At 43.0% G+C, this 57,596-nt stretch overlaps 1 protein-coding gene across 1 annotated transcript; it reads left to right on the forward strand.

The window, feature by feature from the left end:
* Positions 1-229: 229 nt before the first annotated feature.
* LOC115169555 (epidermal growth factor receptor) lies at positions 230-55,413 on the forward strand. Its single transcript, XM_029725281.1, has 27 exons — positions 230-513; positions 34,955-35,106; positions 35,601-35,787; positions 37,617-37,748; positions 38,049-38,117; positions 38,243-38,361; positions 39,961-40,102; positions 40,811-40,927; positions 41,267-41,393; positions 41,534-41,607; positions 41,747-41,834; positions 41,981-42,180; positions 42,589-42,721; positions 43,280-43,370; positions 45,090-45,256; positions 45,418-45,456; positions 45,622-45,766; positions 45,895-46,017; positions 46,433-46,531; positions 47,644-47,829; positions 48,450-48,605; positions 48,893-48,968; positions 50,527-50,771; positions 50,931-51,098; positions 53,030-53,083; positions 53,255-53,348; positions 53,626-55,413. The coding sequence occupies exons 1-27, from the start codon at positions 411-413 to the stop codon at positions 54,078-54,080; spliced, it is 3,741 nt and encodes a 1,246-aa protein (XP_029581141.1). The 5' UTR covers positions 230-410; the 3' UTR covers positions 54,081-55,413.
* The last annotated feature ends 2,183 nt before the right edge of the window (positions 55,414-57,596 follow it).

Raw genomic sequence — 57,596 nt, forward strand, 5'->3', positions numbered from 1 at the left:
GTCAGCCAATCAGCATTCAGGGCTCAAAATTGTACATTTCGCTTTTAACATTCTGTATTTTTCTGTCCTTAAATGTAAATAGCATCATGAGAATGTGTAGCGTCATGCAGAAATGTTGAAAAGAGAGACCCGTTGTTAACGTCATACCTGGTGAGCCGCTTACCTGAGAGAATACTTGAGGACGCACACCAATGGTCCTCCCTGCGGATGACGTCGGAAATCCATTTCTCTTCCTTTCCTTCGAGCGCCTCGTATTGTTGAGCTACACAGCCCGGAGAGGAGGAGCTGTCAAACTTACTAGTAAAGGAAAAGTCCCTTCAGTTGACGCCAGCTCACAGTTCTACTGTAAAGTTAGTTGAATTGTACACATCATTAGTATGGACTGACACGTTTTCATTCGGAGAGGAAGAATGAAGACGAGTTTCAAAAATACCATGGCCACACAGTTTCAAATCGGGATCATTTTCACCTCTTTGGTCTCCTTGGTCTCGTGTGCTTTACCGGAAAAGAAAGGTAAGACAACGAACTTTGATGTGCTTATGTTAGCATATTTTACTGAACATTTTTGGTATCCTAGTTGCTTTTCTTTAAATGATCAACGAAAGTTGAGGTATTTCACTGCCGTGAGCTCAGTACAAACTCTCAAAGATGTAGAAACTCCAGACAGCCTTGCGTGGGAAAGAATCCAGGGGAGAATAACTCTTTCTGGTTATTACATGTCTGAGACTATGTAGGACACTTGTGAAAAATAGTTAACTCACAGTGTATTATTCTTGTATAGAAAGATCGATGATATACTTTCATAGTAGCCTAGGTCCTGTTTGATGTACCACAGGCATGGACCAATAGACCACTACAGCGCGAACTACAGTACGCCTTCCATGCGAAACGAAGCCTTAGGCAACGCACCAGAATATTCACTCCATTGATGATGCCCGGGAATGGAGGAGAGTTGTTTCGTAATGGCTTCCGCGGTACCAGACTTTGAATTGCAACATACACTGAGTGTACAACACATTAGTAACACCTTCATAATATTGAGTTGCACTTCTTTTTGCCCTCAAAACAGCCTCAATTCGTTGGGGCATGGACTCTATAAGGTGTGGAAAGCTTTCCACAGGGATGCTGGCCCATGTTGACTGACTCCGTTGCTTCCCACAGTTGTCAAGTTGGCTGGATGACCTTTGGTTGGTGGACCATTCATGATATGCACTGGAAACTGTTGAGCGTGAAAAATCCAGCAGCGTTGCAGTTCTTGACACACTCAAAGTGGTCCACCTGGCACCTACTACCATACCTTTAAAGGCATTTCAATCTTTTGTCTTTTTCATTCACCCTCTGAATGGCGCACATACACAATCCATGTCTCAATTGTATCAAGGCTTAAAAATCCTTCTTTAACCCGTCTCCTCCACTTCATCTACAGTGATTGAAGTGGATTTAACAGATGACATCAATAAGGGATCATAGCTTTCACCTGGATTCACCTGGTCAGTCTATGGCTTGGAAAGAGCAGGTGTTCCTAATGGTTTTATAACCTCAGTGTACAAGTTGGAGAACATCATTTTGCATAGTGTGCATCATTTACGTACGTAAAGGACAAATCCAATTTCACTTTAAAATGTTATGTACAACAAAAACCAACGATTGAAAGAAAAGTTAAACCGTACAACTCATGCACAAGACAAGGCCTGCCTTTAACAACAGACAATTGTACAAGAAACAGTGCCGATCCAAAATTTGGCAACAGAATGACGGCACAAACAGCACAAACCGTCATTCTGTTACCAAACGTATAATCAACAAATAATCTGTTTAATTGATGTATGAAACAGGTTTACTGTAGAGAAAACAGTGAAGGTCTTTCTCTTGGCCTTGTTCTAAAGGTCATGAATGTACAGGGTTATTGTTAACTAGACACAAGTGGAGCTGTTATGTCTGCTACTCTAAACTATTTCATTTGTCTGTGTTCTTCAAAGATTTTATTTTAACCATAGTACAATTGTAATGATTCTAAAGTAGACAAATGAGTTCAGTTGCATGGCACATTGAAGGTGTTTTTTTGGTTTCCCTACAACCCTCAAACTCAACTCTGGACCTCGAAGCCAGTTCCACTGCTTTAAAAAAAATGGTTCCCCTCTAATCAGGGACTGATTTAGACCTTGGACACCAGGTAGGTGCAATTAATTATCAGGTAAAATAATTTACCTCCGGACCTCGTAGGGTAAGAGTTGAATAGCCCTGCCCTACAACATGTACGACTTCTGACGCCAATTTAGTTAGCTTCCTCAGTAAGCATGAATAAACTAAGTAAATAGAAGCTTTGCGAGGCAGAGTAAACCAGGAGGACAAGCACCCAGTGAACTATATGTCATCCCTCAGCTGACAAGAAGGCAAATGTAGTCTTTGGTGGTGGCAATGTCGTGGAAAAAAATCTTTACGGAGATCAAAACATTTCTGTTTCGTTTTGGTAATGTAGGCTAGCTAGCAGATGTTATTATTTAGAGTGATTTACAATAAGTGGTCACTCAAACTAAGAGGACAAAAACAACAACATCAATAAATGGGTCCTAATGTGCAGAATTCAAGTCTATTATATTTGTACGACACTGGTTTGTTTATTCACATCAAGCCAGTTAGAACAGAAGAGAATGGTGGAATGACTCCATATATCCATATATTTGAGAACTTGTTCTCAACTTGCCTACCTGGTTAAATAAAGGTGAAATAAATAAAAAATATCCCAGGAGAGGCAGGTGTAAGAAGGTGGCCCCTGGGGAGCCTCTTTAAGCCTTCATAACCTTTAGTTCCGTTGTTCATCCATCATCATCAAGTCTTATTATCCTGTCCCCCAACACCACTGTAGCAGATAACAATCACAGCTTTCCAACCAATGCTCCCTACAGAGTCCCTACAAACCGTGGTCCCTGACTTGAACCTACAAACCATGCTCCCTACAGAGTCCCTGCAAACCGTCGTCCCTACTGAGTCCCTACAGAGTTAACAAGTGCAACAGGTTTCATCAGCCTGTTCTAGCAAGTTCTTCTCACAGTCCCAGCCGGTGTTCACAGAATCATAACAAGTCAGGCGTGTTTGTGAGCCAAAAGACAGATTTCCTAAATATTTCAGAGCAGCTAAACAAACCGGAAGGCGCACATTGGCACCCTGTTGTAAAAGAAGTGAAATGACCCTAAATAAGGCTTTTAGAGAGTCAGTAGTTGTCTGACTGGAGAGTTAGTCTTTTTAAGTTTCAGTACACAGAACGTTAGTTTAAAAAAGCTGGCGATGCATAGAATTTCGCAGAATTTCAAGCCCTGCCATTGAGTGATTCCTCCACACAAAAAAAAGACCTTGATTTGGGGTATTTTCACAAAATGTAATCCATACAATAGTCCTTTGGAGGAAGGATTGTTGACATACACTGCATTCGGAAAGTACCAAACATTGTGCGAAATGACCGTATGACATAGTCTGCCCATTTAACGTCATTCTCCTCATTTTGGCTGATTTCAAAACAGCCATCTGAAATGTTACAGCTCTGTCTCATAAAGGCAATTGAGAGGTTCGGATTGGAAAGGTATTTGGTGTTTCATTAGGATCCCCATTAGCACGCTGCGATAGCAGCAGCTACTCTTCCTGGGGTCCACACGAAACATGAAACGTGTAATAATACAGAACATTAATAGACGAGCACAGCTCAAGGACAGAGCTACGTACATTTCAAACGTCACAACACAGCCTACATATTATCAGTACACCCACACAAACTATCTAGGTCAATTAGGGGAGAGGCGTCGTGCCGTGAGGTGTCGCTTCATCGGTTTCTTTAAACCAGGTTCGCTGTTCACTGAGTGTCGGAGGTTACACCTAAAAGTGATATGAGTTACTCAGCAGAGAGAGAAGATGCCAGGAATGTCGCGTTATGTTAATGACGTTGTGGCTTGTCTTCCACATTCAAGTCATAAAAAGAAATAAATGTAGCCTACTCAAAACGAAAAACTTCTGTTTCAGCATTTTCCTAGAATTTCTCTATAGAGTTCTAGATAGACTATTATTTTTATGTCCTAGGGCTAAATGTCAGTGTTGAACTTTTTCAGCAGCGGTGGCAAAGTTAGATGTGGCCAATGTGTATATATATATATATTTTTTTTTTTTGGAGGCCCTCATCTTGGCCACCAGACACAAACTTTTGCTGTGAAAATTGTACAGTTTTAAAGTTATTTTCCTGCAATTCTACAGATTTTGTCATGAGGCTGAGATGGGTGGGAGAAAACCACAAACACACCCCCACAGTACTGTTCTTCCTACATAAGTGACAATAAGAAGGACTGAAAGTCCTGCCGGAGTTTGCTCTGGGGATGTGAATGCATTTAGTAGATGTTGTTATCCTGTATGCATGGGGAAGACATCAAGGCAAATCAGTGGGCTACTGGGCTCCCTCTGTCCTTGTTGAGCTGAATTGGAGATTTGATAATGCACTTAGCAGCGATTAACCATCTCCCACAGGAAGTAGGGCCTGTCAGCTCTGTCAGTCCTACTGTGACAGCCAAGCGGCCTGGCTACCCGCTTAGTGGTTGTGGTGGGATTCAGGTATAACTAGTGTTGAGAGAGATCTTCTAGTGTTCCTCCCTGCAAGTTGGCACTAGCCTGGTTCCAGATCAGTTTGTACTGTCTTGCCGACTCTATTGCTGTCATTGTCACGCCAAACAGGCTACGTTGGCGCAGCCTTTCCCCTAATCAACATCCATGGCCTCTAGCCAAGGTCCTTCCTCATACAATATTTGGTGAAAAATATCTTCTGAAAGATCTGAGAGATCTTCTGATGTTCCTTCATGCACTTCATTGGTATTAATGATTATAAACTGTCATCTTCTGTGAGAGGACGTCAATAGAACCCATAGAATTATCATCATCCACCCGGAAGCTATCATTTCAGCAATTATACATTACCGGGCTCGGATGCATTTCAGTCAGTGTGTCTTCCAGTGGATCTATATTTGGAGAATTCCATACTGGTTAAGATGATTCTTTTTGCAGTCATTAACAGTTTTTGATCGGTAGAAAGGACACATTCAAAAACATAGGCATTTTCAGATGCTTGACATTTTCTTATTGCAGGCAGTCCTAAACATTCCTATATTTTCAATGTGTCATTTCATCACCCCTCCCCACCCCAAGCTGTCAGAGAGAGAAGAGATATGGAGGGTAGTAGAGTTCCCCTCAGCAATATTCTGCTATTCCCAGTTAATAGGTGACTGGAGCTCTTGTATGGCTGTATGTCTAGGCAGTGAGTGAGTGCAAGTGAGAGGTGTAGGTATACATCCAGTTAAAGTGCAACAAACCAAACTGCTATCTTTCAATTAAGCCGTGTGAGTGGTATAGTCAGACTGTAGTGTATCTCCCCTATTCTTGTATAAGAAAATATGACATAAAGGCACAGCAGGTCAAAGATTATGTTCCGGTCTGACCTGAGGAAGACCTAAGGGCCGACATATTGTCAATAAAGCATAGATTGCGTGGTGCTTACTACTAGCCTATTTCTTTTTTTTACCACTTCATTCCTATACTATTCTTCCACACCTTATATGATCTTATCTCAGTGCCACTGCACCGTACCAGAATCCTTACAATCCAGCCATCATCCATTGTTTTCCATCATTTCACAAAACGCATTCCTTTTCTTTTAATATTGTCGTCGTGAGGGAAATATAGATTGCAACACTTTAGTAACCCCAGAAACAGCCTGGCTGTTCATTAGAATCAAGGAGGTGCTTGCCTGGCTATTGTAGCAGCTCTGACAGACCTGGGTTCAAATAGTATTGGTTGTCTTTCAAATATTTTGAGTGTTTGATCCCTTTGAGTGTTTGATCAGTGCCAGATACAAAGGGTTTTGCACTTTTGGGACTATCCCGTTGTTTCCATTGCGCCAGGCGAGCTCGGTCAAGTGCTGCTAAAGTGCTCGAAAGAAAACAAATACTATTTGAACCCAGGTGTGCTCTCTGATGACCTTCCCAGATTTCTCATCTGCTCAAGCCATTGTTGTGTATATGGCTTCTGGAGCATGGCCATGAGAGCTAACTGCTGCCTGGAGAGAAACCAACTCTCCCTCTTTGCTTCTCTCTTTGATAAACTGCTCTACCTCAGAGTGGCAGAGAGAGATTTCATTTGGCGAGACGAGTACAGTTTCACAGAGGGACAATGGTGGCTTTGTAGATTGCAGGTATCCAGGAAGGAACACTGATACCTCTGCTGAGGACTCTGATCTATGGCTGACATGAGCAGGGGCACCCAGCTGTGGTTCAAGGCCATATCTGGTCTTGAAGTGCTGTTAGAAATATCACCACATGTGTCTTCATAAGCTGAAGCTATAGAAGCCAATTGTTATGGCCTGATTTCCATTCTGTCATTAGGACACCATTATTTCCAGCTTGTTATCATTAATCTGGCTTCGGTCCATTTTTGCCTTCAAGGAAATGAATCAATACGTGTCATGATAAGCAGGTCCAGAGCTGTTAGGCATACCAGATGGTAGGGGTGTGAACTAACGTTTAAATTAAATTGGGACCCTTAAAGGTCATGAACAGTCAATCATGTTTTTCATTCAATTTGATGATGTCTGGATGAAACCAGATCAAAGTATGATGACCAAAGTATGAAAAATGACTGTTGCTTCTACATTGATGAAGTTTGATCATAAAGTTACTGGTCCCCTCTGTAACTGACAATGAACCTGTCAGGGAGCTGGAGGGAGATACACCCTCCTCCATGTCAATCACTTGGATTCAGGAGGCGGGTTTACTAAGGGGATAGGGTGACATCACCCTAACTCTCATTTTAATACACCAATGGTAACACGATATTCTCTTATCTAATTTAAATAAATATTGCCAACATCGGAGAAGGCATGTTTGCGGAGGGGTATGGTTTATATAGCTAGATGGCTACTCTACTGGTGCCTAAATTTGACTGTAGGGAGCCATCAAATTCAATAAAACATGTACACTATTCATCTATGGCAAAGATACTTATGTCTCCCCTTTCATCTGTGTCTGGTGTTAGCTAGTTACTGGCTAGCTAGGTCTTCAGCCAGCATGGAACAAAATGGGGGGAAGGGTTGTTCAAAACTCTGATACAGTTGTCATGTCAACACATTCGTCAGTGCTGCTGTGAACCGCATCACAGGAGACATGCCAAACGGGAGACGTACAGTACCAGTCAAAAGTTTGTACACACCTACTTATTCAAAGGTTTTTCTTTATTTATACTATTTTCTACATTGTAGAATAATAGCGAAGACATCAAAAACTATGAAAAAGCACATGGAATCATGTAGTAACCAAAAAAGTATTGAACAAATCCAAATATATTTTATATTTTGTATTGTTCAAAGTAGCCACCCTGCCTTGATGACAGCTTTGCACATTCTTGACATTCTCTCAACCGGCTTCATGAGGTAGTCATGCATTTCAATTAATGGGTGTGCCTTGTTAAAAGTTAATTTGTGGAATTTATTTTCTTCTTAATGCATTTGAGCCAATCAGTTGTGTTGTGACAAGGTAGGGGTGGTGTACAGAACATAGCCCATTTGGTAAAAGACCAAGTCCATATTATGGCAAGAACAGCTCAAATAAGCAAAGAGAAAAGACAATCCATCATTACATTAAGACATGAAGGTCAGTCAATCTGGAAAATTTCAAGAACTTTCTTCAAGTGCAGTCGCAAAAACCACCAAGCGCTATGACGAAACTGTCTCTCATGAGGACCACCACACGAAAGGAAGACCCAGATGATAAGTGCATTAGAATTAACTGCACCTCAGATTGCAGCCCAAATAAATGCTTCACAGAGTTCAAGTAACAGACACATCTCAACATCAACTGTTCAGAGGAGACTGCGTGAATCAGGCCTTCACGGTCGAATTGCTGAAAAGAAACCACTACTAAAGGACACCAATAAGAAGAAGAGACTTGCTTGGGCCAAGAAACATCAGCAATGGACATTAGACCTTTGGAAATGTCTTTGGTCTGTTGAGCCCAAATGTGAGATTTTTGGATCCAACCAACGTGTCTTTGTGAGAAGCAGAGTAAGTGAACGGATGATCTTGGGGAGGGACCTACCTGAATTTGTCGAATAGAAACTTTTTAGTTCTGTTTTACAATTGTTTGGACTAATGATTCCACCCCTGCTTTTTCTCTTCGCTGATGATGCGAGTGTGTTCAGTCTTTAGTCTGTTGCATGTAGAATATCCTAGCCTATTCATTGATCATAGGCTCTGCTTTATTGAAGTTGCGAGACATCGCAAGCCAAGAAATTGCAAGATACATCATTCCATTAGAACATACAGCTTTTGATTGCCAATAGATAGGCCCAGTGCACGGTTCTGACTGTCTGCCTGGTGGCCGACCTACCTATACTGTGCCCCTCCCCTCTCTCTCCGTCCCTCGCTAGCTCGCTATGAAAGATGCGAGGGTTTGTGTTCTCGGATGTACGGCAACTAATAAATCTCCATTCCAAAAATACTGAATCTTAACCTAGCGGAATCGAATCTTGACACTCAGAAATGGGAGTCAACACCAGGAGTTGACGCACAAGGAGTCGAGGAATTAACAGTTGGAAAAAATGTCAGAGAAAGGCAAGCGACAGCAATGAAGTCCTGTATGGCAATACTTTGAGAAGTTCAATGAGAAGGAAATGCAAACTTTGCAAGGTGGAATTGAGGTTGGCCTAAAGTAATGGTAGTACAGGTGCAATGCTTAACCATCTGAAAGGGACGCACCGTGAGACCCAGACCATTGCTGGAAGCAGAACAGCTGCATTGTGAATTCACATGGCATTTAATGCATTTTTCTTATAGTTCAACGGGAAACCGATAAAACAATGGCAGTTTAAACATCAAGAAATGTTTTCCATCCCCTACCAGATGGTCAGCAGTGATTTCAGTGATATATTATTCAGTTCCTATAAGGAAATCAGTCAAGAAATAAATTATATGGATTTCACATGATTGGGAATACAGATATGCATCTGTTGGTCACAGATACCTTTAAAAAAAATAGGTAGGGGCGTGGATCAGAAAACCAGTCAGCATCTGCTGTGACCACAATTTGCCTCATGCAGCGTAACACATCTCCTTCTCATAGAGTTGATCAGGCTGTTGATTGTGGCCTGTAGAATGTTATTCCACTCCTCTTCAAAGGCTGTACGAAGTTGGTGGATATTGGCAGGAACTGGAACACGCTGTCATACACATCGATCCAGAGCATCCCAAACATGCTCAATGGGTGACATGTCTGGTGAGTATGCAGGCCATGGAAGAACTGGGACATTTTCAGCTTCCAGGAATTGTGTACAGATCCATTGGACACGCGGCCGTGCATTATCATGCTGAAACATAGTGATGATTGAGGATGAATGGCACGACAATGGGTTTCAGGATCTCGTCACGGTATCTCTGTGAATTCAAATTGCCATTGATAAAATGTAATTAAGTTCATTGTCCATAGCTTATGCCTGTCCATACCATAACCCCACCACCACCATGGGGCACTATGTTCCCAACATTGACATCAGCAAACTGCTCGCCCACACGACGCCATACACGCTGTCTGCCATCTGCCCGGTACAGTTGACACTGGAATTCATCCGCGAAGAGCACACTTCTCCAGCGTGCCAGTGGCCATTGAAGGTGAGCATTTGCCCACTGAAGTCGGTTACGACGCCGAACTGCAGTCAAGTCAAGACTCTGGTAAGGACAACAAGCACGCAGATGGGCTTCCCTGAGATGGCTTCTGAGTTTGTGCAGAAATTCTTTGGTTGTGCAAACCCACAGTAATCATCAGCTGTCCGGGTGACTGTTCTCAGATGATCCCGCAGGTGAAGAAACCAGATGTGGAGGTCATGGGCTGGCTAAGTTACACATGGTCTGCGGTTGTTAGGCCGGTTGGACGTACTGCCAAATTCTCTAAAATGACGTTGGAGGCAGCTTATGCTTTATTACAGACAGAAATACTCCTCAGCGCCAAAACTTGAGACATATGTGACATTGTGCTGTGTGACAAAACTGCACATTGTAGAGTGGCCTTTAATTGTCCCCAGCACAAGGTGCACCTGTGTAATGATCATGTTGTTTAATCAGCTTCTTGATATGCCACACCTGTTAGGTGGATGGATTATCTTGGCAAAGGAGAAATGCTCATTAAAAGGGATGTAAACACATTTGAGAGAAATAAGCTTTTTGTGGATATGGAACATTTCTGGCATCTTTTATTTCAGCTCATAAAACATGGGGCCAACACTTTACATGTTGCGTTTATATTTTTGTTCAGCGTAGATATGCTTTGGAGAAGGGGCTTTGTCTGCATGTAGTTACTAGAGTTTGGTGATATGGACAAAAATACATATCACGATAAATTGTCTGAATTGATGCGATAACGATAAATGGAACAATAAGTTTATAACATTAATGTGCATCAAATAAATTGTTTTATTATCCTTTAAACTACTACTACTAGTTAGATGGTTGTAGCCATCAATTGTCTCATAAATCATCACCCATATTACAAAACATTTAATTTTAAACTTCACATCTCTCTAGTATAGGCTACTTATCGCATTGAATGATATCAGCAAAATGCCTGGGATAAGTGATCGGTATGGTCGGTGTCGATCATTTTTGGTTTATTGTCCCAGCACTAGTAGTTATTCATTGAGGTTATTTCAATCCTTTGTATGTACATGGTAACAGAGTAATGGAGTGCTTTTATAGCCTTTCCATGATCCAGTGGGTCATCTGTGGCTGTGTGAGAGGCTCCAGTGGAAAGAGACGCAGGAATTTAGGCTGGAAAAACGAGCTAAAGGCCCTGCTGCTATCTTACCATCTCAACAGGTGCAGGCAGTATCGTGTACCAGGAAAACAGCCCATTGCTCACTTGAGTTCTGCGACCCCTTATACCGATTGCGATGAAGCCATATTTTACTAATAAAAAAAGTTGATCAGAAAACACAGATTGTGAATTAAATGCTTTGACTGAGTATTTTTCTTCCCCATCAGTAAAATCACTGTCAATATCCTTTATTTTATTGAGGGAGGTTATCACAGTATGATTGCGTGCAATTATGTATTTTCTCTCCAAATATTTCGATTAGTAAGGTTAAAGCACACAGATAACTTAAATATTTTGTATGTTTTTGCATAATCTATAAACTCTGCATATGCTGTAACAGTAGGCCTGTTTAAGTATATAGCAGCACACAGCTATTAAAATATTGAACTGCAATAATGGCACAAACATTGGCAGTTGTTCTTCTATGTTCTTCTAAAAATCTCTGAAGCTGGAGACTCATATCTCCCTCACTAGCTTTAAGCACCAGCTGTCAGAGCAGCTCACAGATCACTGCACCTGTACATAGCCCATCTGTAAACAGCCCATCTATCTACCTACCTCATCCCCAAACTGTATTTATTTATTTATTTGTCTTGCTACTTTGCACCCCAGTATCCCTACTTGCACATTCATCTTCTGCACATCTACCATTCCAGTGTTTAATTGCTATATTGTAATTACTTCGCCACCATGGCCTATTTATTGCCTTAACTTACCTCATTTGCACTCACTGTATATAGACTTTTTGTTTTCTTTTGTTCTACTGTATTATTGACTGTATGTTTTGTTTATTCCATGTGTAGCTCTGTGTTGTTGTATGTGTCGAATTGCTATGCTTTATCTTGGCCAGGTCGCAGTTGCAAATGAGAACTTGTTCTCAACTAGCCTACCTGGTTAAATAAAGGTGAAATAAATCAAATAAAATATGTTGTAAAAGTTAAAAGACCAGAGGCCTAAGTACAAAAGGGGTTTTATGTAATACCATATTGATGTCAGCTAATCAAAAACTTAAAGAACTCACTTCCAGTTCCTTGCTTGTTTTTTGGCTGTTTGGTTGGCTGGTAGGCAAATTAATGTGTTTTCCACTGTGGCCTAGGTCTATCCTCTCTCTCACACACACTTTCACTCTTTCACACGCTCTCTCTCTCACACTCTCTCTCCTCTTGACTCCTCTCACAACTAAACCTGGCTCTTCAACAGATGAAACAGTGACTGGAATCTTTCTTCTCTAACACCTGAAAATCAAAGGTGCACAAACAACCTTCAGAAAAACAGGGTCAGATTCTTGACATTTGGTTTGGAATATTTCCACATTTGCGTGCTATCCCTCAGTTGCCTATCATAGTCTTTTCTTTAATCTTCATACACTCCCTAACACATTGCATCATATTTAGATACCAGAGCCTGGAATTTCTCGTTTTCTCATCATTCGAGGTGTGGTAACTTCAGTAACAAGCCTACCCTTGGGTCTTTAAGCAGAACATTTCTGTGGAATATGGCTTGCACAGAAAGGATTCCCCCATTGGGAAGAGAACAATAGCTCCACAAACAAAACAAGTTGTCTTTGCTTCCCCAAACCGTCCTTGGGGCTGGATCAAGGGAGGTGGCTGTCTGATTTCCATAATGGGTGGGCTTTCCTAATACTAATACCTACATTTTAGCCACTTCCTGTGTGGTCCTCCCATCGGTCTAATAAACAACATGGTTATATTAAAGCTCTATATGAGTCATATGTTTGTTTCAGACCCCTTGACTTATTCCACATTTCGTTATGTTACAGCCTTATTCTAAAATTGATTAAATAAAAAATGGTCCTCATCAATCTACACACAATAGCCCATAATTACAAAGCTTAAACAGTTTTTCAGACATTTTTGCAAATGTATTAGAAATAACATACAGAAATACTTTTTACATAAGTATTCAGACCCTTTGCTATGTGAATGGAAATTGAGCTCAGGTGCATCCTGTTTCCATTGATCATCCTTGAGATGTTTTTACAACTTGATTGGAGTCCAACTGTGGTAAATTCAATTGATTGGGCATGATTTGGGGAGGCATACACCTGTCTATATAAGGTCCCACAGTTGACAGTGCATGTCAGAGCAAAAACCAAGCCATGAGGTCAAAGAAATTGTCCGTAGAGCTCTGAAACAGGATTGTGTCAAGGCACAGATCTGGGGAAGGGTACCAAGGTCCCCAATAACGCAATGGCCTCCCTCATTCTTAAATGGAAGAAGATTGGAACCACCAATACTCTTCCTAGTGCTGGCATCCCGGCCAAACTGAGCTATAGGGGGAGAAGGGCCTTGGTCAGGGAGGTGAGCAAGAACCCGATGGTCACTCTGACAGAGATCCAGAGTTCCTCTGTGAAGATGGGATATCCTTTCAGAAGGACAAACATCTCGGCAGGACTTCATCAATCAGGCTTTTACGGTAGAGTGGCCAGACTGAAGCCACTCCTCAGTAAAAGGCACATGACAGCGAGCTTGGAGTTTGCCAAAAAGCACCTAAAGGACTCAGACCATGAGAAACAAGATTCTCTGGTCTGATGAAACCAAGATTGAACTCTTTGGCCTGAATGGCAACCAGGAAACATGGCACCATCCCTACGGTGAAGTGTGGTGGGGGCAGCATCATGCTGTGGGGATGTTTTTCAGCGGCAGGGACTGGGAGACTAGTCAGGATCGAGGGAAAGATGAAACTGAGAAAAGTACAGAGAGATCCTTGATGAAAACTGCTCCAGAGCGCTCAGGACCTCAGACTGGGGCGAAGGTTCACCTTCCAACAGGACAACGACCCTAAGCACACAGCCAAGATAACGCAGGAGTGGCTTCGGAACAAGTCGCTGAATGTCCTTGAATGGTCCAGACAGAGCCCAGACTTGAACCCGATCGAACATCTCTGGAGAGACCTAAAAATAGCTGGGTCTGAATACTTATGTAAATGTAATACTTAATTAATATATATTAATGGGGCGGCAGGTAGCCTAGTGGTTAGAGTGTTGGACTAGTAACCAAAATGTTGCAAGATCGAATCCCCGACCTGACAAGGTAAACATCTGTCGTTCTGCCCCTGAACAAGTCAGTTAACCCACTGTTCCTAGGCTGACATTGAAAGTAAGATTTTTTTCTTAACTGACTTGTCTAGTTAAGTAAAGGTTAAAAAAATATGTATATATTTTTTTTTGCTAATATTGAATTTTTTTTTTTTAGCTTTTTCATTATGGGGTATTGTGTGTAGATTGATGAGGGGGAAAATATTTAATCCATTGTAGAATAAGGCTGTAATGTAACAAAATGTTGAAAAAGTCTAGGTGTCAGAATACTTTCCGAAAGCACTGTATATAGTTAATTTGTCCGCTTGTACATGTACATTCATATTCTCCATATGTTCTGAATCTATAATTGTTGAGATTCAGCATGTTTGCCTTCTAATTTCCCTCTGAGTTGTAGATCGAGGCTTGTTTTATGACATCCTGATTTTGAGGAATTCCTATTCACTATATAATGCACTGCTTTTGGTTAGAACCCGTCTGTCTGTCTGTCTGTCTGTCTGTCTGTCTGTCTGTCTGTCTGTCTGTCTGTCTGTCTGTCTGTCTGTCTGTCTGTCTGTCTGTCTGTGTGGTTCAATTTCTGTCCCCCAAAAATATTTTATGTCGTAATTTGAGATTTTCCACTGGTGTCAGACAGATACCTGTTGGTCTCTGTTGTAATGTGTATATATGACATGTGACCTCTGATTTGTCAGCCTGAGTCTGACTGCTGTAAAGCAGATGTGATTTTCCACACCTGAGGCACTTTCACACTTACACTGTCTCCCGGAGAGAAAACATTTCCTCGAAACCTCATGTAAGACTCTAAACCTCATGTAAGGCTAGACTCTAAACCTCATGTAAGACTAGACTCTAAACCTCATGTAAGTCTAGACTCTAAACCTCATGTAAGGCTAGACTCTAAACCTCATGTAAGACTCTAAACCTCATGTAAGGCTAGACTCTAAACCTCATGTAAGACTAGACTCTAAACCTCATGTAAGACTCTAAACCTCATGTAAGGCTAGACTCTAAACCTCATGTAAGACTAGACTCTAAACCTCATGTAAGACTAGACTCTAAACCTCATGTAAGACTAGACTCTAAACCTCATGTAAGGCTAGACTCCAAACCTCATGTAAGGCTAGACTCTAAACCTCATGTAAGACTAGACTCTAAACCTCATGTAAGACTAGACTCTAAACCTCATGTAAGGCTACTCTAAAGCTCATGTAAGGCTAGTCTCTAAACCTCATGTAAGGCTACTCTAAAGCTCATGTAAGGCTAGACTCTAAACCTCATGTGAGGCTACTCTAAAGCTCATGTAAGACTCTAAACCTCATGTAAGCCTAGCCTCTAAACCTCATGTAAGGCTAGTCTCTAAACCTCATGTAAGGCTAGACTCTAAACCTCATGTAAGGCTAGACTCTAAACCTCATGTAAGGCTAGTCTCTAAACCTCATGTAAGGCTAGTCTCTAAACCTCATGTAAGACTAGACTCTAAACCTCATGTAAGACTAGACTCTAAACGTCATGTAAGGCTACTCTAAAGCTCATGTAAGACTAGACTCTAAACGTCATGTAAGGCTACTCTAAAGCTCATGTAAGGCTAGTCTCTAAACCTCATGTAAGACTAGACTCTAAACGTCATGTAAGGCTACTCTAAAGCTCATGTAAGGCTAGTCTCTAAACCTCATGTAAGGCTACTCTAAAGCTCATGTAAGACTAGACTCTAAACCTCATGTAAGGCTAGACATAAAACACATCGTAGATGATTTATGTGAAGGCACGTGTGTGTGTGTGTATTTTAGATAGAAGTACAGAGCAATTCCACGGTAACATGATGCTGAATGATGCTGAGTCTCAGATGTTTAACTTTAAAGTGTATTAGAAGTCATCCTGGTGCATAGAGTTGTATGGTTTGTTTAACTTCAGTATCATTGTTTTTTGTTTGGCATACATTTTGAGTTTCAGCATCATTCTGTTACTGTGGAATTGCCGTACATAATTTAAAGTATATACAAATGTACAGTACATACACTCACCGGACAGTTTATTAGGTACACCACCACGTTCACGAAAATGGATCGTTCCTACAGACAGTGAGTCACGTGGCTGTGGCTTGCTATATAAAGCAGGCAGACAGGCATCGAGGCATTCAGTTACTATTCGATTGAACATTAGAATGGGCAAAACGAGTGACCTAAGCAACTTTGAGCGTAGTATGATCATCGGTCCCAGGCACGCCTGATCCAGTATCTCAGAAACGACCGCCCTCCTGGGCTTTTCAAGCACGACAGTGTCTAGGGTTTCCCGAGAATGGTGTGACCAAACAAAAAATATCAGCGGCAGTCCTGTGGGAGAAAACAGCTCATTGATGAGAGAGGTCGAAGGAGAATAGCAAGAATCGTGCAAGCTAACAGGCGGTCCACAAACAGACAAATAACGGCACAGTTCGCAGTTCAACAGTGGTGCGCAGAACGGCATCTAGGAACGCACAACTTATGCTTGTCACGGATGGGCTATTGCAGCAGACGACCACAACGAGTTCCACTCCTATCAGCTAAAAACAAGAAGAAGCGTCTCCAGTGGGCACGCGATCACCAACACTGGACAATTGAGGAGTGGAAAAGCACCGCCTGGTGTGGAAAAAATAAATCCTGGTTCCTGTTGCGTCATGCTGATGGCAGAGTCAAGATATGGCGTAAGCATAGTCCACTGTCCAATCTGCAGCAACTGCATGATGCCATCGCATCACCATGGACAGACATCCCTGTGGAACGTTTCCGTCTTGTAGAATCCATGCCCTAAAGAATTCAGGCTGTTCTGGAGGCAAAGGTACTAGATGGTTGTACCTAATAAACTGCCAGGTGAGTGTGTGTGTGTGTGTGTGTATACGAATGTACAACTTGCCTGCTAAAGGTAAAATTGTCTTGCCTCAACCCGGTAGAGAGAACTCAAATGTCTTACAAAACCAAGCGAGCAAACAGTTGATTCAGGTGGAAATCCTGTCATGTCTTGTCAGTGAGTTTTCATCACTTGACATGTAACTACAGAATGGCATGTTTTCTTTCCCCATGATGGAGGTGCATGCTTTATTTCAATGGGTGTGGTAAAATAGTTGGTCAAGGCCTATATAACTTTAAATGTTCTACTAAAGCTGCTTCCAGTGCATAGAGCCTGAACATTTTTTGCAGACGAATAGCCATTGTTTGGTCTAAACGTGACAGAATTTTAAACACAACTGATTGTGCTTCCCGCAAGGCCATGGCTGGAGAAAAAAACAGAGCCAATAACGTGATATTATTGCCCTTAAGAATTCCACTGTTTCTACTGCAAATACATTTGTCATCCCAGGATACCAACACTGACAGACTTTCAGCCTGGATAACTTTGCATTTTGTAACCCCATCTATCTGCCTGTAAACCGCCGTCATGTACAGCACTATCACAGTCAAATCCAAATGAAACCAAACGCTAATTGTCACTTGCTTCGTTAACAACAGGTGTAGACTAACAGTAAAATGCTTACTTTCAGGTCCTTTCCCAGCAATGCAGAGCTAAAGATAAAAGATAAATAAGAATAATACAATAGTGACACAATGAATAAATACACAGTCAGTGTTCCTCTAAAAGTTCCTGTGATAAGAAGAAAAGACGTGCTAAACAGAACAACCGTCAAGTGATACATTAACGCCCCCACCCAGCTTCATTCTTCAAAACCCTTCTGGAAATCACTACAACATGTCTGAATAATGTTGACAAGGGAGCTAAAATCGAAAAAGCATGGGGCAACATTCTGAAGTCAGGCATGCTTTAGGCCTACAGGCAGAGAGCACTGGCGATGTGTGTGTGTGTGTTATCCCGCTGGCTCCTGATCAACAGCCTCGTTGACACCACTCGTTCTGCAGGCTGGATTAACTAAACACACACAAGGTCCCAAGCTTTACCCAACGGGCCAGCTGAGCTGCCTGTAACATCAACAGACCAAGTGCTGTCCTGTTTGGTTGTTACATTTCCCAATGCACTTGTTATATATGCTAGAGGGAGAGGGGGGAGAGAGAGAGAGAGAGGAAAGAGAGAGAGGGGGGATGAGAGAGTTGTTTATTTATTAGCCATTCTTTTTCTTTTTTATAATCTTATTTTTATTTAATGAAATGTATTGACTGAAGATTCCACAATACAACAGCAGTAGTGTTGTACCTTATTTTTTATTTTTTATTTTTATTTCATCTTTATTTAACCAGGTAGGCAAGTTGAGAACAAGTTCTCATTTACAATTGCGACCTGGCCAAGATAAAGCAAAGCAGTTCGACAACATACAACAACACAGAGTTACACATGGAGTAAACAACATACAATCAATGATGCAGTAGAAAAAAATAAGACTATATACAATGTGAGCAAATGATGTGAGATAATGGAGGTAAAGGCAAAAAAATGCCATGGTGGCAAAGTAAATAAAGTATGGCAAGAAAAACACTAGAATGGTAGATTTGTAGTTTGAAGAAAGTTAAAAGATAAATAATATGGTGCAAAGGAGCAAAATAAATAAAATAAATAAATACAGTAGGGGAAGAGGTAGTAGTTTGGGCAGTATGTACTATTATTATTACTACTGAGATGAACTGTATTTCATTATCGTCATTGCATTGTACTGTATTTACTGAAATGCTGTACCAGTATACTGCTCTGGCAATATCTACAAATTGTACTTCATGCCAATAAATTAATCTGAATCTGAGAGAGAAGAGAAAACAGAAAAGGGAGAAAAAGGGAGAGAGAGAAGAATAGGGAAATAGTGCGAGCGAGCGAGCGCAGGCTCAGAGAGACAGAAACAGAGGGAGAGAGAGAAGAAGGGGGAGGAAAGAGAAAGCTAAATGCACGTGCATTCAGCCACTGATCCAAACAGACCAAACCTGAATGTATAGCCCCATCTCCGTGGAGACCACAACCCGGTTGGACAAAAGGTTCTTTCTCCAGGGCTTTGGCGTCTGCTGTGACACTGGCTTATCTGTTTTCTGGGGTGTTAATGGGCTGTGCAGACATGACTTTTAGACACATTGTTATTTAACCCTTTGTCAACACTGGGAGAAAGGCCAGTTCCTTGGCTGATATTTATTGGCACGAGAGAATGCCCTTAGATGGCTCAATGTTTCAGATAACAAGGCCGGAATATCCTGAATTTAACTGATGTACCATTCTGTTAAAAAAATGTAGCCATAAAGCAACTGGTCCAACTTCACATTGTGTCGTTAAAGATTTGTATTAACGTATTATTTATGTCGGCAGTTAGTGTAAGCTAACTACTGTGCAGGCACGTGATAAAACCACAATACGAGTACTGAATAAGTTGGAGGGAATTGGTAAACCCTCTGCTCACAAACGTCTATATTAGTACCTACTGTACGTTACCGTGGAGGAAACGATGGTATAGGCTTATCCCTGTATGAGGTATAGGCATGATGATGGGGCAGCAGGCAGCACGTCATAGCCAGGCCGGGCAGGGTGTCTCACCCCCTGGTACAGCCTTTACAAGCTCAGACAAATCTCAGCTGTGAAACAATGTTCTATCATCCACAGTTCTTTACTGCAGGGAGGAGCTGCTCGTCGATATCTAGTGGGTATCATCACTCACTATCAATAAGCATAGAGATGATCTGTGATTTTGTATGTCGTTCGATTAACTTGAGATACTGGTCAGCAGGGCCGTGACTCTTCTTGGCATTGTGTGTCAATATCGAGTTGGCATCCCCATACCCTGTCAATAAGTGATTTGTTTATTCAATTCGATGTTTAAGATGTTGATCACTGGTCTGCGTGAGCGTGATGGCCCGTCTCTCACCTTTGTAACTGTCTGGGCTTGTAGGTTCAAGCAACTGATGCCTCATTGCACTTAAGATGTATTTCCTGGTGGGAGACAGTCTTTTTTTTAAAGGCTGGACAACTTAATGGCCACATGTTGTCATAATAGGAGCCAGAAGGCAGTTTCCCATCTGTAGAACAGGGCATGATTGATGTTCTCATTCCTTGTCCACAGAGACTGTACTATGTTACCTTACATTCAACCTTTTTATTTATAGAGGTTAGTCTTGTTGAGATAAAATCTCTGTCAAAAGAGACCTGGTTGATGTTACCATATTAGGGCAGGTATTTCATCATATCCCCATACATTGCATGACATTATAGCATAATGAGTTGCCTAATCTAGAGGAGACGGCTGAAATATTATTGAAAATAAATGATTTGTTCTCGGGAACAAATGGAGGTTTATGGGTGTTTCCGTGATAGAGTGCAAAGTTGGACTGGTTCCAATAGGATTAGCCCAGTAGACCTGTATTCACTATATTATCAACCTCCCCTTCTGAGCTGATTATGGTAGGGCGAGAGAGTCAGAATTGTTCAAATGGATTCACTTGTCTGGGTATTATCAAAGTATAATCCACCGTGGGCATGGCGTACACAGTAATAATCGCCCGTGCAGAATATTGCCCCAAACATCAGAATACGTTTAAGAGCAACACAAGCAAGTTTGATTGCTTTCAAATAGTCAAGCATGAGGTATGCGAAGAATGCCAAGCAGCTATCGCCATTGGCAGCGAAGGGGGAACACTCCGTCGGGTCATTGTATATGGGTCATTTTCCCCCGTCTCGTTTTCAACTGTCTTGTCTGTCTGAGGCAGACACTAAGGCTGATTGTCGTCTCTAGATCTCAGGTATTTAGCTAAAGGATGTGAAGTTTTCCCAGGACAAATGACCCCCAGTTCTGTTTTTTTGGCACCAACAGTACCTACAACTGAAAAGGCCATGGAAAGTTAGACATACAACATTTTTTACAGGAAACGTCATTGCATCTGCTGAGAGGAGTTTGATCCGAAGCTCACGTCTCTCAATAAGAATGCTGTGATGCCACTGGTTGGACTGTGTGATAGCTGTTTTAGCCAAACAGTTGTAGGACCGTCCATGTTCCTCATACACTATATATACAAAGCATGTGGACACCACTTCAAAATAGTGGATTCGGCTATTTCAGCCACACCCGTTGCTGACAGGTATATAAAATCGAGCACACCGCCATGCGATCTCCATAGACAAATATTGGCAGTAGAATGGCCTTACTGAAGAGCTCAGTGACTTTCAACGTGGCACCGTCATAGGATGCCACCTTTCCAACAAGTCAGTTCTTAAAATGTCTGCCCTGCTAGAGAAATGGAAAGGTCTAGGAGCAACAATGGCTCAGCCGCGAAGTGGTAGGCCACACAAGCTCACAGAACTGGACCGAGTGCTGAAGCGCTTAGCGTGTAAAAATTGTCTGTCCTCGGTTGCAACACTCACTACCAAGTTCCAAACTGCCTCTGGAAGCAACGTCAGCACAATAACTGTTAGTCGGTAGCTTCATGAAATGGGTTTACATGACCAAGCAGCCGCACACAAGCCTAAGATCACCATGTGCAATTCCAAGCTTCAGCTGGAGTGGTGTAAAGCTTCACCATCTGGCAGTCCGACGGACGAATCTGAGTTTGGCAGACGTCAGGAGAACGCTACTTGCCCGAATGCATAGTGCCAACTGTAAAGTTTGGTGGAGGAGGAATAATGGTCTGAAGCTGTTTTTCATGGTTCGGGCTAGGCCCCTTAGTTCCAGGGAAGGGAAATCTTAACACTACAGCATACAATGACATTCTAGACGATTCTGTGCTTCCAACTTTTGGGGAAGGCCCTTTTCTGTTTCAGCATGACAATGCCCCCATGCACAAAGCGAGGTCCATACAGAAATGGTTTGTCGAGATAGGTGTGGAAGAACTTGACTGGCCTGCACAGAGCCCTGACCTCAACCCCATCGAAAACCTTTGGGATGAATTGGAACGCCGACTTCGAGCCAGGCCTAATCAACCAACATCAGTGACCGACCTCACTAATGCTCTTGTGGCTGAATGGAAACAAGTCCCTGCAGCAATGTTCCAACATCTAGTACAAAGCCTTCCCAGAAGAGTGAAGGCTGTTATAGCAGCAAAAGGGGGGACCAACTCCATATTAATGTCCATGATTTTGGAATGAGATGTTCGACGAGCAGGTGTCCGCGTACTTTTGGCCTTGCAGTGTATCTTCTCCCTAGCTACCCACTCCTGGTCTGTGTGTACTGTATGTAGTATAGAGTGTGTCTCACACATACTTACTCTGAGCAAGGGCCCTAAGGCTCAGAAGTGAGTGCATTACACCCTGATAGGGGAGCGATTCGCTGTTCGGCCAAGACCCAGACCCTTTGATGATTGACGCAAAACAGCCAGCGCTCAGCACCGAGGTCCTGTGGTCCCTGCCAACAGCACTGCTTTGTATCCGGCGAGATGAGGGGGCGGCTTTAAAACAACTGTCCCCAGTTCCGCACTGCAACCATGATCACTTCAAACAACTAGCTTAAAAAAACAAGTCATTGTTTTGGCTTCCGTTACCAACCATATGTGATGTGTCTTTTTGTCACACAGAACAAGGGTGATTTCAATCACACACCCCTAATCTAACGTTAGAGGCCATATGAGCCTCTGTTTCTGTGTGAGATTTTTCAGACAAGGGAAATGTTACAGCGTTTTAATGTCGGGTTTCATATCATATTGTTTGCACAATTTCCAGATAAGGGGATTGCTTTCTCAATACTCTGAAGATTATTACCGAGCGGAATACTTGTCGTTATACCCCAAGCTCTTGGCACGTCTTTCACATTTTAGGCATTTCAGTTTGATGTGTCATCTCCAAGTCATAACTAAATTCTGTTGAGCTTCACGGTGAAAATGGAATTGGTCACACTTTGGGCCAATATAAGACACAATGTAACCAAATCCCTCTTTCGCAGTGTCGTTAATTCAGAGTGCTCCTTAGACAACTACGCAAGCTAAGACGGTTTAGTGTGAAGGGGCCAAGAAACTGCTTATCCAAAGGAAATTCCCGATCACACTTGTAGGCGATGTCATGATGACGTTAGCTCGCTAAACTCGTGCGCAGAAACACGTCGTTAGGTCTAATGGTCATGTCGCGCCGAACTGTGCATAATGCATGCCGTCAAATCAAAGGCACTCCTTCGATATGAAGTTATTTTGAACGAAAATGAAAATGTGTCAGTTTGTCACTCACAAGGTTGAAGTAACGACATGTTCAGCTACTTAAGACATTGGCTCGAATCTAGGTTTTGCCTTTATAAATTCGAGAATAATTATAGGAGTCGAGTCTGCTTCGCGAAAGCTTTCCTGGAAGTGTCGCAAAGTTGGGCCTCTGTTGAATCACTTAGCTAGTAGCTAGCTACCCTCAGTGTACGTGTGTATGTGTGTGTGTGTGTGTGTGTGTGTGTGTGTGTCCACAAGAATAGTAAACAAACAAAAATCTTACCAACTGGGGACATTTTGTTAGTCCCCACGAGGTCAAATGCTATCTCTAGGGGGTTTAAGGTTAAGGTTATAAGTAGTGTTAGGGTTAGAATTACGTTAAGGTTCAGGGTTAGGAGCTAGGGTTAGTTTTAGGGTTAAGGTTAGGAGCTAGGGTTAAGGCTAGGTTTTGGGGTTAGGGTTAAGATTAGGGTTAGGGAAAATAGGAATTTGAATGGGATTGAATTGTGTGTCCCCACAAGGTTAGCTGTACAAGACTGTGTGTTTGTGTGTGTGTGTGTGTGTGTGTGTGTGATTGAATGAGGAGGAAACTATTCATCACTAGGAGGCTATAGTAAAGGCCTCTAGTCTCAGTCTGCTTAATGCGTAGACCAGGGGGTGAAAGTGACGGTGAGTAAGAGCTGAGCAACACAATGCCGCTTACGGACTAAAACCTCAGTCTCTTTTAAAGTATGTATGCCTTTTTATGGGTCCAGAGAGGAAGAGGCCATGGAGTTAGTTAATAGGGATGTGACTAAGGCAGTAGCTGAGTTGGCACACGTGGTTAGAATCACACAGGAACAGTACTAGGAGAAATTCAGTTTGATCCCTGATATCCCCTTCACGCTTCCCTAGTATGAACTGTTTTCAATCTGTCCCATTTAAAAGTTTAGATCAGGTTCAACTCACTACCCCTCACTACCATGACTTAACTGGAGCTTTCAGTGTAGGGTTGATAAGAAGAAACCAGTGTCTTTATCTCCTGTGCCCTTAGATGCTGTTAAGGACAGAGAACTCAGCCATCCTAATCTGTGCTGCGTGCTGCTCTGCTTGGCTCCACTCGGACCCGGGATGGCTTTGGGAATTCTGCTGAAACCAAACAAATAGGGCATTCCCGAATTACAGCTGCTTTTTCTTGCTGGAATGATGTGTGAAATGTGTGGGTTTTTCTGCCTGTGGTTCTTGCCCCCCCCCCCCCCCCTCCTTTTCCAGGCATGGTTCTCTAAAAAGCATTGGTAAAGGAAATGGGAAATGCCTCCACAACCTTCTAGTACTTGTAAATAGCCCTCACAGGATAGTAAAACAAGGAACATTTGGACAAGTGGGGACATTTTGCTTGTCCCCACAAATGTTTTTTGCATTTTTTATTTAGGCTTAGGGGTTAGGTTTAGGTTTAGGGTTTTGGGGTTAAGGTTAGATTTATGGTTAGGTTAAAGGTTAAGGTTAGAGTTAGATTTAGGGTTAGGGGTTAGGGAAAATAGGAATTTGGTCCCCACAATTCTTTGGTCCCAACAAGTATAGCAATACAAAAGTGTGTGTGTGTGAGTGTAAGTGGTGTGCGTGCGTCAGTGAGTTAGCAGGCAGCAGTGAGTTTGTCTTGCCGGTCTCTCTACCGCCCACTCTCTCTCCAGTCTTCCTCTCTCTGACTTCCTGTGGGATTGTTAAAGAGGAGGATAGTGTTTGCAGTGGAAGGGGGGTGACACTGGGAGAGGAGGGGGAGATGGGGTAGAATGTCTTGAGCCTAAAAGGGGACAATGGGGAGAATGTCTGGAGTGAAAGAAGGAAAGGAGGAAGTGGGCAGACTGTTGAACGTTTAAGGAGGCTGGTGGGTAAATTCTTGGATTTTAAAAGGGATAGAGTGTTGGGTGACTGGTGGGATGCAGTGTGATTTAAAAACAGAGCAATGGATAGCACATACAAATGGTGCCAAGTATGTTTATGACATGGGTGTCTAATGATTATAAAGCCCAGATTGAATTATGGTCTTCTATATGGGACAGCTGTGGGAAGTGATACTGGTGTAGATATCTATGGTCACTGGCAAGCTAAAATAAATTGATTATTTTACTTGGTTATTTGCACATCTATAATATCTCTTTCTGTGGCCACAAAAGGGCATCATTAGGAGCAGTGAATGCGCCATTGATAGTTCAAGTAAATGAATGAAGAGTCTGTTGTGTGACCAGGGTTCACTGTGTCAATTCAAGGGATCACCGACTTGAATGCCATGAAAAGAGCTTCTTGTATCAATATCAGTATCGAACAGCAGCTCTGTGTATGCCAAGCCTACATCCCAGCAAATAGGGATGTCCTGAGGAGATTCGGCGACGTTCCCATTACTTCCCTTAAGAGTTTCGGCGAGACGTTATCCCTTTGACGTTCTGAGAACGTTGCGTGACAGTCCCAAGGGAACGTTCTCTGGGGGACCTTTGTCGAGTTCCCTGTAAGTTCCCAGGATGTCACTGAGGACCATGTCAGGGCCTTTTTAGGACGTTCTCAGGAATGTCATTTTGCTAGTTCTTAGGACGTTGTGTGATGTCCCAAGGGAAAGTTCTCTGGGGAACCTTTTTCTAGTTTGTCCCAGGGACGTCCCCAAAGACATTTTAGGACGTTCTTCGGACGTTATGTCATGGTCCCCTGGAGGTTTTGTCTAGTTCCAGGTTTATCCTGGGGACGTCCCCGAGGACATTTTTAGGACGTTCTTGGGATGTTGTGTCATGTCCCCCTGGAGGTTTTGTCTAAGTCCCGGTTTGTCCTAGGTTAAGGATCCCAACTTAATTCAAAGGTTTTAACGTTTAAACGTTCACACCCCTATACAGTACAGCAGAGTAGAGTACAGTACAGTAAATTATACTGAACTCTACAGGGCTCTACAGGGCTCTACAGGGTTCTACAGGGCTCTACAGGGCCATAGCTACACAGAGGTCCTCATATTTACTTGTTACTTCTGTGTACTTTCACTATTGGAAATATCAAGACTAGGAAATGTTTCTTAAACGTACAGAAGGCACAATTTCTGCAAAACTAAATCTAAACGTTGACATTAGCCATTACTTCAACATGACTGTGTATGTGTGTCATGTATTTCTAATACCTTATGACTTTTTTCTGCTAGATGTATTCGCTAGATCCCTTTAAGATCTGTTTGACCAGAAATCAAAGCCTTTGCTTATTTCAAATATTTGGGATGTCATTTTTTTTTGTCATTTTTGTTTTATAAACGCCTTCGTTTCTCAACCCAAATTTGAAGTGCTCCTATGAACTTCTCCCCTCTTCTTAGTTATTGTTGCGATTTACACGAAACGGTGTGTGTGCTGTGCAACAGTGCAGAGTGACTGGGTCTATTCCAGCATTCCACCACAGGGTCACAGAGTAAACATACGACTGACCCTTCTGCTGCAGATATCTGGAGTGTCTCAGTGACTGCTAGAGAACACTATGTGTTTGTACAGGAACACTCTCTAACTGGGGTAAATATTAGCCTTTTGGCCTTTATTTGGTCTCTTTTCCCTCAGAGTTCTAAAGGACCAAACCGCTCCGAAAGGCTACATTTTCAAAGCCGTTTACTTTCAGCTCAAACTGTAAGAGCTCTTCCAGTGAGAAGTCATGGAGTTGTGTTGTGCTTACAGAGGGCTCAATCTGCTCTCCAGATAGATTCACGTAAATGAAAGTGGACACAGTTAGAAGGGATCATCGGTCATTCACAGCATTCACTGGTGTTTGCTTGCCCTGTGCTCCTTGTGCTCCACAGCTGGGCTGGTGTTTTGTCCTCTCTGCAATTCTGAGGGGTACGGGGGGGTATCCGCCACCCTCCACTCCCATTGTGGACCCTTTTTCTTCTGAGACGCCCGAGTTGTTTTCTCAAAGAGATTGATGCTACATGCATCTCCCACGCAGAGGAAGATGAAGTCTTCCCCTGGCCTCACAGTACAAAGAGCAGGATATTAGGACGGGATTCTTTAACTGCAAGTCTGTAGGCCTATTCTTGCACAGTAGGCCTAAACAGGGTACTTCTCAGAATGAAGGTTTTTTATTAGGATACGTACCTGTGTATGTTAACTGCATTAGTATTCATTTTGAATCATATGGCGAAATCGGGACTTGATCCCTCACCCCCTCGTCAACAGCCAATCAGAAAGGAGGAGAGGAGGGAGGAGGAAGTTTGTGCTCAATGCACAGGAAGTATGGGGGAAGTGCTTTATTTTCCTCCCTCAGATAGTGGGCCTTTGAGATTATGCTCCCGTCGAATCTGGGGGTGTGGATGGAAACTTGAGGCAGTCCACTGCACCCCCGAGGAGCCTATACTTTGTACTGCATCCAAGGAAAGCAGAAGAACTGCTACACAATGCATCTGTTTTTCCATTCAGAAGCGTGGGGTCGTTGCGTTTAGGAGATAGATTGCTGAATAGGAAATAGATGATTCTTCTTATTACTTTCTTCGTACAATTTATTACATGTATTTAATGTTACGTTGATGATACTATCATTCTGCATTAATAGAAATGTAGCCTAAGTCTTACTAAGGAAATTAGTGTTTTGTATTGATTTGTATCAAAGAGAGGATAACACTGGCGGTTGGGCTACTCTGCTGTGATTCTTTCTTCGGGGGGAGGAATAAACAAGAATATCAATGAACATAGCCACTTCCCCATTAATTATGAGTCAAATTTCACTAATGTAATTATCCGACTCTGGTGGCAGTGAATTGAATTGCAGGTAGTGAATGAGGGGAAGGAAACAAGATTGTTGGATCATTTCTGTTTCTCCCAGTAGAACGGGCTGTCAATCATCATTCCCTTTACTGAAGATAGGCTATAGATACATTAGTACAACCCAGTTGGCATATGAATATTGTTTACCGTTTTGCTTTTGTGAAATTAGAGCAATTGTTGATGCAGAATTCAACTTGGCCAGATTCCTCACCGTAATAGACCTACAGAGGTTCCTTGCAAACTCTCTTTTAGTCACAACTTTTTATAGCAATGCAATGTTAATGCTGTAATAAAATTAACTTGTGGAGGTGAAGTAGTTGCCTCATTAAACGTCCTGCAGTTTAAAGATCTGATAGCCTCCAGAAACAAGAAATCTGCTTTCACAACCTTGAGTTCTAACACTAGTCCAGCAGGAAAACATCAAAAGGCAGATATGTGACTGCACATTGAAACAAGCTCAGATGACTAATGATCAGGTTAGTCTAGGATGTGTGTGTGTGTGCGTGCGTGTGTGTGCGTGCGTGTGTGTGCGCGGCGTTGTTAGTGCTGCAGCACACGGTGATCCAGAGAATGTTCTGTACAACTGAGCCTCTCGAACAGGAAGTGGTTTACCTGATTACATAACACACACAAAGAGGTAGAGGTTCTGGAGACTTGCCAGAGCCGCCACTCCCTGCCTGCTCCTCCTCGACTCCTGGCATAGTAAGTGATGTCACCGCAGCTGGGCGGAAAGGAAGTGAAGCAATCAGCGAAGCATTTTAACAATATCATAAACGACCTCCTCACTCATCCCATTGACATCCTCAGAAACCACTCCCTCTGCATCTTATGTAAAGTGACGGTACTGTCATTCTCGATGAGTCAAACGTGCATCAGGTGTGACGGAAGAAACGGCGCATCCGGTACAATTTAGCTACTTGTGGGTTTTTGATGTAGTATTTCCACATTTGGATCTCATGAAGGATTGTAATGGAATGATGTCTGACTAGGGCCAACGTATTGGAGTAGTTCTCAGATCCATGTAGAGGCAGATGATTGCATCATTTGCACCAAAGTTTGTTTTCAATTTCGACTGTTCATCTGGCATTCGTTATAAATCCATGATTCTCTCATAATCACGAGCGTGGTGTTATTCTAACCGCTGAAGGCTGCATCTGAAATGACGCACTTTATTTGGGGTTTCTTCTTGTCGTGGCGTACGCAGTAAGTCGTTTTATGGTGGTGTAATGTCAGGTCGTTTAGAGCACCGCCTGGGTCTGCCATAAAACTGTTGATGAAATCAGTAGGCAAATACAGTGCAATGTTTACCATGGCTTACACACACACACACACACACACACTTTTTCTTCAGACTGAATATACCACTGACATATAAGAAGATTTTTATTTGTTTATTTATTTCACCTTTATTTAACCAGGTAGGCCAGTTGAGAACAAGTTCACATTTACAACTACGACCTGGCCAAGATAAAGCAAAGCAGTGTGACAAAAACAACAACACAGGGTTACACATAAACAAACGTACAGTCAATAACACCATTGAAAAGAAAAATTGAAAAAGGGAAAACCTCTCCATGAGAGAAGGGCAACGGTGACGAGACACATGGTCAGGTTTTAGGCCTGATTGTAGCCGAACGTGTAGTTTGATATTGGAAGTGATGCTTATGGCACACAACAGTAATCATATGATATCACTCCCTATGACGATCTATCTGGGATGTCAAATGATGGTTAATACGTTAATGCATTACCTCTCTGTATACTGTATATAGACAGGTTGTGATGTTTTTGGTTTATTCCTCTTCGGCCTTTCCGTCAGTCATAATTGAGTTAATTACATTTATTAAATCTCACATCATGGCTCTCCTAATTAAAACAAAAGAGGCAGCTTTCTACAGTAGCATCCTGAGTCTGCCTCTGTTGCTAGGGGTTAGGAGGTTTGGGTCTGCCTCTATTGCCACAGAGTTAGGGCGTTAGCCTGCATCCCAAATAGCACCCTGTTCCCTGTGTAGTGCACTACTTTGGACCAGAGCAGTGCATTCTAAATGGAATAGGGTGCCATTTGGGACGCACCCTTGGGCCAGTGCAGTGGATGATAAGGGTTCATGTCAGGGTGTCCCCTCAGGGACTTGTTAATGAGGACTAGAACGTAAGGGCTTCACCAAGGAACACAGCTGTTCAAGGTCCTATACTCTCTCTCTGATTGGCCCCATCGCTAGCCTGGTCCCAGATCTGTTTGTGCTATATTGCCAGCTCCTATGTTTTCAGCGAGACAATGACCAGATAAATTGGAAAGACAGCACAAACAGATCTGGGACCAGGCTAGCTTATGTCAACTGATCACAAGAGCTAGTAATAACAAACAAGTGAAGTGTACCATGGAAGGAGTAAATAAATAGAGTAAAATATTACTTTGACATTTGTGTTGCCAGTTCCATTATGAAGTTCCATATGGCATCATTTCAAGAGGACAAGCTTTGTTAGAATAATACTCCTTAGTAATGATAGGTTTATTTCCTCCATTCTTGGAAATGAAAAGGCCAGTGTATAAGAGCATAGTGTTGTGTTAGTAAGGTGTGTCTTATGCTGAGGCTGCTTCTTGAGTTCTGGAGCGTGTTCTGACTTTGCTGTCAGGACCAGGCATGTTTAGGAATGTATTCCTAGGAACACTACAACAACAGAAGGTAACCAGGTTCCCATCCAACCATTTAATGCGAGTAAAGAACATGTCTGATAAAAAAAAAATGTCATGACAGGCCTGATGGAAACAGAATTTTTCTGTAAACTTTCCAAGTGTCGACAAAACAAAATACGCTAGACAAGGTGGGATCTTTTTTGCGGATTTTAGAATCTTCGCATGACAACCTGTCGCCAATTGGATGGAAACCTAGATACTGACTTGAATTTGAGGAAGATACATTTTCTGTTTGTCCCAAAGCTCTTAGTCTGACACCAGGGATACATTTACCAGAATGTAAAGTAAAGTAGTGTCGCTCTTGCTCAACCACGACCATAGTTTTGCTCGAGTGATTGGTTAGAATGCTGCTTATTGAGTGTGAAGTGTTGTGGTGCAGAGGGTCCCTGGTTCGAGCCCAGGCTACTCTGTTTGTTCAAATTAGATTTTATTCCACATTTAACTATGTACTGTACAGTCGTCTATAGTTGATCACTTGTGGTCTTTAATGTGTGATGGTGCTTGGGAAACCACGCATCTTTCCTCATGTGGATCGAATCCCCAAGCTGACAAAGTCAAAATCTGTTTGTTCTTTAACTGACTTGCCTAGTTAAATAAAGGTTCAATTAAATCAAATCTGCCCCTGATTCACAGTATCACAGTCAGTCTCAACAGCCTGTCAGACCAGCTCAAGGGACAGACAGACAGAATGAACAGGAAGTCAGTAAGGTGACCTGTTTCCTCCAGACCCACATTCTCCTCAGACAGTCTCTACTACTATGTAAAGGATCCTCTTGTCTTCCTCTGCATACGTATCGCTAATACTGCCTCCTTGCCTTTGCTTATCTGAGCACGGGTTATGTAAGAGTAGATTACAGCATTATCAGCCTTTTATCGTAGGCGTTTGTTGTCCTGGCTCGCTCAATGGCTCTATTGTTGGTGCTAGAGCCTGTGTGTACATACATGTTATCAGCACTTGGAAGAGCCTGAGACATTTTTTTAATTGTGCCAAGAATGGGAGTTGTATTCCAATATGGCTCCAGCTTTAATTTCCACAAATGTCTTAAAGGTCCTGAAAATAGCCTTTTTAGTGACTAAAATATCACCCATTATATATTTTGGGGAGGTATAGAAATGCTATAAAACAAAACTTTTTCTTTCATGGCTAACAACCAATGAATTTTGAAAAGACAAGCTGAGTGGACGAAACGTTTATATTCATGAGCTGGCCTTGACTGAGAGCTCTTTGAAACACATTTTTACATTTTAGTCATTTAGCAGACGCTCTTATCCAGAGCGACTTACAGTAGTGAATGCATACATTTCATACATTTAATTTCATGCATTTAAAAAAATATATATATATATATATATTTTAAATTTGTTTTGTACTGGCCCCACCTTTGTCAAGAAACTTGGATGCATAATTGCAGTAAAATCATCTCAATCATATTTGGTGACACACAAAGCAACTCAAACAACATTGAAATTGCATCAATTATGTATTTTTTTTATATACAGTTGAAGTCGGAAGTTTACATACACCTTAGCCAAATACATTTAAACTCAGTATTTCACAATTCCTGACATTTAATCCAAGTAAAAAATCCCTGTTTTAGGTCAGTTAGGATCACCACTTTATTTTAAGAATGTGAAATGTCAGAATAATAGTAGAGAGAATGATTTATTTCACCTTTTATTTCTTTCATCACATTCCCAGTGGGTCATAAGTTTGCATACACTCAATTAGTATTTGGTAGCTTTGCCTTTCAATTGTTTAACTTGGGTCAAACGTTTTGGGTAGCCTTCCACAAGCTTCCCACAATAAGTTGGGTGAATTTTGGCCCATTCCTCCTGACAGAGCTGGTGTAACTGAGTCAGGTTTGTAGGCCTCATTGCTCGCACACACTTTTTCAGTTCTGCCCACACATTGTCTATAGGATTGAAGTCAGGGCTTTGTGATGGCCACTCCAATACCTTGACTTTGTCATCCTTAAGCCATTTTGCCACAACTTTGGAAGTATGCTTGGGGTCATTGTCCATTTTGAAGAACCATTTGCGACCAAGCTTTAACTTCCTGACTGATGTCTTGAGATGTTTCTTCAATATATCCACATAATTTTCCTTCCTCATGACGCCATCTATTTTGTGAAGTGCACCAGTCCCTCCTGCAGCAAAGCACCCCCACAACATGATGCTGCCACCCCGTGCTTCAAGGTTGGGATGGTGTTCTTCAGCTTGCAAGCATCCCCCTTTTTCCTCCAAACATAACGATGGTCATTATGGCCAAACATTTCTATTTTTGTTTCATCAGACCAGAGGACATTTCTCCAAAAAGTACGATCTTTGTTCCCATGTGCAGTTGCAAACCGTAGTCTGGCTTTTTTATGGCGGTTTTGGAGCAGTGGCTTCTTCCTTGCTGAGCGTCCTTTCAGGTTATGTTGACATAGGACTAATTTTACTGTGGATATAGATACTTTTGTACCTGTTTCCTCCAGCATCTTCACAAGGTCCTTTGCTGTTGTTCTGGGATTGATTAGGACTTTTCGCACCAAAGTACGGTCATCTCTAGGAGACAGAACGCGTCTCCTTCCTGAGTGTTATGACGGCAGCGTGGGTCCATGGTGTTTATTCTTGCGTACTATTGTTAGTACAGATGAAAGTGGTACCTTCAGGCGTTTGGAAATTGCTCCCAAGGATGAACCAGACTTGTGGAGTTCTACATTTTTTTTTCTGAGGTCTTGGCTGATTTCTTTTGATTTTCCCATGATGTCAAGCAAAGAGGCACTGAGTTTGAAGGTAGGCCTTGAAATACATCCACAGGTACACCTCCAACTGACTCAAATGATGTTAATTAGCCTATCAGACGCTTCTAAAGCCATGACATAATTTTCTGGAATTTTTCAAGCCTGTTTAAAGGCACAGTCAACTTAGTGTATGTAAACTTCTGACCCACTGGAATTGTGATACAGTGAATTATAAGTTAAATAGTCTGTCTGTAAACAATTGTTGGAAAAATTACTTGTCATGCACAAAGTAGATGCCCTAACCGACTTGCCAAAACTATAGTTTGTTAACAAGAATTTTGTGGAGCGTTTGAAAAACAAGTTTTAATGACTCCAACCTAAGTGCATGTAAACTTCCGACTTCAACTGTATATATACATCTCCCGTTTGTCATGTCTCTTGGGAGATGGTTCACAGCTGCACTGACAGATGTGTTAACTTGACAACTGTGTCGGTGTTTTGAATGACCTTTCCCCCCATTTTGTTCCATGCTGGCTGAAGACCTAGCTAGCCAGTAACTAGCTAACACCAGACACAGATGAAAGGGGAGACATAAGTATCTTTGCCATAGATGAATAGTGTACATGTTTTATTGAATTTGATGGCTCCCTACAGTCAAATTTAGGCACCAGTAGAGTAGCCATCTAGCTATATAAACCATACCCCTCCGCAAACATGCCTTCTCCGATGTTGGCAATATTTATTTAAATTAGATAAGAGAATATTGTACCATTGGTGTATTAAAATGAGAGTTAGGGTGATGTCACCCTATCCCCTTAGTAATCCCGCCTCCTGAATCCAAGTGATTGACATGGAGGAGGGTGTATCTCCCTCCAGCTCCCTGACAGGTTCATTGTCAGTTACAGAGGGGACCAGTAACTTTATGATCAAACTTCATCAATGTAGAAGCAACAGTCATTTTTCATACTTTGGTCATCATACTTTGATCTGGTTTCATCCAAATATCAACCAATTTCATGAAAAACATGATTTTGACTGTTCAATACCTTTAAATAATCATTGTTATCTAACTCCAAAACCTGTCGGCTCATAAACTTCAGAAGATGCCGCATTCATGGACCGATAACGTCCCTTTAATGTTGCCAATATTCTTCGTTGTGACAAGGAGATGAGTGGAACAGATAATAATCCCCATGAAACGCCTGTTTGTGAAGAGGAACTCAAAATATTTCTGCACAGAGTTGACACGGTGCAGAAACTCAAGGCTTTTGTTTTAACTATCCAGAATAGCAATGGAAAGAGTCTGGGCCAAGATAAATATGGTCGGCCAGCTCAGAGCACACAGCGACTCATGAGTAAGCGCCAGCATCGTAGGCATCAATTCCCCATTCTAGATTCATTCCAGCTCAGCTATTTAATGCTATTGAATGAACCAAAGTATGACTGTGCACAGCACAGCTCACACCTACAAACAAAGAAACAAGACAACTTAAGCTCCGCTGACACACGTGTGTGGAGAGAGGCAGAAGTGAATCAGAGAGTCGGTGTACTTTGTTGTCTTGGGTATGCCAGTGTACATTTTAACAGTGACTATGCATGATGAATATCACTATCCATGTAAGGGTGCTTGGTAGCTAAGATATTCCTGTCTGGATCAAGGCAGCAGTTTCTCCATGTTCATTGTGAAATTCAAGTACAGTCACTTTTCACTCAGGTGTTCTGTCTTCTCCTTTCCTGGATGATTTCTAATCATCTTCTCCTCTACCCCCCCAGTATGCCAGGGCATCACTAACCGGTTCAGCCTTCTGGGGTCAAAAGAGGGCCACTACTTGAACATGGTCAAGACCTACAGCAATTGTACCATTGTCCTGGAGAACCTGGAGGTCACACACATGGAAGACCACCATGATCTGTCTTTCCTCAGGGTAAGATAAAAGGAACGTTAGCCTGGTCCCAGACCTGTTTGCGCTGTCTTGTCAGCTCCTATGAACAACGACCATAGGAGATGTCAAGATGGCACAAACAGTTCTGGGATCAGGCTACAGGTAAGGAACCCCTTTGTTTGGAGAAAGCATTGGAGAAAGCATTACTGGATGAAAACATCACAGCTGCAAAAAAAAATGTCTCACAAGCTTGTTTTAACATGGTCCAAAGCTATTTCAACGGGTAAGCTGTCCAAAACACCTCAATAGAGCCTTATAGCTTCAGTTGAGATAGTCTCTTAGGTTGCGCTCATACTTGAGACTAGGTTCAGTGGGTTACCGGTGGTAACCTTCTGTGAACCTTGTCTAGCTATGAGGTTATAGACAGGTGAAAACCAGTAGGACCTGAGCTGGAGCCTCTAGGTCTGAAGTTGTTCACCCCTGGCATAGTGTGTGAAGACAAGACCTAACCCAAATGTTTCCTTGTTTGTCCACAGTCCATTCAGGAGGTGGGTGGCTATGTTCTGATTGCCCTCAACACAGCCAACAGGATTCCCCTGGACAACCTGCGCATCATCCGAGGCCACACTCTCTACAACGATGGCTTTGCCCTGGCTGTGTTGATGAACCATAACAAGTCAATGGGAGCAGGCACCACCGAGCTATCTCTGACCAGCCTCACAGGTCAGTCTCTCGGCCTGTCCCTGCTCTGCCCAGGCAGACTCTGTACCCAGCCGCATCATGAGGGTTAGGGTTGTGATTGAGGCTATGGTTAGGGCTTAACCAGGTTGTGTCCATAAAGCAAGGGTTGTGATTGAGGCTCTGGTTAGGTTTGAACCAGGATGTGAACATGAAGCTAGGGTTAGGGTTGAGGCTAGGGTTAGGTTTGAACCAGGATGTGGACACGAAACTGGGGTTAGGGTTGAGGGTTAGGGTTAGGTTTGAACCAGGATGTGGACTTGAAGCTAGGATTAGGGTTGAGGCTAGGGTTAGGTTTGAACCAGGATGTGTACATGAAGCTAGGGTTAGGGTTGAGGCTAGGGTTAGGTTTGAACCAGGATGTGTACATGAAGCTAGGATTAGGGTTGAGGCTAGGGTTAGGTTTGAACCAGGATGTGTACATGAAGCTAGGGTTAGGGTTGAGGCTAGGGTTAGGTTTGAACCAGGATGTGGAAATGAAGCTGGGGTTAGCGTTGAACCAGGATGTGAACATGAAGCTAGGGGTAGGGTTGAGGCTAGGGTTAGGTTTGAACCAGGATGTGGACATGAAGCTAGGGTTAGGGTTGAGGCTAGGGTTAGGTTTGAACCAGGATGTGGAAATGAAGCTAGGGTTAGGGTTGAACCAGGATGTGAACATGAAGCTAGGGTTAGAGTTGAACCAGGATGTGAACATGAAGCTAGGGTTAGGGTTGAGGCTAGGGTTAGGGTTGAACCAGGATGTGAACATGAAGCTAGGGTTAGGGTTGAACCAGGATGTGCACATGAAGCTAGGGTTAGGTTTGAGGCTAGGGTTAGGGTTGAACCAGGATGTGAACATGAAGCTAGGTTTAGGGTTGAGGCTAGGGTTAGGTTTGAACCAAGATGTGGACACGAAGCTAGGGTTAGCGTTGAGGCTAGGGTTAGGTTTGAACCAGGATGTGGACATGAGGCTAGGGTTAGGGTTGAGGCTAGGGTTAGGTTTGAACCAAGATGTGGACACGAAGCTAGGATTAGGGTTGAACCAGGATGTGAACATGAAGCTAGGGTTAGGGTTGAACCAGGATGTGAACATGAAGCTAGGGTTAGGGTTGAGGCTAGGGTTAGGGTTGAACCAGGATGTGAACATGAAGCTAGGTTTAGGGTTGAGGCTAGGGTTAGGGTTGAACCAGGATGTGAACATGAAGCTAGGTTTAGGGTTGAGGCTAGGGTTAGGGTTGAACCAGGATGTGGACATGAAGCTAGGGTTAGGATTGAGGCTAGAGTTAGGGTTGAACCAGGATGTGAACATGAAGCTAGGGTTAGGGTTGAGGCTAGGGTTAGGTTTGAACCAGGATGTGGACACGAAGCTGGTTTAGGGTTGAGGCTAGGGTTAGGTTTGAACCAGGATGTGAACAAGAAGCTAGGGTTAGGGTTGAGGCTAGGGTTAGGGTTGAACCAGGATGTGGACATGAAGCTAGGGATAGGGTTGAGGCTAGGGTTAGGGTTGAACCAGGATGTGGACATGAAGCTAGGGATAGGGTTGAGGCTAGGGTTAGGGTTGAACCAGGATGTGAACATGAAGCTAGGGTTAGGGTTGAACCATGATGTGGACACGAAGCTAGGGATAGGGTTGAACCAGGATGTGGACATGAAGCTGGGGTTAGGGTTGAGGCTAGGGTTAGGGTTGAACCAAGATGTGGACACGAAGCTGGGGTTAGGGTTGAGGCTAGGGTTAGGGTTGCTTTTGGAGTAAGGTTATCTACACCGTTTTATTACATTGATTAATTCACATCAACATCCATCTGAAAATAAACGCATCTCTCTCCGTTATCCAGAGATCCTGAAAGGAGGAGTGAAGTTCTCAGGCAACCAGCTGTGTAACGTGGAGACGATCCAGTGGTTGGACATCGTGGACATTGACAGCAAACCCAACATGCAGTTACCTGAACCCAACAGAAATCGTCTCTGTAAGGAGCTCCTGTTACAGCACATTAAACAATGCGTCACATAAATGCACCTACCATAATCCCATTCAATGATTTGTGTTTTTATACACCCTTGAGGCTAGATTTGTTCATGTTGTTAGATATTAACAGGAAGCTGCTTCACCCAGCGCAGCCAACAGTTTAGTCATGTTTAACTTTCAACTAATCAAATACTCCAACTTTGCTTTATTGAACATTAAAATACCGAAGTACACTATACAGTATTAAAGTACACTGAAGTTGCAGAGTTCTTGAACTATTATTTTAATATATTTTCTGTAGGTAAAAAATGTGATCCTGGATGCTTCAATGGTTCATGTTGGGCGCCCGGCCCAGAACACTGCCAGACATGTAAGTCTGTAAACCATACTCTAATATTGTTGAAACGTATACCCGTAAGACAAAAACAAGGGCATAGTTGTATGATATCATAACTGGCACTTGCACATTACTGATGCTGTTTTCCTTCCGTCTAGTGACGAAGCTAAACTGTGCCCAGCAGTGCTCTAAGAGGTGTAAGGGTCCGTCTCCCATCGACTGCTGCAACGAACACTGTGCTGCTGGCTGCACTGGACCCAGACCTACAGACTGTCTGGTGAGAGACCCTAACCATAACCCTAACCCATCTTCACACTGTATCTGACCCAGACCTACAGACTGTCTGGTGAGAGACCCTAACCATAACCCTAACCCATCTTCACACTGTATCTGACCCAGACCTACAGACTGTCTGGTGAGAGACCCTAACCATAACCCTAACTCATCTTCACACTGTATCTGACCCAGACCTACAGACTGTCTGGTGAGAGACCCTAACCATAACCCTAACCCATCTTCACACTGTATCTGACCCAGACCTAGAGTGGCTGGTGAGAGACCCTAACCATAACCCTAACTCATCTTCACACTGTATCTGACCCAGACCTACAGACTGTCTGGTGAGAGACCCTAACCATAACCCTAACCCATCTTCACACTGTATCTGACCCAGACCTAGAGTGGCTGGTGAGAGACCCTAACCATAACCCTAACCCATCTTCACACTGTATCTGACCCAGACCTACAGACTGTCTGGTGAGAGACCCTAACCATAACCCTAACCCATCTTCACACTGTATCTGACCCAGACCTAGAGTGGCTGGTGAGAGACAGACCGACAGACAGACACGCCACTTTCAAGTGACCTGACCAGAAAGAGAGAGACAGATTCCACCTTCACATTGTACTGGCGTCATAGGGTGGGACAGGAGTGACCGTGAACGATTCTGGGCTTTAGTTAGGCTTTAAGTAGGGTCCAGAGTTTCCCCTGGTCAGGTCACGTGGTCTGAAAAAACCCTGGCTAGTCATAGGTCAAGAATGACATCTCTCACATATACTACATATACTAGGCCGTCTTTGTAAAAATGTGTTCTTACATTTACATTATTTAGCAGACGCTCTTATCCAGAGCGACTTACAGTAGTGAATACATACATTTCATAATATATTTATTTATTTATTTTTGTTTTTGTACTGGCCCCCGTGGGAGTCGAACCCACAACCCTGGCATTGCACACACCATGCTCTACCAACTGAGCCACAGGGAACCTAACTCTTAACTGACTTGCCTAGTTAAATAAAGGTTAAATAAAATAAATAAATAAAAAATAAAAAATCTTCTTTTCATTATTTCTTTTTATTTCTTCACCCAATAAATGTGTTAGGAAACAGACACACACTGCATTTCACATTTCACACATCATTATTTCTGTCTTATAATGTTCCCTTTTGTCTTATTGGCTGGTGACCAACATACTGTACACCAGTAACACTGTTTTCTATCCACTTTATGATTGAAACCACATTGTATCCGGTGACCCTTTGGATCACTGATTAAACCCTGCTTTTTGACAGTGCCTTGAGAATCAGGCTTAGTCCCCGGCTGGGAAGCTAAGCCGGCGTCACCCATTCCTCTCTGGCTAAGCTGAGCCGTGAAATAGCAATGCAGTGTTATAATCTGTGCATACGGGTCTGTTATGGTCCTATTGCTCTGTCAATGATGGCTGGGACGTATTTATTAGGACATGTAACATTTTAAAACATTTTGCAACGGAAACAAGCGTTTCTTATTGGACGGGTTCAGGTAGTCCATTTCCTGTTTGTCTGTTATCTTTGGTTTGTTGCTAAATGAACATGGCCCTGTTTGGTGCCGTAGGCCTGCCGGGACTTTCAGGATGACGGGACGTGTAAAGACTCGTGTCCGCGCCTCCTGCTCTACGACCGCAACCTTCACCAACTAGTCAACAACCCAGACGGGAAGTACAACTTCGGGGCCACCTGCGTCAAGACCTGCCCTCGTAAGAAAACCCCCATGTCCCATCCATATCCCCTTATGACCTCTTCTATGAGGCTACTGTATATGATAAAGGATATAAGGATTCATTCGAAGCTTTGTACACAGAGAGAGGGTTTCAACTGAGACTACAGAGAACACATATGAGTCTTTCTTGACATTCAGTGATGTGTAACGTTCAGAGATGATATGCTGGTGTGCTGAACGAGGAGGTGATCCCTCTATGCCAGTGTTTCCCAACTCCAGTCCACCAGTACCCCTAACAGCACACGTTTGTTGTAGCCCCGGACAAACTCGCCTGATTCAACTCATTGGGGACTTGATTATTAGTTGATAAGTAGAATCAGCTGAGTTTGTCCGGGGGCCACAACACAAATGTGTGCTGTTGGGGGAGGGGGGGGGGGGGGGGGTCAAGGACTGGAGTTGGAAACCGCTGGCCTATAGGCTGGTGTATTACTCTAGGTCAGTCAGTCTGTGCCAGTCTCTCTGAGTTGAATCAGAAACTGCATAAACGAGGAGGGAAAAAAAAGGATTTAGGTTCAGGGAGTGCTAATACTCCAGCTGCCTCCACTTTCTCCAGGCTGTTAGAATCAGCTCTCAGACACTGGCATGCATACAATACTGTCCTATACAGTACACAATACTGTCCTATACAGTACACAATGCATTACGTAGATTTGTTATATATATATATTTTTTTTCTTCACCTCAGATAACTATGTGGTGACAGACCATGGAGCGTGCGTTCGGACGTGCAGTGGTGACACGTACGAAGTGGACGAGGGAGGGGTCAGGAAGTGCAAGAAGTGTGATGGACTGTGTCCCAAAGGTACAGTTGATACTGCCACAACTTCTAACGTTACTTTACATCCTCATGGCAGGGGATGATGACACTGCCTGAATGTGCCTCTCTGTAACACGGAAAGTTCACCCCAGAGTGTTATTCCGCAAAGATGCACTGGAGAGTTGTGTTCAATACAATTTTATTTCCAATAGGAGATTTTCTGATTCTTGAATTGGAATTGAATTTGACTTCTTGAATACAAAATGTGTTTTACCCTGCTGTACTGCGTTCGTTTTCTGGCTTGTGATTTCTCAAACATTTTAGTACGGGCAAAGAAATTAGAAGCCACGTTTGTTTTTATTAACGTATTACTAATGTTCACAGTTTGCAATGGACTTGGAATGGGGAATCTTGACAAAATTCTGTCAGTCAACGCCACCAACATTGACACGTTCAAAAACTGCACCAAAATCAATGGGAACATTGCTATTATCTACACGTCTATCCATGGGTAAGTGTTAAGAACATATAGAATCAGACCTAAGAGACTGTAGAGTAAGACCTGACTCGTTTTTTTTACATCACACATAATGTGTTGTATTTGTATTTGTGAATATGGCAGATACATTTCACAGTTCTTGCTATTCACAGGGACCCATTTACCAAAGCACCAAAGATGGATCCTGCCAAGCTAGACGTTTTCAAGACGGTCAGAGAAATCACTGGTAAGAGGCAGTGCAGACCAGTCTATTAGCTATACTAAAAGGTTATCAAAAGAGCCATGCTGTTGATTATTCTACGTTCAAATGTATTTGAATTGTCTTTCTTTTTTCTTTTTTTTATTCTAAAAAAACAAACATCCAGGCTACCTGCTGATTCAGAACTGGCCAGAGAACATGACATCTCTCAGTCCCTTTGAAAACCTGGAGATTATTAGAGGACGGACCAAACAGTAAGATCACTGTTCAGTCTCCGCATCTATTATAGAGTGGCAGTAGTGAGCTGGTCAAGCCCTTAATAGCCACCTGGAACTTCTAAAAAGGAAGTGTCTCTCTCTCGCTCTCTCTCACTCCCCTCTCCTCTCTCTCCCTCCTCAAGTGGTATGGTGAGCTTGGCCATAACCCAGTTAACCATCACCCACCTGGGTCTTCGCTCGCTGAAGGAGATCAGCGATGGAGACGTGGTCATCACCAAGAACTCCAACCTCTGCTACACCAAGAAACGCCACTGGAAGCAGCTGTTCAAGTCCGACAGGCAGACCATACAGCTGGAGAGCAATGCCCACCCAACCGAATGCGGTAAATCATAAAGTCATTATTTAGTGATGAACATCTTTATTGATGTGTGTGGTCACATAACACCGAAGAAAAAGGAACAGCAGCAAACAGAGCAGTCGCAACAAACACCAACAGTCAACACCATAATGTCACATAAACAACTCAAGCGCATAATAAATGGGTGATAACATGATGTTCTGTGTTTACTAAAACAAAGGTCACATCGAGGTATGTGGCTCTGAGATTAATATTGCCAATCTCTATTGTTGTGGCCATAAAACTGTGAAAGTGTGGGAGAACTAGGAAATGAACGCTAGCTTGTTGCTTGTACAGGGTTGTGTGAAAAGTGAAAAGGATATTTTGAATACTATATATACTTTATGTATTGGTTAAAATAAGGATTTTGTGTTGATATCTATGTGTTTGCAGGGCTGCAGAACAACACGTGTGACACAATGTGTACCAGATATGGCTGCTGGGGACCTGGACCCACCATGTGTTTCGCCTGTCAGGACTACAGCCGAACAGGAAGCTGTGTAGACTCCTGTAACCTACTAGAGGGGTGAGGGAGGATCCCTTGTCTGTTCCCCATTTATACAATTAAAGGGACCTGATTCTGCAAAGCTGAAGCAGTGAAGAAGAGTGAAATTAACTTTTTGTACACTTGGCAAAGAAAACTATTGGCAACTCAAGCTATCAATTGAACATGGGTACTTTACGAGATGCAGTTTTGCATGGAATGAAATAGTAAAATCAGACAGAAGACTTGCCGTCAGGAGTACATGTAAAAGGTTCTTAAGGCAGTAAGGCGGCAATAAATCCAATGCATGAGAAGACAGTCCTCTCGGCTGGAATGGGAGCACTTAACTCATAGATATTTAACTTCGGGAGTCTCCTCTGTCAAACATTGAGCGTCACCTTGCTATGAGGAAAGGGATCAATGCAGCCATCTGCAAATGGAACCACCTAAAATCCAATGTTGAACGAGTAGAAAGCGTAGCCTGGTCCCAGATCTGTTTGTGCTGTCTTAGCAACTCCTTTGGGACAATGACAATAAAGGTTGGCAAGACAGCGCAAGTGGAAATATGCTACATGCTGACATTTTGTCCTCATTCTGCAGGGAGCCACGTGAGACTGAAGTGAATAAGACGTGTGTGGAATGTCACCCTGAGTGTCAGCTCCTCAATGGAACCCAGACCTGCACTGGACCAGTATGTGTGTCTCTTATACTTATTCTATGTCTAAGTATTTGTCTCTATATTATAAACTGGGTGGTTCGAGCCGTGAATGCTGATTGGCTGAAAGGCGCGGTATATCAGGTATACCACGGGTATGACCCCCAATTTCTTTTTACTGCTCTAATTACATTGGTAACCAGTTTATAATAGCAATAAGGCACCTCGGGTTTGTGGTATATGGCCAATATACACGATATGGCCAATATACACTATATGGCCAAAAGTATGTGGACACCTGATTGTCGAAACGTCTCATTCCAAAATCATGGGCATTAATATGAAGTTGGTCCCCCCTTTTGCTGCTATAACAGCCTCCACTCTTCTGGGAAGGCTTTCCACTAGATGTTGGAACATTGCTGCAGGGACTTGCTTCCATTCAGCCACAAGAGCATTAGTGAGGTCGGGCACTGATGTTGGGCGATTAGGCCTGGCTCGCAGTCGGCGAGCCAATTCATTCCAAAGATGTTTGATGGGGTTGAGGTCAGGGCTCTGTGCAGGCCAGTCAAGTTCTTCCACACCAATCTCGACAAACCATTTCTGTATGGACCTCGCTTTGTTGCATGGGGGCATTGTCATACTGAAACAGGAAAGGGCCTTCCCCAAACGGTTGCCACAAGGTGGAAGCACAGAATCATCTAGAATGTCATTGTATGCTGTAGTGTTAAGATTTCCCTTCACTGGAACTACGGGGCCTAGTCTGAACGATGCGAAACAGCCCCAGACCTTGGCCAACTGTAAGTGCTGTTATTTTGAAGAGGAAATGTCTAGGAGCAACAACGGCTCAGCCGCGAAGTGGTAGGCCACACAAGCTCACAGAACGAGACCACAGAGTGTTGCAACTGAGGACAGACAATTTTATGCGCTACGTGCTTATGCACTCATTGGTCCCGTTCTGTGAGCTTGTGTGGCCTACCACTTCACGGCTGAGCCGTTGTTGCTCCTAGACATTTCCACTTCAAAATAACATCACTTACAGTTGACCGGGGAAGCTCTAGCAAGACAGAAATTTGACAAACTGACTTGTAGGAAAGGTGGCATCCTATGATGGTGGCACGTTGAAAGTCGCTGAGCTCTTCAGTAAGTAATCTATGGAGATTGCGTGGCTGTTTGCTCAATTTTATACACCTGTCAGCAACGGGTGTGGATGAACAGCCTAATCCACCAATTTGAAGGGGTGTCCACATACTTTTGTATATATAGTGTACCACGGCTAATGGCTGTATCCAGGCAATCTGCGTTGCGTCGTACATACGAACAGCCCTTGGCCGTGGTATATTGACCATATAGGGGCGACAGATAGCCTGGCGGGGAGGAGCGTTGGGCCAGTAACCGAAAAGTTGTTGGATCAAATCCCAGAGCTGACAAGGTTCTGCTCCTGAGCAAGGTAGTTAACCTACTGTTCCCCGGGCGTTCCCCGGGTTAAATGTGGAAGACGCATTTCAGTTCAATGCATTCAATTGTACAACTGACTAGGTATCCCCCTTTCCCTACCACACCCCCTCATGCCTTATTGCTTAATATACTATGTGTCTCTCCATGCCATGTCCCAGCACAGTAGGCACAATGTATTTCTCTAGCATGCTATTATTATACAATAGTTGTGTCTGTTAAATATAGTATGTCTCTGCACAGTTGTTTTTTTTAGATGTGAACGTAATACAATGTCTTGCTATCCTCTTCTCTCTCTTTCAGGGCCAAGAGCAGTGTATCCAGTGCGCTAACTTCAAAGATGGCAACAACTGTGTCCTGGGGTGCCCTAGAGGGGTGCCAGGGGTGGCAGGGGGCAAGAACACCTTCATCTGGAAATATGCAGATAAGATGAAGGTGTGCCAGCTGTGCCACCACAACTGTACCCAGGGGTAAGTGAAGGAATCTGTCACAACCGCATAAATACCGTAATACACAAATACAGACACGTGCATCCCATTTTAAATGTAAAAAAATGAAATGTCTCAGTAAAAAAATAGATGTAGAGGTAATAGAACGGACACGTGTTCATACGTGCTTTATGTGTTTCCAGATGCACCGGTCCTGGTCTGAAAGGCTGTCAGTCTATAGGGTAAGCAATTGACTCTTATCATGAACAGTAACTTACAATGGTACTGTTCAAATTGTATTCAAACTTAGAAACACTAAGTTCACTAAGCTAATGAACATTTTATCATTTGTATGTTGTTTCTTTTTCTTCTCTGCGTTGTTTGGTTACCACCTGTCTCCCACGCAGTAACTCTGGTCTATCGGTGATCGCGGCTGGTGTGGTGGGTGGGCTGCTTGCCTTCCTCATCATGGGCCTGTCTGTCTTCGTGTTGCTGCGGCGACGCCACATCAAGAGGAAGAGAACCCTGCGAAGACTACTCCAGGAGAGAGAGGTGAGAGACAGACACTGAACCACTGAGCTTTAAGGGCTTTCTACGGATGGAATGTAGTCATCATTGATAGTGCATCAAAGTGAACAGAAAGTAAACCGTCCTTATCCGCATCTATTACTATTCTACAGTTAGTTGAACCGTTGACCCCCAGTGGTGAGGCCCCCAACCAGGCCCTGCTCCGCATTCTCAAAGAGACCGAGTTTAAGAAGATCAAAGTGTTGGGATCAGGGGCCTTCGGCACTGTCTACAAGGTAAATACAAGCGTTAACTTTTTCTCGATTTCGTTCAGAGAACTCCAGTGTCTTGGATTGTACTGTAGTGAAGGAGCATATGGGAATGTGTGTTACGACTGCTTATAAACCAACACCCTTTAACCACATCTACGTCTGTTGTCAATTTTGCAATTAACAGCCACATATTTAACGTACCACATCCGGCATCATAATCCAATCCACAGTAACTACCAGTTAGTTTACCATTCCCACATTCCACTGTAACGAACCAAACCTTTAAGAAATGATTAAAGTACACACATTTTTCTTATGATTATTTAGTGCCTGGAATTTTTCCTGACCTCTTGACATGACCATGAAAACATCTGTACTTTGTGTGTGCGTGTGTGTGCGTGTGTGTGCGGCTGTGTGTGTGTGTGTGTGTGTCGTGCAGGGTCTGTGGGTCCCTGAAGGAGAGGACGTGAAGATTCCTGTGGCCATTAAGGTTTTAAGAGAGGCCACATCACCTAAAGCCAACAGGGAGATCTTGGACGTGAGTTATATCACTATATCACTTCACTCTTAGACAAGGCTGGTAGAAACACAATCCAGAAATGTTTCGGCCCTCAAGGACCAGGATTGGCATCCCTGCTTAAAGATGTTTGTTCATGGGAGTTAGAACTGGTATCTTCCAAATATAAAGACATTCTATATCTGATTTACAGTACAATCTAAGTTAGTGCTATTAGGCACTATTAGGTATCATACATTCATTGATGGTTACCCATACCACACTGTACAAGCACTTTCAAACGAAACATTCGTTGCCAAATTCGTTTTTTGACCTAATTTAGCGGCATAATATGTTATTGAGTTGCCTATACAGCCACTACTGCATGTCACTGGACACTAATTCCAAGCACATGCTCATCAATTCAGGAAGAAGCTGAAATAATGACAACGTTTAGTTTGAAAATGGGAAATGGAGTCAGGTTTCTAGAAGTCATTTTCTCAGTGGGAGCGTAGGAAATGAGATTAACTCATTGAGAAGGTTTGGACCAGGGTTGGGGCGTGGGAGGAGGATACTAATTCAAGGTTAAGGTTTTCTGGAATGAAATCTAAAATCTTTTCCAGTAACCGCAGTTTTAAAAAACACAGTCCAGACCTGGGTTCATAAAGTATTCGGAAATACTTTGGCTGGCTGGCTGCACTTGATTGAGCTTTCCTGGCGCAATGGAACCAATAGAATAGTCCAACTTCATGCCCCACCGATCTAGCACTCCAGGCAGGCTCAATCAAACGCCCTAAGTATTTGAAAGATATCAAACATGATTTGAGCCCAGGTCTGGCACGGTCCTGTGAATATTCAGTTTCAGGATTTAGAGCGTATGGACAGCTGAGGTCTTTGCAGTGATGTTTTTCATGACCTCTCACCACGAAGGTCAAGAACTTTCTTAAAGAAAAGGTCTTGCACGTTTACGTATCTGGCTCGTAAGCGTACATTGTCTTCAAGCTGTCAGTTGTTGAAATGGTCCATGTTTAGATATCATAATTGAGTTTTATGAGCGCACACTAGAATGATGCCAGCATCCCTAGCCCTAAAGGCGGTATACTGTACTGTACTGCCCTGGAATAAAAGTTGCTACTATATCTAACCGACTATAGGAGGCCTATGTGATGGCCAGCGTGGACAACCCCCATGTGTGTCGTCTGCTGGGCATCTGCCTGACCTCCACAGTGCAGCTGGTCACCCAGCTCATGCCCTACGGCTGTCTGCTGGACTACGTCAAGGAGAACAAGGACAACATCGGATCCCAGTACCTCCTCAACTGGTGTGTGCAGATCGCCAAGGTAAGACTGCGGTGCATTTAAGCGACCGGGCAGTATGTGTTCATTCAATGTAGTGAATTTCCAACTAACCAAAAGAAAAGTGTGTTTGTGAATTTTTTTTACTCTTGCTACAGCTACATTTGGAATTTCAAACCACAAAATGCTGGGTGCACTTCCTGTCCTGAAGCCGTCTGTCATGCTCTGCTGCATAATTATACAGATCTGGTGTCAGTCTGGGTTTGATTTAGAAAACTTGTTGCTGTCTTGTCACACAACGATCATGACGGGGTTAGGCATAAATGACGAAACTGGAACGTGGCACCCAGACTATGATAAGGCTCTGACCTCTTTCCTAACCATGTGACTTGACCAAAACTCTGGCCCTTTAAGACTACCCATGAGTCACAGTGTAATGTATTAAAACATAATCAAACAGTGAGTCAGTGGAAAGTCCGGAATGGCCATGTATGTCCATACACTCCTATAGACACCTACAGTTTAACGTTCACTTGACATCTTGTTGACCTTTTTAAAACAATAATACAATGAGTCACTAAAAAGTGCTGCGTCTATGTATGGCCATAGACTCACTCATTCACTTCTACCTCCTCATTTGACCTTTAACCTGTGGTTGGCCTCAGGGGATGAGCTACCTGGAGGAGCGTCACCTGGTGCATCGTGACCTGGCAGCGAGGAACGTCCTGGTGAAGACCCCTCAGCACGTCAAGATCACGGACTTTGGCCTGGCCAAACTCCTCAACGCTGACGAGAAGGAGTACCACGCAGACGGAGGAAAGGTCTGCTCCTCATTCCCCTCAGTACTGATTGAATTGAATTACTGTGAAGAAATGTAACACAAGGAACACATTTTTTTGTCAAGTAAATATAATATTATGGTCCCGTTTTTTTTTCTTCTTTTCTGTATGATGGTGATTTATGTTACTATTTCCATCCCGACCTAATATAGTCAATTGATAACAGTTGCTATACTTTACCTACATACCTAATGTTGTATTAGCCATCTGGAAGAACTACCTCAGTTTGGTCTTGTGAACCCTAACTCATAAGAGCCCTCTCTCTGCAGGTACCAATCAAATGGATGGCACTGGAGTCCATCCTCCACAGGAAATACACACATCAGAGTGATGTTTGGAGCTATGGTCAGGAACCCACACACCCACACTATTTAATAGGATTAATGCACGAATCCATTTAACATACATATAGCAATACTGGATGTACAGCAATGCATGTCAATGCCGGAATTAACCACAATGCTTGTGTAAATCCTGATACATAAATATTGTTTCTGGATCATGTACTTAATCAGAACTGTTCAAATCAGGCTCAGATAGGAGTATTGGGTTTTTGAGTATCTGGGAGATTAGTGAAACGGGTATCTGGTATCGCGGATCTAACTTTACACCGGCAGGTCCTGGAGGTCCGATGTCTTAGAATGTTGAAACCTCCCACCTCAAACCAATGTCCCTAACACACACCACTCCTGGTTTGGACACACAGTTTGGACGCATGCACACACACACGCACACACACACACACTCCACTCTGTGGGCCGGTCTCCAGATCCGGTTCTCTGAAGTTGTGTCTTCTACTCTACAAGGCAAAGACATCAGCAGGCCCTGGCAGCACCACCCGGCAGCCCTCCTAAGCCCCTCTTTCTGTCCTCCTCTCCTTTTCCTTTTCCTGGTCCTCCTCTCCTCTTTCAAACTGCCAGGGCCTGCTGATGTCCTTTGCCTTTCAAACTGATCCAACACCAACAGAACCTGCCAACTCCCACTCCTAAGGACACATCCAACTTACTGATGTTGACTCTGCCGGGTTTTAGAAAGTAACTTGACATTGTTGGTATCTGCCTATCAGCTTTTCTGGAATGAAAACAAAGTAATGTTCCCTAGTTATTTAACTTTAATTGAGATTGTTCCTGTGCCACTAGAAGTAGCCCTTTACACTCGTACCTCTATACGGGTTGAAAATGGCAGGTTTGTGCACTGACAAGCGCATAAATTGGAATGCAGTGGGTGTACAGTAACGTGCTATACATGACGCTGTTTTTGGGTTGTGTAAACAACAGTAATTGTGTGAAGGCGGGGATGCAGGGTTGCGTTCCAAATAAAACAACAACAAGTGTGCTCGCTCTAGTTCCTCAACGGCACAGCTGAGAGAGCTCAAAAAAGCACTTTATAATTGAAGACTCTTCTTTGAGTCATAAAAGTGTATGGAAATGACTTAGGAACTGTGTCCACTTTGGAGAGGAATATGGCCACTTGGAGGCAACAGTTAGTTCCTTCACTCAAACCCTTACGTTGCACCTACCCCACATTTTCCAGGAATATTCTTATCATGTTGCTGAATGTATCGAGAGTATTTTCTGATTTTGTTATTAACAAATGCGGCAAAAAGTACAGTAAATGTAAAACGCCCATAAAATCAACAGTGTAATGTTTGGATTCAGTCTTGTGTCAGGTGAACTGTTGTGTCCTCACCTTTGGTCTAATAATTGTCCCATCATCTCCAAGCTGTTCCCTTTCATTTGCTACCGCGGTTATGCATATGCTTTTCATAGTTCTTCGGTCAGAAACATTTCAATTTAGCCCTATCCAAACAGGCCGATTCCCACAAGTGAAAACGGTTCATTGTGACCGTAATGAACGTTTTTAACTGAGATTAGGTCATTGATTGTGCCTCTGATCTGTTTAGGTGTGACCGTGTGGGAGCTGATGACGTTTGGGACCAAGCCCTATGACGGCATCCCAGCCAATGAGATAGCAGGGGTGCTGGAGAAAGGGGAGCGGCTGCCCCAGCCTCCCATCTGTACCATAGACGTCTACATGATCATGGTCAAATGTTGGATGATCGACGCAGACAGCAGGCCTCGTTTCCGGGAGCTGATAGCTGAGTTTTCCAAGATGGCGCGGGATCCCCCACGTTATCTTGTCATCCAGGTGAGCGGTGTAACTCGTTGTCATGAATTACTGTGGAGTCACAGACCACACAAACCGATTAAACTCACTCAGCCACTGTAAGTTTAGTGAACAAACACGTACCTACCCTATAATTCTTTCGGACCGGTTTTTGGGTGCTGATGTATGTGTCTCTTCCAGGGTGACGACCGAATGCACCTCCCAAGTCCCACAGACACCAAGTTCTACCAGAGCCTAATCAGTGGAGAGGACATGGAGGACGCTGTGGACGCAGACGAGTACCTGGTACCTCAGCACAGCTTCTTCTCCAGCCCCAGTACCTCCCGTACCCAGCTCCTACACTCTATGGTAAAATAACACATCCACTAGGCTAGCCATAATCTGCTGCTTTGTAATCTCGTCCACTGGCCGGCTCTGTCTGTCGAACCGTCTGGTTTCACAGTGCCTTGGAACGGGACTTGACTGGAAGTCTATGGAAGGAGCGGACGAAGCAACTGCCGGTTTTAATTGGCTGATCTCTCATTCAATCACCATCTAGCATAACCCTCAGAACCTCCCCACTACATTGTGGACTTCAAGGCGTGAGCAGCACAAGTGATTTAAACAAGGTTTAAGTGAGTTTGGAAAATCTGAAAGTACACATCTTCGATAAATAGTTTTCACATACAAACTGTATATGCCCGAACTCAGAATCAGTTGGGCTTCCCAAAAATAATATGGTCAATGGGATAGAACATTTATTTCGATTGACGATTTTCGCCATTTTTCAAAGTCCCATCTAATACAGCTAATTCACCACACCCCTTTCAAGTTGTTACCAGGCTCTATGCATCAGCAATTTGAGCCTGGGGACGAGGCTCAAATTGACAGAGAGATACTATTTCTCAGGAATAGTCTACTCCTAGACTAAAAAGCATGTTCAATGGGGATTTGTCCAGGAGAAGGCTGAATCTATATCCAGGAAACTAGCCCAAAGAAAAGGTTTCCAACATCCAGCAGCCACTGGCTCTCTTCCTCTACACTCATTTCTAACACAGAGAATATTTTTTTTTTGTCTATTAAGGAAACTGGATTAAATGCATCATTGCAGTGAATCAAAGAAAATGAATTCCATCTAAGTTTTTATGCTCACAGCTCTTTTCTGTTGTTTTACAAAGAAGGGGTCTGCAGAATTTTGCTATTCACCTCCACTGAGTTCACATTTTGGCAGGGTGAAATTGACGTTTATTGGGCAATTTAGACTACTGGAGGGAATTTAGGTTTCCCTACTACACCTTGTATTAGAACCAACAACCTTGTGGTCAATTGTTTCCGCAAATTCTATAACAATCTCTTTATTTATTTATTGATCCTGTATTTAACCAGATTAAATCAGGTCAGGTTATGTTGATAGTACGGGTTCCAGTTCTTAGTTAGCTCCTTTTGCAATCGTAGTGAAATTCAATCTTGGTTTATGTCGGCCGTGGAGGTTAAGAGTAAATTGAATTTACGTGGGCGTTTATACCGTGTCATACCTGGCTTGAACAAGACAGGCCTCAATCGCCCACTTCCTGTTCCTGTTAAATTGTCGTTAGGGGGACTCTTCTTTTTCCCCTGTCCTTGTTCTGACCCCCTACTCCCCCACTACTCCCTCACCCCCGCTTCCTCCCATGTGCCCCTTGATTGATTACATTTGAGATTATGAGAAATCCTCTCTCTCTCTCTCTCTCTCTCTCTCTCTCTCTCTCTCTCTCCTCCTCTGTTCTCTTCAGACTCAACTTCAAGAGGTCCAGTGTTGGCTATCCGGGCTGTATGCCTGCCACAGAAAGCCGGCTGGTTCCTCCATAAGCTTTCAATTTTGATTACCTTCGCAGGCAGGCAGCACTACTTGTTAAATATTTTTCTGCCAGAGTAAAAGTGGAGGAACCTGCTTATATAATAGAAGCGTTTGGGTACACTATGCAGCCTTTTATGGACTTGGACCGTAGTCTTTGGCAGATGGTTCCCTGCTCAACTTGTTTTAATTTCCTCTTATTCAGCCTCTCGAAAATAATGACATTTGGATGAGCTGCTGTGTCACTCTTTTTATTCACTGTGGTCGCTTTTATTTCACCTTCTTCATACACAGAAATGAAATTAAAATGTTTTGACCTTTTGAAACATTACTGTAAAGAATTCAACCAATAACAACTTAGTAGAAGTAGGCCTACAGAAATGTGGATATTTATTTGTGTTTTTGTGGTGTTTTATCATATGTGTTGGAATGTAATTTTTGACTCGGGTGTAAATCTGTTTTTCAGAGCCAAAACAGCACATTGAACAGCAGCATTGGATTGTGCCACAGCAGAAATGGGGTAAGAGAGACACACATCACAAATGTAACATTGAGGTGAATTGAAAAGAAAACTTTGTAGCATTGACACAGAGTCTTTCACAGAATGGAACAACAGCTCTCATCTCTAACTCATATGATACTTTGCAGTTAAGGTGTGGTTTTGGTCTAACAAGGATTTTATTCTCCCTAGAATGGGTTCCCTGTCAGAGAAGGAAGCATGGTTCTCCGGTACATTGCTGACCCCACAGACAGTTTCTTGGACCACGCCTTCCAGCCAGCTCCAGGCAAGTGTGCCCCTTGACCTCCCAAAGGGTCTTAACCCGAGAACATGGCTCACTTCCTAAGAAATAGTGATACATTGTGAAGTTTTCCTACCAGAAACGCCTTTATTTTCAAAAGAAGAAGGACCTCTGCTAGGCAATGGCTGCAGGTCATTGTGGAGCGTCTCTGCCATGGTTTAGAAAACTCAAATTGAACATTTTAATAAAGTATCTTCACTTAGTACACAGAGTGGTTGTTTACCTGCTGTCATAACTAGTTTCTGTTATTTCGCTTCAACAGACTACATGAACCAGAATGGAGTGTCGGACATGATGAACCCTGTATACCAGCACCCCGGGCCCCCTCGCACCCTCCTCCCCACCATCTCCTCAGACGACACAGAGACAGAGTACCTGAACTGCTATAAGAACGAGGCAGTGGGGCCTGAGTACCTCAACACCCTCCAGCCCTCTCTCCTCTCCCCCACCACCTCCAATGGCATCTCCCCCATCACCTCCAGTGGCCTCACCACCACCGCTAACAGCCTTTTCCCCATGTTCAATGGTCTCTCCTCCCCGAGCTCCAATGGCCTCTCCCCCACTTCCAATGGCGGTCTCCACTGCGTCCAGAAATACCAACCCCCGAACAGTATAGATAACCCAGACTACCAGCAGGACTTCACCCCTTCCGTCAAGACCCATGCCAACGGACACATCCCGGCCACAGAGAACACAGAGTACCTAGGCCCAACCTGAGGCCTGTCATCCCCTACCTCCCACTGTGGATGAAAAGAGACAGCGGGTAATAAGGCTTAATATCCCACTGAGAGAAGACATAACGTCTTTGTTTAGCAGGGGTAGCGGTACCATGGACTGCTTTGCAATGTATTTATCCCTGCCTAAATGAGCCAAGTGTGTGTGCTTTCTATTGTTCGTCAGTTGTAGTACGGTACAGTGCTGGGAAAGTCTCCTCATTCCAAAAACTCTTACATTTCAAATGGAGTCTGAGCTGATAGTTAGATGAGATGAGACAGAAATGAGGCTCTTGATGTTTAACTCCATTGGGTGAAAGAAAAGCAAGAGAATACCTTAGGCCTATACTTTCAGACACTGTGGCCCATATCAGAAACCCATAGGTGTCATGTTGCACAAAACAATGTTGTGATACGAAAGTGGAGAAACAATATTACTAGACAAAATAGCGTATCCTTCAATCCTTGAGATCAGATGCTCTTGTGAAAGAAATGTAAAAACACTTATATGCCCTTTTCTTGCCAACACATAAACGGTACATGTACTAGAAGATGGCACTGATACAGTATTGGTGTATTGAGTATATAGTATTGGGTATTTAGCTCCCACATCTAAAGGGCTGGAACTGTTAGAACAATAGTTGGACGTCTGAGCCATTCTGTGTGGAACCTACAGTTTGAGACCTGCTGGAGTCAAATGTTGCTGAACGTTAGTGTCGGAAGTGGGAAGGAGGAGGCCCTCATCGGAGTCTGATGGTGGCTGGTCCATGGAGGGCGTTGATGGAGGAACTTCTGAAACCTAACAGGACTCTTCCTAAAGAAGCGCTTGACGAGGACACATCAATGGCAAATATTGCTCTTGATGACTTTGCTGGAGGCTTTATAACTTTCATCATATAGCCAGATGGGAGAGACACTGGCCCCTGTTGGTGACCCATTGTAACTGCATCAACATTGGGACATCGGTGTTGCTTATTATTGTTTTGTACAGTAAGGCCTTTCATTCTAACACTACATCGTTAAATCTTCTCACAGCTTTAAAGTCTTGCACTCTTGCAGGTGCCCAAACTTTCAAAAATGAATCTCTTTCCTAGTTTTAAATGAACATATTAAATAGCTACTTGTCATTTGAGAGCCTGCTGTTTGACAGAGGTCCATGTATAGATAAGTATGAAATGATGTTATGTACAATATATTCAATATGGCCACCTATAAATGATCCTATCAACATTCCTCATCTAAATGGTCTTGCCACTTTATATATAAATATGCAGTTATTGATGAACTGTAATTATTTCCTTTCAAAGTGAAAATGAATAAAACGTATTTATATTGAATTTTTTGCGTGTTTTTTTAAAGACCTATTTACATATTTGAACTGACAATCTGAGTGTTTTTCATTCTTTTTTACTTAGTTGAACAAACAAGATTATTAAGGGTCTCATGTAACAATAAAATAAATAAAATACATTTAATCGTTACTGTAATGAAGGCCTAAAGAGTCCAGGATTGAATGTTCTGTGTGTCAACGTGAGAAGGGTGCAATTGCCGCCTGCCATTCGGGGCGTACAAAACGTTAAGACACTTTCCTAATAACGAGTTGCACCTAGGGCTGTGGCAGTCATGACATTTCGTCAGCTGGTTGTTGTCATGTAAAAGACTGCCGGTCTCACGGTAATTGACCGTTAATTAACATAAACATATTTAGCATCTCCAGGCCTCCACTCATTCCCAGTTGTCTTGAACACACTGAAGTCGGAAGTGGAAGATTTACAAGTTCCCAGTTGTTTGGAACCCTGCATTAATCTCACCAGCGGGAGGGCGAGAGCAACAGAGAATCCGCTTCTCACGGTCCCTGCTCTCTCCTTCCCTTCCTGCGGTGAGGCTGACCAGAGGGGGGGGGGGTACCGTTTTTCACCTGATGGCGAAACACAGCATCTGCTTCATGCACAAATGAATGTTGTGCCTATGACTACAGAAAATGAAATATACTGTACTTCGATATTAAAATAGACATGACGAACTGCTAATAATAAAATCGCAAGGCTATCAATACACTTAGCTACTCATTCATTGCAGCGGAAGTAGGGAGAAGCATTTTATGTTTTGTAATAGTATTGAATAAAAACATTATTGACAGCGCTGAATTAAAAACTTAAACATGAACTCACTTATAAAAACACCAGCTCTTTGCTGTATTCTTTGACAGTCTCGATTTAGTTATGGATCTCCAGGTCCACCTGGTAGGCAAGCAAGGTTTGTCTTTTCAGACAAATAAAATGGTTCAAAATGGGAACACTTGCCTACCCGGTGCGCAGGGCTTCTGATTTAAGTACTGCCAACAGCACAACATAAAAAAAAATGTATTTTGGCTTTTCTGTAGAAATGTTTGGTGATTGACTAGGAATGCCTTGAAGATCGACCAGTCTATCAGGATCAATCAGTTGGTGACCACTGGCCTACACCATCACAATAAATGTATTCATTATTGTAGGCTGGTCTAAATAAACATTATGATATGAAGAAAATGTATTTCAGAAGAACAGAATATGAGTACTGCATGTTATCTGGCTATGGGCCATGCCAGAGACTTTAGGCTTGTTCATTTGGCAGACAAGATATGTTTATAATGCTTACCATTATTTTATATTATGTGATTTTATACTAAGAAGAATAGAATTGAACTTAGCTGAATAAAATAGAAAGGGTATTTTTCCCATTCCAGAGCAAGGGCGCGTACTAAGTGGCTATGTTGAGCATTAAAGTGATCGTTTGAAACAGATCCTATATGCTAGATTCAGAGTTATTTGGGAACTTTAGCTGTGAATTATACAAACCTTAGAATGTCTTCTAAATCAAAACATATATGGGCTGCATGATGTGACTAGGTTATTGATAATTAGAGAGTTGCAAAAAACAGCTTGTGCTCTGTTACTTGCCTCAGGCTGCAGACGCTGTTCTCTCATCAAGTGATCATATTTTCACCCATCAGACTATTCTCAATTTAATCTTGTCCTTACTAATACACTACATCACCAAAAGTATGTGGACACCTGCTCGTCGAACACCTCATTCCAAAATCAAGGGCATTATGGGACTGCCAGATGGTGAAGCGTGATTCATCATTCCAGAGAACGCGTTTCCATTGCTCCAGAGTCCAATGGCGGTGAGCTTTACACCACTCCAGCCGATGCTTGGCACAGCGCATGATGATCTTAGGCTTGTGTGCGGCTACTCGGCCATGGAAACCCATTTCATGAAGGTCCTGAACAGTTCTTGTGCTGATGTTGCTTCCAGAGACAGTTTGGAACTCGGTAGTGAGTGTTACGAGGACAGATGATTTTTCTATGCTACGCACTTCAGCACTCGGCGGTCACGTTCTGTTAGCTAGTGTGGCCTACCACTTTGTGGCTGAGCCATTGTTGCACCTAAACGTTTCCACTTCACAATAACAGCACTTACAGTTGACCGGGGCAGCTCTAGCAGGGAATCAATTTGACGAACTGACTTGTCGGAAAGG

This window comes from Salmo trutta, chromosome 31 (assembly GCF_901001165.1).
Source record: "Salmo trutta chromosome 31, fSalTru1.1, whole genome shotgun sequence".
Taxonomy (NCBI): Eukaryota; Metazoa; Chordata; class Actinopteri; order Salmoniformes; family Salmonidae; genus Salmo; species Salmo trutta.

Bases quoted from the DNA above. Each gene is read 5' to 3' on its own strand.
- LOC115169555 (XM_029725281.1), top strand. From the start codon at position 411: ATGAAGACGAGTTTCAAAAATACCATGGCCACACAGTTTCAAATCGGG. The intron at 35,107-35,600 runs GTAAGATAAAAG...GTTTGTCCACAG, and splicing joins ATGATCTGTCTTTCCTCAGG to TCCATTCAGGAGGTGGGTGG. The intron at 45,257-45,417 runs GTAAGTGAAGGA...ATGTGTTTCCAG, and splicing joins CACCACAACTGTACCCAGGG to ATGCACCGGTCCTGGTCTGA.